The sequence below is a fragment of the Crocodylus siamensis genome, chromosome 13 (genome assembly GCF_052110815.1).
Source record: "Crocodylus siamensis isolate JL-2025a chromosome 13, ASM5211081v1, whole genome shotgun sequence".
NCBI lineage: Eukaryota > Metazoa > Chordata > Crocodylia > Crocodylidae > Crocodylus > Crocodylus siamensis.
The window spans coordinates 15,629,760-15,689,542 of record NC_143407.1 but is presented as its reverse complement, the minus strand read 5'-3'; the positions used below and the strand labels follow the sequence as shown (position 1 = coordinate 15,689,542).

General features: G+C 50.2%; 2 protein-coding genes and 1 long non-coding RNA gene across 7 annotated transcripts; 2 read left to right on the top strand and 1 right to left on the bottom strand.

The window, feature by feature from the left end:
- The first annotated feature begins 11,708 nt into the window (after positions 1 to 11,708).
- Positions 11,709 to 33,876, top strand: SHISA4 (shisa family member 4). Of its 5 annotated transcripts, none has more exons than XR_016438954.1 (7): positions 11,709 to 11,940; positions 25,098 to 25,266; positions 26,234 to 26,367; positions 27,654 to 27,833; positions 28,784 to 28,851; positions 29,973 to 30,074; positions 32,962 to 33,525. XR_016438954.1 is itself a non-coding variant. In XM_090026083.1 (6 exons), the coding sequence occupies exons 1-5, from the start codon at positions 11,868 to 11,870 to the stop codon at positions 28,828 to 28,830; spliced, it is 603 nt and encodes a 200-aa protein (XP_089882209.1). In that variant the 5' UTR covers positions 11,709 to 11,867; the 3' UTR covers positions 28,831 to 28,851; positions 33,555 to 33,876. The 5 variants fall into 5 exon arrangements, 2 of the variants coding, with proteins under 2 accessions (XP_089882209.1, XP_089882207.1); XR_016438952.1 differs by having other exon boundaries at positions 29,973 to 31,316; positions 31,400 to 33,525; XM_090026083.1 differs by lacking the exons at positions 29,973 to 30,074; positions 32,962 to 33,525 and adding an exon at positions 33,555 to 33,876.
- Positions 33,877 to 44,762: 10,886 nt separating this feature from the next.
- LOC149853988 (uncharacterized) lies at positions 44,763 to 50,231 on the bottom strand. Its single transcript, XM_090026171.1, has 2 exons — positions 49,044 to 50,231; positions 44,763 to 45,539 (listed from the first exon to the last, which is right to left on the bottom strand). The coding sequence occupies exons 1-2, from the start codon at positions 49,489 to 49,491 to the stop codon at positions 44,980 to 44,982; spliced, it is 1,008 nt and encodes a 335-aa protein (XP_089882297.1). The 5' UTR covers positions 49,492 to 50,231; the 3' UTR covers positions 44,763 to 44,979.
- On the top strand, positions 46,643 to 53,212 carry LOC149853987 (uncharacterized). Its single transcript, XR_016438982.1, has 2 exons — positions 46,643 to 48,851; positions 50,342 to 53,212. It is a non-coding gene; the product is annotated as an uncharacterized LOC149853987 (long non-coding RNA).
- Positions 53,213 to 59,783: the final 6,571 nt, after the last annotated feature.

The following is a 59,783-nucleotide window of genomic DNA, read 5'->3' as shown; positions in this document are numbered from 1 at the left end:
ATGCATAGGGGGTGCATGGGGGTGCCCATGCATCTCTGGGAGCACCGGTGCACCCCCTGACCAGCCACACTTGCCGCTTAGGCAATGGGTAGGGGGGGCAGGCCAGAGTACCAGTGCCCCCCGCTGCAAGCGCCAGCTGATGGCTGCAATTGGCTGGCGCTTGCTCCCAGAAGTGGCTGCAGCCACTCCTGGAAGTGGCTGCAGTCATTGTTCACCATGGGATCACCCATTGGCAAGACTGGTTGCAGGGGGGGCACATGCCCCCCCCCCCCCGACTAATGCAGCACCAGCTACCCATGGTATAGGAGCTATTGCTACCTGGTAAGTCTCCCTCTCTGGTCTGGTCTCAGCCCTCCCATGGTCTCAGCTTCCCCTCAGTGCACTTCAGTGAAAGTACCCAATCCACCAGCAAAGAGAGCAGGTCTGCATTGTAGGGTGTGCAGATATGGGGCCTGGCTGTTGTGACCATGTGGGGTCAGCTGCACTAAGGGACTGAGGTATTGCTCTGGCTCTTGGCACCAGGAGTGAACAGGGGCAGCTGCAGCCCTGTATTTATATGACTATATTACCAGAACTGTCTCCAGCAGGAAGGAAAAACAGCTAGACTAGGCTGGTTCCCAGGTCTGAGCACCAGTCAGGACTCTCTTTCGTGCTGGTGACTGTAGGTGACATAGCTGTGACACGGAAATGACAGTCCATGTTTCAACCCATCCCTGGTGGAGCAAGACCCCATAATAACCCAGGGGGACCCTGTGGCTGCAGACTTTGCAGAATTCTCTGGAGCAACTTTAGACATAGACCTGCGCAACGGGATGCTCCTCGAGCAGTAGGTTACTCCTGGGCCACATCCAAATGAATGCAGACGTGCAGTACGTGGTGCCGCAGACCTGTCTGCCATGCCACACGCTGCACATGCAGGCATTCCCTGTGCTGCTACCTTGCAGTGTTGTTGACCCTGGGAGATCCTGGGGGGTCAAAAAAACCCACGCTGAAAAAAGCAGTGTGGTGCATGTGGCGGGAGTGCACACCACCCAGAACAGGAGCCTGGCCAGCCAAAGCCACACTCCTGCTGCCAGCCAGGCTCCCAGCTGCAGGAGCGCCGCAGCTGCAACTCTCCGAGGCTCCCAGGAGCCCAGGTAAGGCTGCTGGGGCCAGCACAGTTGGCAGCAAAGCTAAGGGAAGAAGTAATTGGCTGAAAGCAGGGAAGTTAAATTCATCTGGCCTTGTAAGTGAGCAGCACAACATGGATTCTCACCTATATCAGCTAGGGAGACTCAAGAGGTGGGAGGAGGGTGGCACACAGATTGGCAGCAGGTCTTCTTGAATTTGCTTAGTTCTCCAAATTTCCCTCCAGCCTATGCCCAATATTTATAGATAGTTGATTTAAATATTCGAATAAACAATCTCTGATTGGTTTTATTTACATTTCTTTGTTTCGCTGAAACTTTTGGAACTGAACTGAACCATATCTCTTGTGGACTTGGAAGGTGTCAATTAGTGGGGATTTATATCCTTGGTAAAGAGGGAGGGTTTCTTATCTCTTTTCCTTCCCTATCGTGGAATGCTGTTCCTGTTTCTTCTTTACCTTACTTTATGGTCTTCTCTGACAGGCTGTTTTTGCTTTTACAAATTATCTAAGCATTTTAAGAAAAATATATCTATTATAGCAAAATAACATCTAATAGATTTGGTTACATCTATCACTACTACTACTACTTAAAGATAAAACTGATATAGTGTAGATGGATTATTTACTGTATGGTCTTCTCTTATCTCCTTTTAGGCCTTGTGTTTTGTTTAATTGTGTTTGATGGTTTCCTTTACTTGCTGGCCAAGTTAGTTGACACATGTGCAAAGTTTCACACTACAGTTACTCAGAAATAGGCTTTGGGCCTTGAAAATGGCCAAGGCTGGCAACAATTGGATGAGATGACCTCCTGAGGTCCCTTCCAACCCTAATTTTCTATGATTCTATGGACGCATCCAGACGAGTGCGCACGTGTGTTTCCCTGCGGAAAAACAGCAGCAGCACATAGTTGTGCAACTGCTACTTATCTTCAGGTAACACTCATGCATATGCACTCTGGCGTGCAGCACGTTGCCCCAGGTCAGGTAGGGAGCAGGTCCTGGGCACTGCCTGGGGCTCCAGCAACAGCAATTCAGCACACAAAGCCTAGCTGGTAGCCAGAGTGTGGCTCCGGCCAGCCGGGCTCTGGTTTCATGCATCACACGCTGCTGCCACGTGCACTGCCCCACTTTTTCAGGTGCAGGTTTTTTTGATGCCAGGATCTCCCACCGTGCTGCAAATTAGCAGCACAGCAAATGCCTGCATGGGCATTGTATGCAGTTTACAGCACTGCAGGCAGGTCTGCAGCACCACAAATCACATGTGCATGTTCGTCTGGATGCATCCTATGATTCTGTGATGTGGAATGACAGGAGTGATGGGGTTTCTGAACTCCACATAGCAAGAGAAGAGTTAAAAGGATTCATAGGGAGATTAGGACCAAGTGGCAGCTACAAGACGTTCTGCGTGGACAAAAACGGGTAGCCCTGCTTGTGTGATTCCAGGACTTGATTAGTACTTCTACCTTACCAGAAAGCAGCCTCGGTCTCTGGAAGGCTATGCAGACCTCACAAGGATTGGCTGCCTCCACATGTTGCTAATGAAAGACCCGAGTGTGGAGGTCACAGTTTTGAATCCTGCCTCGCTCAGCAGTGGATAATAGCCTCTCCCAGATAATGAAGATTGCTGGCCACTTATTAGCATGGTCACACTGGGGCAAAGTAGGTGGTAAAACACTTCCAAATGGTGACCACAAAATGAGCTCTGCCCAGGCGAGTCACTGGAGAGAGACGACACTCAGTGCAGATGTGTCTGATGTTCAGAATACAGTGGTGCTTGCAGCGTGGTGCTACTGGACTCTGACTTGGCTACTTCCTGACTAAGCAAAATAAGCAGAGATATGTGGCAAAGGCTCCCTGCTTAGGGTACAAAATTACTCAACTAGCTGTGCTGATCTGTGACTCTCCTATTGTCTTATATAAGAACAACGTAGTGAATGATATTCACATTTCCTGCATCATCCATGGCATTTGAGGCAGGACACATCAATTCATGCTTCAGAGCCCTTGTTTCAGGCTCTCTGCAGACTCAGGCAGACAGCACTGTTGGGCACAATTCTGTCATTCTGCAAAGGCTTCTTTCAAGTTCTGAGGCTAAAGACTGACATCATTTGTAAATAAATGCTTGAGACTCCTCTTGCAAAGAGACCTGTCCATGCTCCCAGAGAAGTGCACTGTGTGTGGTGTATCTGAAGATCAAACATCTAGGTATGGGGATTGCATGTATAGTAGCACATGTGAAGCTCCATACTGTCTCTGTAGCCCTCGCAGTTTTCCGTAGGCTTCTCTCTTCTGGCTCTAATATACAGGTCAGAAACAAAATGCAGGTTGCAGAATGGAGGCCATCTATTTCTTGCTTATGCGTGAGAATAAGGCAAGTACCAGCTCTTGCTTCCCTCCCCTACTCTCCCACAAAGGATCCCTCAATTACTTTTATTTTCCGCCAGCTCGTTGCTATGGCAGAGAAGTTAAAAGTGGGACCCCCTCAAATTTCCATAGCAACCCAGCTGTGCGAGGCTCAGGGGAAGTGCCAAGATGGGGAGCTCCGTTTAGTCCAGACCAACCAGTTGTAACCCCAGGGTTGAACGGTCTCACTTAAAAATGGCTTCTCAGCACTGCTTTTACTTGATGCATCCCACACTTTGGGGCTGGTCACAACAGGGGATTGAACTAGGGAAGAAATTTCTTACAACCAAATCAGGGACAGCGATCTCTTGGTGTTGTGCTCCTGCTGCTGGTTATGATTTAAGGGGGAATTTAGTTCTTGGGCCAGCTTTTGGGCTGCTTTTGAATATAAACTCAGCTTCTTTTTCTCCATTGTCCTGACTATCCTGTTGTCACTTAGCAAGCTGCAGCTCCAATGAATGAATGCTAAGAGCTAGTGCTACCTTCCTTCCCTCTGCTTGGTCATTACAGCATCTGTGAAAATACTAAAGCAAACAAAGGCAGCAAACTGCCAACAGCCTGTAAGGAAACAAGGAAACCCTGCCAAAGCTGTGTCCCACCTCTGGCCTTGTCTCAAGGTCACTGACGTTACCTGACACTCTAAAGGCAGGAGAAACATGTAGTCATTTGCATGAAGCATAGGTCATATACATGCTGAAGGTATAACCTGGGATGGCAGGAAGGTGCTGTTCCCCTAGCTACAAACTGCAGCTGGCTACAGGCATTGCATATGGCATAATATTGTTACAACTGTTTTATTCCTTGGTCTTCACGTCTCTGTGCCCCACTTTGTTCACTGATGCACCCCCTATTATGAACAGAAAATGGGCCTGGTTCTCCCCCTGCTGCCTTTGCAAAGTAAGTTGTGGAGGGCATCATATGCTGCCAGATCAAAGTGACAGTGCTGTGCCTCTGCCCACCACCACACACACACATTCTGCACTCACTTTGCATAGAATAAAGCACTCTGCAAGATACCTGGCTGTGGAGGGTCAGCCCACCGTGGGCTAAATATCCCATTGTATTGCCAAGATCTTCCAGGAACAGGAAATCAATAGTCACCAATGCAGGGAGCTGATACGTGAATTTTTGGTACTGTTACCTACATTCCTTGTACAGGCAGTCCTCAGACTTACAACACAATCGGTTCCTGAAAACCACATCTTAAGTCGAAATGTCATAACTCGGAACTGCTTTTCCCGCAGGAACAATGTTATAAATCGGGGATTGGTTCCTGAACTGAGGCCCGATACCCTATTTTCACCAAGAATAACCCAGGATTTTGTACTCAATCAATTACAGATAAGTAATATAGCTTCCTTAGTGTATTTATACTGGAAATTGCAATCCTATTGATTTGGAGGGACTTCTTTCAGGTGACTTTGCTGGACTTTTTGAAGAGCTCTTGGACTCTTTGAAGCGCTCTTGGCTGGAGTCGTCTCAGGAGTCTTGGCTGCAGGTTTTTCTGGAGTCTCACCTGCTTTCTTAAAGAAGGTGTCCAAGGAGGTTCGGACAGATGTTCTCCAGGGAGGCAGGCAATGCAGCAAACTTGTTCACTGGTGTGGCGTGGCGTCGGATCAAGCGTCGTAAAGTTGAACCTGACATCAGAAAGTCGAAACAGGATGTCAATTTATAAACATTGTAAGTGCCATTCGTTGTAGCTCGAAACGTCTTAAATCAAGGCCAGAATTCAGTCTGTGCACAGGAAGCACAGGGAGGTTTGTGCCTTAACAACTATTCTAATGGAGCGAGAGAAACACCTAATATACAAGGGGTCAAATATTCTGTTCTAAGGACTGGAGCTACAAAAGGACTAAGCGGCACACGACTGCCATTAAGCTCAAAATGAGGATCTGTAAAGCCTCCACTAAGCTGTAGGAAGTGCCTAAGAGCCTTAGATGTCTGTGCCACTAGTAGAGTTCCTTACGCATCAAAATGTGCTGGCATTCTCAGACTACAGGCCGGGCCTTCACAAAGCCTCATCAGAGGAGGAGGCTGAGGGGAAAGCGTGTGTCTGTGTAAGGCTACAAACAGACATCACGTTTATCTCAGGCAAAAGGAAACCATTTTATGCTAAGACAAAGTGCAGTCATTCAGATGTCCATGTCCATTGTCCCAGGACAAGCCCTAAAAAGGTGCGTGGGATAAGAAGTGCTAACGGTTTGTCCTACGACATCACAAAGTGCATTTGAAGAGTTGTCTTGGGATTCCAGCATTGAATAAATGGCAGAGAAGTGGCACTGCATTCAGCCTCTCAGTGAACCCTGATTGAAAGGACAGTGCACATACACACCAACCCTGGGACTTTTCTGTTCCAAAAACAGCACAACTCATCCTGGACAATTGCGATGTCCATTCCTGGCCTAAGGATCTGTAGAGTAAGTAAGGAGGGGAGGGACAACCAGGGCAGCAGTCCCAGGGGCTGCCTCTGTTGGGGAAATGCAGAAGTAGCCTCTGCAGCAGCGGTGGCTGATCACAATCTGCAGAGCAGCAGCTGGTGCTGCTCCCTGCTCCGCAGTCTGCTTTGCATCTGCCCTAGGTGCCCAGATGCCCCTGGTAAGAATTGTTCAATAGCTGGGGATGGCTGACTGGAATTAAGACCAGCCCAGCTCAACTTAGAGAGAGATTCTCTCAGATGCAATCAACATTTATTGTTCCAGGCAGAGCGGGATAGGTTCAACAAGAGGGGTTGAGAATGGTAGCCTGGTGGTTAGGACCCTCAGCTAGACAGTAGGCTGTATCAATTCTAGTCCTCTCAGCTTGAGGAGGGTTTAAATCCAGATCCCTCACAGCTTGGGTGAGTGCTCTAACCACAAGGCCACTGAGTGAAAGTGGGGGGTCACTTCTCCATCCAGCTATGTTCTGTGCAGAGGGATCGGTTCAGGCACTTGACTGCAGGCAGAACTCATGAGTCCTGACTGAAGACAGGCATCTCCGAGCAGGGGTGGAGCCAGACAGCTCCCTTCTCCGCGTGCCACTTTTGTGATTTCTCCCTGTGGTGCCTAGGGCAGGGGTTCCCAAACTGTGGTACACATACCCCTAGGGATATGCAAGACATGTCTGGGGCGTACGTGGGAGAAATTGTGTACCGGCAGATTTAATTTTCACTATAATAATTAGTATTTAAGGAGTTAAAATATAACACGTATACTGGTAGGGGTATGCGGGCACCCAGTAAATCTGGAAGGGGGTACACAATAAGAAAGTTTGGGAACTGCTGGCCTACGGGGAATGTCTACCCCAGCTCTGTTCTACTTTTTAGACTGCTGCTGATAATCAAGTCCTACCCTCTCATTCCCATCCCACATGCTCCAAACCCAGAACAGAGGCTTTGAGGATGTTTTGGAGATGACCCCTGCCACCATCCTAGAAATCTCTGTCTCTGGCCTGCTTGCCAGCACCGGCACTGGATGTCCCTGAAGCATGCTCACCACTGCACTCCCGAATTTGGAGTATGTGGAGCAGAAGGGGATGCGTGGGGCTTATTTTTTCTGATGGTCTGAAGAATGATGCAGAACAACTGTAGGTATTTCCTAGCTTTCCATCTGCATTTCATAGGGAGCCTAAGCATCTCACTCAGGGGTGTGGATTCCACCGGGCAGCAGGCCACCTGACCATTAGGTGTTACACTGATTAATTATTGCAACAGCTGAATCTCCTCCAGACTGTAGCCTGAGTGTGATCATTATAAAACCATCCTGCCCCTAGCAAGGACCGGTGTAGCTACTGCTTCTGTACCTTCCTCAGCAGGTGACTTTGGGTGGGAGCCTGTTAGTTGCATCTTAAGCAGGGGCTCTATGTAAGTGTCACACTGATACAATCCCCACTGTAGTATGGGGGTCTGTGTGCGTATCCTTCCAGCATCCCTGCCCCAGTGGGGAACTGTGTGGGTTTTGAGCCTGCTAGCCTTGCCACCTAGCAGAGATATGTTAGTCATCTACCATCTCAGCAGGGAACAAAGTTTGTGTAACACTGTTACCATCCACCCTGGACAAGACCTCTGCATAGGTGTGACCCTGGTATCATGCCCATCCCACAAGGGGTTTTTATATGGTTGTCAGTCCTTTGCCATCTGCACCCTAAGGAAGAACTTGGGGTGTCTGTGACCCTCCTACCTGCCCATGTAGTGTGGACTTTGTCTGTGGTCTTCTTCAAATCCCTATCAAGTAGAGGGCTGGGGCTGTGCCTCTGCTAAATCCCCAGTGCAGCAGTTGTTCCCGCTAAGCGTGTCTTTTCTATCATCCCCACCCAGCAGAGGACTGTGTTGGTGTGACTCTGCTACTTTACTTGCCCAGTAGGCAGGTCTTGGTATAGGCTTAACCCTCCTAAACTCTCACCCTGTGTGCACAGGACCCTGCCAGGATGCCCACCCCAGTGCCAGGCTCGGTCAAGGTGTGATACTGCTCCCATCTCCAGACAAGGTAGGCTTCTGTAGTTACGAATCTGTCACCATCCCTGGAGGGAGCCCTGCATTGGTTAAACCCCGCTGTCATAGCCAACTAGTGGAAGCTGCATGGGTACCACTGTGTTGCTAGCCCCACCCGGCTAGGGGCTGTGTGGGTGTCACCCTGTGCTCTACCCAGGCAGGGGGCTCTATGTGGGTGGGACCCTGCTCCATCCCCTGGTTAATCTATGCCCACCCAGCAAGGTGCTCCATCTAGGTAAGACCAGCTGCTATCACCACTCCCTCAAGGACCTATATGATTTGGAGCATAAACTCACTCCTACCAACCCACCAGAGTCACTCCTTACCCACCCTTATCCCACTCAGTACGCATTCTGCCTATGATCCAAGGTGAGCTTGTTACAACTCCCCTATCAGCTGAGGGTTGTGACTGTGCTAACAACTCTACTTCAGAGGGCTTTTTGAGTTTGTGTGACCCTGCTACTATCCCCAACCAGCAAAGGGTAGTGGGGTTGTCACCCATAGCCCAAAGCTGTTGTGGGTTGTGTGACCCTTTTACCTTCCCTGCCCCCATAGGACATTCGGTGTGAATGAGACCCTGCGTGCGCCCCCTGAAGGGAATTCTGCATACATGTAAGACCAACTGGGCGCATACACACAAGACGCTAACTGCACTAGCCAAATAATACTGCACAGTAGCACATCATAGGACACACTGTGCTAATATTCTACTATGCAGTACTATTAGGCTGCTGCACAGTAACACCACTAAAAAGCATTCACCAGTAGTACTGTGCAGTAAGTCCGGTTACTGAGCATTTATTTAGTGCTTGATTATACAAGTACTAAATAAGTGAGCAGTAACCACTGCATAGTAGCATCTCATGTAGATGCGCCCACTGAAGCCCAGGTGTCAGGGTGTCCCCTTCCTTCCATTGCCCTCTGGAAGCGGGTTTTGAGTATGATACTGATCTATCCGTACTCCAGAGCATGTCTGTGTGGCGACACAGTTAGGGACATACTGCCAAAGATATCCCAGCAGTTATCCCATCCTTAAAGAGCTCCCAGTTTTCAGGTCTTCTTGCTGAGCAGGTGGAGCTCCTTTTCCCATATCCGATATTTTGGGTTTGGTTTCTCTTTATCATTTATATTCTGGGCATTAGTATGGAAACATGACCTTCCTTCTGCAGTCACCTAAGAAACAGAAGCTGGGGTGTGAATCCAGCCCAGTGGAGAACAAGGGAAGCAGAAATAGGTGACCCAGAGCTGAGTATTACTCCCATGCAATGCAGCCCTGCTCAGCAGCTTGGATTGGATGGGAGAGCTGGGCAAAGCAGGGGCTACGAGGAGGAAATCTCATCTGCTCAGGGCAGGTGGAGCTCTTGTCAGGCATTGGTAATAGTGCCCCACTGCTGCGCATAGTGAGTTGTTGTGAGACGCTGCATCTCGGAAATGATGAGAACACGTTGTGCTTCTATCAGTCACCTTGCATACAGGCAGCGCAGAGCCATGCCAGAGGCAGATGCAGCTCTGAGGGACACCTGCTACACACACTACCTAGGCCACCAGACACCGGTTATAGCAAAACTGCAGGGACGCAAGATTCTTGTTGCATAAACAGATTATGCAAATGGATGGAGACATTTGATTTTTGGGACATTGACATGATCACAGCTTTTGGTTTAAAACAGACGAGGTGTAGATTAAGGCAGGTGAAAAACATCTGGTGAGCACAAATGGTAACAGGGCAAACGTTCCACATGGACTGTCCTGCCAGAGTGCCTTAGCCCTGGTCCCAGGGAGTTTGGCTGCTAGGGTAGCTCCACTCCTGAGATCCCTGCATTTCTTTGTCTCCATGTTGACTCTTGCATAGCCTGGGAGTGGGTTTGTGACCACTGAAGTCTCAAAAATCCTGCCCATATGGGATAGATAGGAACTAGCACAGTGTGAGAGGTCATTAGCCCTGTTAGTCTGAAGTCAGGCAGAAGGCAGGGTAGATTTGCACCTTGTAGATTAAATAAATCAGAAGTGAAAAGCAAAAGCTTCCCCGGAGACCTTTATGAGGCTCAAGCTCCCCAGAAGCAGGCAGTCTGGAGAGGGACAGCAGGAGCAGGCGTTTTGCCCTGTGAGCTGCCTCAGCAGAGTGCTTATAAACCTGCAGACAGACTCTATTTGTTTTTATTTTGTTTCCAGGCCAAATCAGTTCTGAATTAAGTTCCAAATTTCAGCTGAGCAAGTCTAAGTATCTCTACCACTGGCAAGCATCCTACCTCCCACTTTTCAGCCTGGGGCTTCAGATACTCCATGGCAGGCATCCTCCATGCAGGCCCAAGCCTCGAGGCCTGGGAGTTCAGATGCCCCCTAGTTCTGCTTGCCCTCAGCCAAGAAGCCGAAGGAGGAAGCTAGGGAGACTGCTCTTGGGCTTTCCTTCACCACCATAAATTGTGTAGCCGAGATCCTCCCATATGGAGGCACAGAGGCCAGCCTGCCCACAGTGCAAGGGACAGGCCTTTACTGTCTAACTACATCGAGTCACTCAAGGGTACCAGGGAAAAATTGTTGTATTCTAGGTCAAATTAGCCAAATCAGTTCTGAATCCTCTTGACTGAGCAAACAATGGATGTGGCACTACAACTAGCAAGTATCCTCCACCTGAGACTTGTCAGCCCGGGCCTTCAGATACTTCCAAATCCATTTGGCAGGCATCTTATGTGCAGGCCCAGGCCTGGAGGTGTTGGGGCATAAATACTGCATGCCCCCAGAAGCTGGGGGGGCACGGTGAGCTCCCACAGGCAGTGGCACTGTTGGCAGCAGGAGAGTGGTGGGGGCGAGCTCCCGCAGGCAGCCGCGGTGCTGCTGGCGGTGCGGGTAGCAAGCGATGACCAGGGGTTGGCGACCACCTGCAGACGCTGCTGGCAGTGGCCAGCAGTGATCATGGACTGCCCGCAGACACTGCTAGCAGTGTTGGTGGTGAGGGGGCAGTGGCGAGCGGCGACCACCCACAGGTGTTGCCAGCAGTGTCCGCGGCGCCTTTTTGCAGGGGGCGCACCACTACGCTCAAGGGGTGCACGTGTACCCCTTACGCCTCGCCAGTGCGTTGGGGTTTGGAGTTTCATTTCCCCTCAGCCAGCTGCCACAGGAGCAAGCCTGGGAGGAGTCCCCCGTAAAGGTGTGTAGCTGAGCTCTGTACCAGACGCCCCTAATTTGCCCTGTCCGCAGCGCATTACACAGGGGCGCACCCTCTACTACGCAACGCCACTCACATCCATCCCGGTCGGGGCGACAACCCGCACTCCAGCTGAGGCAAACGGCACCGGAGCCAGGGGAGGCTCCAGCCCCCTGCGGACGCCAGGTGCCCTGGGGGACACGCTGCCCTCCCAGGGCCGTGGGGCAAGCAGGCAGGCAGGGCCAGGTGCTGCCCAGGGCCTTGGGGTGCCCTGAAAAGGGGCCTTTTTTTAAATTAAAATACATTTCTCTATAGAGAGAGATGTATATACACCCTCTATCACAAGCTGTCCATCACCCATCTTAAAACCGCATTAAGAAACCCGCAGTTCCCCTCACACTGCTTCGGGGAGGGGCGAGGGGGTGGCTTCCTGCCTCCTTGCCCTCCTGGGAGCAGGGCCGGGGCCCGTGGGGCTCCCAGCAGGGCCGAGCGGGCGGCCGAGGCGTGCGCGCCGCCTGGGGGCGGGGCGGGGCGTGCGTGCGTGCGGCGGGCTGGGGTCGGGGCCAGCTCCCGCCGCTCCTGGGGGCGGGAGGCGGCACCAGCTGCCCGGCGGGGCGGGGAGCGGAGCCGTCACACGCGCTGCCCGGGAGGAGCGCCGCGCCCCGGGACGTCCCCGGCGGGGCAGGGAGCAGGGGGCGGCCCAGCGCCGGGAGCCGGAGCCGGAGGATGGGGGCCGGGGCTGCCCGCGCCGCCTGGCCCGTGGCGGGGATGGTGCTGTGCAGCATGGCCGCCTCCCTGGGTAAGCGCGGGGAGCACCCGGGCTGCGCTGCCCTTCCCCGCAGGATGCGGGACCGCGGGTCTCGGCACGTGAGGTGCGAGGCTGCGGCTGGGCCGGAGCCGGGGCCGCTGTGGCAGCCCGGGAGAGCAGAGCCGGTCCCCGGGGTGGGAGGATGCAGGGACGCTGCCCCCTCGGCCGCTTGTCCTGGCCCTTCATCAGCGCAGCTCGTGGGCTATAGGCGACTGCCCTGGCGCTTGCTCTCCCAGCTCCTGTGTTTCAGTCCCAGTGTGGCGTGTGACCCTTTTCCCTTTCTGCGGGAGGGAGCAGGGAAGAAGCAGAGAAGGTGCTGTGGGTCGCACCTGCTCCGGGGTGACCGGCGGGACTGCATCTGGGCCGACCCCTCCGCTCCCGTTTGAAATTGGGCTGAAAGGGCTTCTCAGTTTCCCCCTTGCAATGAATAGACCCACCAGCCCAAAACCTGCTCTGTGGCAGAGGCTTGTCTTGCAGGTGGGCCACGAGGAGTTCCAGTTTCAAATAAATCTTCCATTTAGCACTGGATTTTGCCACGGCTCTTCCATGAACAACCAGCCAGAGCCTTATAGTAGGAAAACAGGTGCCCAGTTGCGCCTAAGATGCTATTATAGTCTGTGTCTGGGACGTTCAGAGTACTCTGGCTCTTGAAGTAGGCTCGGTAGCTGTACCTTAGCGAGCCCTGCCCTGCCATTCCCTCCGTCAGAGAGGATGACCAGGTTTGCCTCATCATGGTGCAAGCTTTGTTCCCTCCCGCAGCGAGCTGTCTGCTGTCCTGATAAACATGGGCACGCTGCTTGTTCTGCCTATCTCTGCAGATCACTTGGCATTAAAAGGCATCTCTTGTTTGTTATCAGCTTCGCATTCTGTTTGAGAGCCTCTAGCTGAGGCTGTATTTGGCTGCGTGTTTCCTTTCTTCCCTCACTTCTCTAATTCAGCATCCTTCCCATCTCCTGCTTTCCCGTCGGTCTTTTAATTTGAGCCGGCACCAGGACTGAGGAGGAATTGGAGTTCACCCTAAACGCAAGTAACAACAAAAATGTAGAAGTACCGCCTCTGCTTTCCCAGACCAGTTTTCTGAGGTATAAGTAGTAATCAGGCAGCTAAAATAGTTTTGAAAACACTATTCACTGCTATGTATCATTTGTTTATTTAAAGCTGCAAACTGGCTCTTCCATTTCCTTTAGGGATGGTGTTTTACACACTAAATATGACTAATGTCGAGGACTTTCAACAAACTGAACTTGGCCATTTGGGGGTGGGGGGAGCTTTGTATGCATCTAAAACTGGTTTGTGGTATAAGAGCTGTTGTTTTTTCCCCACCCAGATAGCTCAAAATAGCTTTATTTCAAAACTTGCCAAATACAAAAGGGTAAGCCGGCACTTTCTAAGTGTGAGGATCTTTGCTTCTGAGAGGGCAAGAGTTTTGAATGTTTGAGAATTGTGGATGCAGCCCCTGTCCAGGCAGGCATTCAGATCTAGATCTTTGTCCCTAGAGCAGTGGTCCTCAACCTTTTTAGGCTCAAGGCACCCCTTGTTGGACTCAAGGCCCCCTCAGAAAATATCAGCTCTTAGCTTTCACTTGTTTTTTTGACTACAGAAAAATAATAGAGCAATTGTTCTGTTGCAAAGAACTCAGAAAGACCACAACAGGTCAATATGTTTTTGACACAGTGGATTCCTATTTGAAATCTCTAGGTGTATCTGGTCAATCATGTTTGCACACCTACCAGTGCTAAGGTTGTGTGGCATGAGAGAGGCTCTCAAGGCATGCCAGGGTGCCACAGGACCCGGGCTGAGAATCACTGCTGTAGAGAGGCAGGTGTCAGTGCTTTAAAATGATACCCCTCACTTCTCAAAATCAGGTGTGGATATTCCCATCTACACTGCTAGATTTTCCTTAATATCTGGCAACTTCTAGCTGAACAGATGAGAACTCGTATTTATGAACTGAAACCCTTGTGAGATACTCCAGTGTCATTCCTCTTATTTTATGGATCAAGAAATAAGTGGAGAGGACAAGCAACCTGCGTAAGTGAAGTGGCAGAGGTGAGAATCAGGTCTTCTGGCTCTTGCAGCTCTCCTCTGGCTATGAAAGCAAGCTGCCTTGACTCAGGTCCCAGAGGTGATGGAGGCTCTGGAGAACTTCACAATCTGAATTTTGGGGGTGGCGGAGTTTTATTTGGGGGCAGGGAGTTTTATTTTGGAGGGGAAGATCTTTCTCTAGGGTAGCTCAGTGAGATTAACAAGAGGGTATATTAAGTTTTGTCCTCTCACCCCTTTATGAGAGGGAGTTTAGGGAGTTTGTGATCATAGAGTCTGCCGCCTCCTCAGCGTGGAAGACTAAGCCTCAAGTATGTGCTGTATCTTGTCTGGAGGCAACTTTGTGGGGTGGGGCTCATAGGTGTTGTTGAATCTAAACCTGAGATTCTTGTGGTCAGTGGTTTTAAGAAAATTTTCATTTGTGGATCCCTAAAAAATGTCTAATGGAAGTGCAGATCCCTTTGGAAATTTTGACTGGTAAGTGTAAGTATTTGCATACTTCTGATTGATCATCTTTTGCAGACCCCTTAGGTATAGTCTGCAGACCACAGGTTGAAGACCAGTACACTGGGCCACAGGGACTACAAATATATTACATTTGTAGCAGCCTACAGAGGACTGCCAGTGAGGAAAAATAACCTGGATACAAACTTGTATCAGAAATCCAAAGATATGTGATTACAGCAAACTGAAAAGCAAAATAAGAAGCTTTGAGTAAGGCTTGTTCCATGGTCTGCTCTACAGAAAGCTCTGAAGCAGGTGACAGTCTGATAATGAGCAGTTGTGATTTGGTCCTTTTCCCAGCTCTGGGTTTTCCTGGGTACACCTACATATCCTTCATACCACAAAACAGCTTGCATTCATGTGATTGGAAGTAGTCAGAAGAAGGAACTTAACTTACTAAGTAGCAGTAATGTCACATTAGCATCTCAAGACATTTTCAAGAAGTTGGGCAGACATTTGGCTGGGATGGTATAGTTGAGAGTGATCCAGCCTTGAACAGGGGCCTGGATTATATGACCTTGTGAGGCACCTTCCAGCTCTGCTCTCCTATGACCCTACAATTTCATTGTTATGGAAAAATGCAGGTAGGATGTGGTAGGAACTGTGCGTTTCCAAGAATTCCCTCTCAAGCAATTCATCAGTTCTGCATGTGTATGCATTTGGACTGTTGCTTGTTTACTGTTCTGTACCTTGTCTTATGACTACAAGTTAAATGCAGAGCATCTATTTTGCTTACTAGGCTTTAAGGAAGGCCTACTAAATCCAGCTCTTCATTGGCATTTGGCCACCTGTTCTGTGTCTGTGTTATAGCAGGGATGTCAAACATATAGTCTGTGGGTCATTGGCAGTTGGGGACATGTGGCCTGCTGCATAATCTGGGGCTCTGTGGCCCCTCTGAGCATGGCCATTGATGGTGAGTTTGGCTTGCTGCTGCCACCCCTAGACTTGCTTCCCTGGACTCGCTGCCCCCTGGTCACGGTTGCTGCTGCTGCGGTAGCCACAGTGGCAGCCCTCATGCTCTGAGCTGGATCCAGACTACAGGGAGCCCCGTGGTGTGGATGCAGCTCAGGGCCCTGGGTGACTTTGACACCCCTGGGTTATAGCAGTGCTGCTTCATGCAGTGACAGTCTGGCTTGTGGGTCCCTGTGCCTGTGCTGAGAACGGTGTGCTGGAGGATACACCCTACAGATCGCACCTATGTGAGAGCTGTGATCAGTCCAGGGAGTGGGAGAGGTGATCCTGATGTGGAGGCCAGCGGGTGGCTAACTGAAAGGGAAGCAAAGTCCTGTGGTAGACGGGGAGAGAACACCTCAGGAAATGGTTGAGTCTGGTCCTGATTCTTATCTTCTTTGGCAGAAAAGATTGGAGGACAGGGATCCAAAGCAAAGTAACCATTGTGGAATAGTTGCTCTAATTCTGGAACAGCGTGTAGACCTGGAATTACATTGGTAGGGCTGTAGTGGTGCAGTTATTCTGCTATAACTATATTGCTGACTTTTTCCAGGTAGACAAGATCTTAGAGAGATGCTTCTCTCCGTGCAGACTACCAGCAAAAGTGCCAGACGGAAGGCCCTTCGTTGTAGCAGAGAGGGGTCGCTGACGGGGACTCTCTGGCCAGGTCTTTGTGATTCCCTCAGGTCCCAAGTTAATCACACTTTAGGGCATGCTACAAAAGTAATTTGTCTCTTGTGCTTTGTGAGGCTGCAGAGACTGGGATTCTGCAGACTGGCAATTGGGGTTGATTTGTTGCAGTACACTGATGTTGTTGTGTTTGAGCTGATCTGGAAGGAAGTATAATCAGAGAGGAATAGGCCTGCAGGCTGGAAGAGACCCCAGGAGGTCACCTCATCCATTAGCAGTAATTAGCAGTCCATTTAGTAAACTGGACAAGCACTTTCTTATTAGACCATATAATTGTCATTAAGCACAGAAGGTCATACCAGCTGGCTTCAGCCCAGTCTGAGGGAGCTTTCTCTGGAGGGGCAGGGGTACTTCAGTCTCCATGAACCAGGCAGCTTCTGGCTTTCCCTGAGTCTTCCTAAACTAGAGCAAAGCCCTTTTTAAAGAGGGAGTGGCTAACAAGTTTTTAAATTGAAGCATAGACACAGCAAGCTGTAGCTTTCAGACGAATGACATCTGTCTCATACCAGGATTTTAAACTTTAGTTACCAGTATCAAATCTTAACAACCAACCAACCAAACAAACACTTTCCTGTAGTGGGGAAAAGCCCTTGTCGGCATGTGTTGGTGCACAAGTGGACTCAACACCAGCTCCAATGTCACTTGTGCACCAAGACACGCTGACAAGGGCTTTTCCCCACTACAGGAAAGTGTGGTGGTTTTGGGGGGTTCTTTTTTAAAGATTTGATACTTTAATGCCAGGCATCTCTCAGGTACAACTAATCTCTATTGTTGGTCTCTTGCTGGGTTGGGTTGTATTCATACCAGTGTCCTCCAGTGTAAGGCTGTGTAGTTCATTAGCAAAGCTCTGTGGGTTGCAGTCCCCGCCAGTACTTGTGACTCCTTCATGAAGGTGGCTTGGTTTTTTTGGAAAAGGGGCAATGATTCCCTATTCCTTCCCCTCCCCTCCCCTCCCCCTTGCTCCCTCCCTCAAGATGGATGAAGCCTGAGTTAATAATAAGGATTGTGGAGTACAGGGAAACATTGACACCAGGCAGTTGAAGAGCTGGGCTGAGAAAGCACAGTCTTCTGGCTTGCAGCTCCGTGCTCTTTCCTGTAAGTGACAGGGGTCCTTTTGGGACTGCCCCTTTCCTGGTGTGTCCAAGGCATTTTACAAGCTCTAGGCAGGCAGGAAAGCGCTACCAAATACCTTCAACTCCTGCAGCCTACCTTGGCTAATTCTGCATGGGGAAACTCCTCACCTCTGCAGCCAGGAGTTTTCCTGTGATGCTGCTTAGAGATTCTGCATTTACCCCTAACTTTAGTGTCTGATAGACTCAGAAGTTCCCTCATCCTCTGGCTGTTATGAACAGGGCAAAGGCGGAGGTTGATACCCGCCCTTCCCCGTTCTCACGGGAGAGAAACCCCCTTCTGATAGAAGCAATAGACTGTAGCAGAAAGGCTGTAACAGGAACCCTTGCACTTGGTGAAGTCATTTGATCCTGTCTCCGGGAAGGGAAATTAAATACCAGTCACCAGCACCCAGCCTTAAAGTGACCTGCAAGTGGGAAAAATGTTTAAATCTTTACAAGTAATGAAGAAAGCTGGGGAGTTTTCTGCAAGTGGGGCAAAAGGTGTTGAGATATATACTAGAAATTCTGACTGTGTACTTGGGAAGTCTCTGGCACGTTGGGACAGCTGGTAATAAATATCAGATCACAGTGCCAGAGCCATGAATTTTTTGTGACATTGAGGGCAGGTGATTTTTTTTTTTTTAGTTCAGTTGTTTGAACCTCTGCTCAAGCTTAATAACTGGAAAACACCCGAAGGACAAAAAATGCAAACAGGTGTGTCGGTGAGACAGGTTTTCCCTTTCAGAAGGAGCTTGCAGCCAATATTTCTGAGACTCCTTCAAGTTCTCCAACAAAATTAGGGAGGTACAGACTTGATATGATCGATATTTCCAAGCTAAAAAAATAATAGTGAAAATCCAAGCAGAAAAAAAATGTAGACCCTTCCAGGCTAATGTAGACCCTTTACATCATCCTGAAACAACGCAGGAGAACAATGTGGTCACAGATTATTTTTGCTTTTTCACTGCAGGGTACTGATGGGCAAACAAACTCTCTGCAACTTTTGTGTAGCCTTCCTGTTTTGTGGATGCAGCATTTATAGATCCCTCTGTTCTTCAGCCCATCCATTGCAATAAGGGATCAAACAAAGGCAATCCATCCTTCACCTGAGGTCGCTGCCTTTGGACTGTGTCAGGCTTTGTGACTGTTTGTCATTTGTTTGCCAGGATGCAGCTATTCTTACTGAGGCTGATGAGGTGCTTTCTTTCCAGCTGCACTAGTTTATACTCCATCAAGCAGTTGCTTCTGGCTCTGGAATGCCTCAAGCTGGTTATCTTCTCTGGGATATGCTGTCTGGGTGGGGGGATTAAAAATTCATTCCACTGTTGGGATTGTGTTCCAGTGTGGAGTCTCTTCCCAACTGCCAGTTTGTTGAAGAGTGGGTGGTTAACCTTAAAAACCTGATGAGGGCTCCAAAGCTGAGAAGTCCCTGCACTTTAGTCCACTGAACAACAAGGTGTGATGTGGAGGGTTTATATTACACAGGGGGCAACAGGCATCTGTCTGCACAGCAGCTCTGTCCTGGAGAAAATACCACTGTGTTCATAGACTGTGCTCTGCAGTCTCCTCTTGCCTTGATTCGGAGAATGAGCAGTCATTTTGCCAGTTGTATTTAATGAGCTTCAGGGTATATTGTACTGGATGCCTTCTGAACATCAAAGGGCTGGTCTCTGTTGCAAAACTCAGGGTGGATCAGCCTTGGCCAGAAACTCAGCTGCACTCAGATTAAGGAGAGGCAGCACCTTTGTGCCCCAAACACTGGGTTTTCTCTTTTTCCTTCCACCCGTGCTGGTGCTGCCAACCTTGTCTTCCTGCTGTGGTTTCTGGATGCAAGGATTCTGTCGCTGCTGTAAACTGCAGCACACTTTCAGTTCACTGCAAGCAGCAGCAGATTCCCTGTCTCTTGGTGTCTTTAATCCATGATGCATCTTTTAAAAAGATCCTGCAAGTCAGTCACAAAAAAGATGCCCACGAGAGGCATCACAGGATGGAGCCTTGGCTGATAATTGCCAGAAGAAATGATCATGGACTCCTCTGCCTCTGAACCACTGGGCTGGCCTTCTGGGAGAACTTCTCTGTCCCAGGGACAAAAGGCACAGTCCCTGGGACTCCCATAGTTTGCTCTCTTACCACTCCAGAGATGCCTTTGTCACTCCACAGCTCTTCAGCAAGCAATGAAACAGTGCTGCTCCTGGGAGTGATTTTCATGGACTGCATCAGACTTTGCAAGCACGCTTGAGGCTGCTGCTGTCAGACGTCAGTGGGCCTTCCAGCAGCTGCTCACTGCTCGGAGAACATTACAGCCTCTTTCTGAGTAGAGACCAAAGGAAGCTGCGTGCTGAACCGTCATGGGAACGAATGCGGGGCTGGCACTGACAGATTAGCCTGCATTCATCGTTGTATCTCATTGCTGCCCAAGTCTGCCCTGGAATGGGTACCGTTTCATTGTTGCCACCTCCACATATTCAAAAAATCTCAAGGAGTTTGGCTCTGTGAGACCCTGAACCTAGCAATTTGTGTTGGGTTCTGATTATTTGCCCTCAGTTTTTAAGCCTTTAGGATGCCCTCCTGTCTGGTTTCCGAGTCTTTCTACATGAGTGAGAGCAGTTAAAACACTCTTTTTATAAAATAAAGCTGAGATCTTTATGTGCCCCCGCGATTCCAGGATCTGTGGCTTTAAAAAAAAAAAAAGTACTGAATATTGTGAGACTCGGAATAAAATAGCAAATTAGGGATACTGCAATTCATTCTGTATCCTCACCTGAGATCTACTGTAGGCAGCTGTCTGGGATCCTTTGACTCTGCTGTGAACAACATGGAAAGTTTTGTGTGTGGACAGAGGCTGGTTTAAAAGGAATTGTTGATCGCCGTCTCTACAACTTGAGTCTAGATCAGAGGTGGCAACCCCTGGCACAAGTGCCAGAGCGTGGAATGCAAAGGCATTTTGCCTGGCATGCCTTTTTCTTTAAAAAAAAATATAAATATATAAATATTTATTTATTTATTTCCATGTTCCAAGCCAAATCAAGTCCAAATCCTTGAGTCAGTCTAGTACCATAAGTGGCCCTACAACCGGCAAACATCTTGTACTCCCACCAGGGGCTTCAGATATTTCCAGTGTCTTTTGGTAGGCATCCTACGTGCAGGCCCAAGCCCGGAGGCTTGGGGTTCAGATACCCCCAAGTTTTGCCTGCCCTCAGCCATGCGGCCGCAGGAACAAGCTGGGGAGGAGCCTCCTATTTCCATAAAGTGGGTTTTGATCCCCAGCACCTCGGCAGGTACTAACCATGCCAGAAGAACAGTTATCCCTGGGAGTGCTTAATGACAACTGCCTTCATAAACCTAGATAGGTGGTGTTTTCCCTGCATGGTTTGGGGAACGGGTTGGGGCTGCACTGCCACAACAAGGATCGGGCCCATCCACCACCTAGATCTGGATTCCCACCTAGCTTTTTCAAATCCTCTGGGGAGGTGATTGCATAAGAGTGGATGGAGCAGCTGTGGCTGAGCTGAGTCTAGGTGAAGGCTGACCCAGGTGGAATGAAATAGAAAAGGTGAGGGAGCCTCTGTCTTGCTTCCCGTTCGGCTGTCGCTGAGCGCAGTAGGATGTGTCCATGCAGTTGTCAGAGGTGGGGCCCCTATCAGTCAGTGGGTAGAGTGGCAGCTCTGTTATGCCCCCGCTTCTTCCTGGCTTTGCTGATTTTCTTTTGTTTCTGAAATGAAAGTTGAACTGAGCTGTATCCTTAGACTCCTAAGTGTGTTGGTGGGGTAGAGGCTGAACTGCAAATTGTATTTAGATGGAGCCTTGTAGCTGTGACACTGGGCCCAGTGCTACATTCAGCCACTGCCTGTAAAAGGGTAGTGCTGAGAATGACAGAGTAGCTTAATTCTTAGTTTCCTGAGCTGGGTGCGTGGACAGTCTTGGCCTTGGCTTTGCAGATCCTGTCCTTCAAACGGGATAATATCATTCTTGCTCTGTAGAAGGCCCTAAGAGACCTACTGCGATGGAACAGGAGAGTGGCTGCTGGGCCTCTCCCTTTTTTCTGTTCATCTGACACGAGTGGAAGAGGGGTGGGGTGGGGAAAGTGTGCTACACTACTGGCTATGGGTCCATAAAGACTTCCATGGTCTGAGGGCTGGAAACACTGGGAGATTGCTTTTTCCCCAAGGCTTTTCTTGGCCTTGCGGATTCCCCAGGAGTCCTGGTCTTCTGTTCTAAATGGCTGTTTCCTTTATTCCCCCTCCAGAAAATGCTGGGCTGGGATGAGCTGTGCCTAAGGCAAAGGTACTTACCAACTGGGGCATCCTGGAGCCAGGTACTGCCTATGCAGTTCAGAGCTGGGTTTTCCTGGGTAATGGTCCAGCACAATGCAAGCATCCAGCAGACACTTGGTTTTATTCATAACTGGGTGACAGGCTGCAGGCCTGTGATGCTAGCAGTGCAGAGAGAGTGGAGGCGGTCGCCCTCTGGGAGGGCAGGGTAGCCATATGCACATGGCTACACAGCTGCTGTTGGCAGTGAAGAATGGTGTGCTGCATGAATCTGCAAAACCCTAAGAATTGGCAAGAGCCCTGGTCGGCCCTGCCGTCCTGCTGAGGCACCTTCGCTGCAGTCTCACAAGCGCAAGGTAATGCAGACGGTCTCTCCGGGGGGACTTCTCTGCTGCATCCACATGGGCGACTGCCTTTGGAATCCACAAGCACAGTGGATTTTCCTGAAAAGTGATGAAACTGATAACATGTAACAGGATTTCATGGAGCTCAGAAGAGGGGCTGAACTCTTTGAGATAATTGGCTCCAGCCTAGATTGACTTGAGAGAAACTGGATGGGGATGCTAGAGAAACTGGAGCTGCTTTAAAGGGTGTGCATGTCTGAATGGCAAACTCTTTGAACTGCTTCAATTATTATGTCTTTCCACACCTTGAAACAGGCAGAGCTGTCAACCCTTTAATAGGCCTGGCCTTCTGTCACAGTTAGTGATCCTGGTGATTTTTGTGGGCTTTTCCTGCACAGAGGAAGATTATCAGCTGGAGTAAAGGAAGAGCTACTCACAACAGACTAATTAATGCAGGAGGCTGGCCTTGTAAGGAGAGTGGGATTGCTGATATTTCTGTCATTGGCACCATCTGAGCCTCAGTCAAGCACTGATTAAAGGGAAGCACGTTCACCATCACTCTCCTGGCAGGAATAAAGCATTCAGTACCAGGTGTCTCTGATTCACCCTCCTATGCATAGTGCAGAGTACATTTGGCTCATCTCTGAGAGGCACTGAGGGTCCTCTGCTGTTGGTCCGTGGGTGGTGGTCAGCATTTAATGTGGGGAGTACAGTGTAAGCAGCCAAGTGTGCTACCTCCTGGGTACCTAGCAATAAATAGTTATGCTGAACCTTTAAAACTCCTGCTGGCAGACTTAAGTCTTGAAGGACTCATTCTGATCATCTAGCTTGACCTCCTACATAGCACAAGCCAGAGAACATTGCCCAGGGAGTCCTCTTAGAAGAAGAGTTGATCTTTTAGAAAGAGCCAGCCAGTCTTGATTCAAAACCCCAAGTGGTGAGGAATCACTCATGTCTTTGTTAACTGGTTCCACCAGATAATCACTTTCCCTGTTAAACATTTGCTTCTTGTTCCTACTCTGGAGTTCTTACTCCAGCTGCACCTTTCAGCCCCTGGATCTTATTCCACCTTTGTTAGCAAGATTAAAATGCCTCTACTATCAGAAATCTCTTCCTGATGGTGTTTGTAGGCGGTAATCAAATAAACTCTTAACTTTCTCTTGGATCAGCTAAGCAAACCGAGTTTAAGTCTCTCAGCAAGGTTTCCAAATCTCTGCATTTTAGAAGTAGCCGTATCAGCTCTGAGTGCATCTGGGGGAGGAATCACCCCTGTGTGGGGGGAGCTCCAGCTGTCTTCACCATCCACTTAAAAAGAGAGCGAGCGAGCTGCTGAATCCAGCTCCTAGGTGACTGCTGGCAGCCATGTCTGTGAGAGCTGCTGCTCTGCTGCCCTTGGGTCACTGGGTGTTTCAAGCAACAATGGTGCTGGAAACCTGCTAGGACTTTGCTTTGTGTGGCTGATTTCTGTGTCTGACACCCTGGTGCTGGTGATAAGAAATGCTGTGCTCCCCACTGCAACTCTGGGGCTACTGCTGGCAGGCCGGAAGGTGGAACGAGGCTTGTGCCGCTCCTGTTTTGAGTCCCTCCGAGCCAGGCTGTTGAGCTAAGATCCTCGATATTAAGGCCAGAGGGGCTCTTCTGACCTAGTCACGACTCTTGCCAGCTTTTATGAGATGACCCTCTTGGCTCCCTTAGCTTGCTGCTCCATTCTCAGACCCTTGCCCCAAGGGTGGTGTGATGAGGTGCGGCAGGGAAATCTTTCCCACGTGTCCTTCCCCTCAAGCAAGCTGTGGGTCTCCAGTTTCCCTGAGGTGCAGGGCTGGATCCTCTCCCTGGTACCTCCCTAGCTGCTATCCAGCTGTCACAGCCTGTTCTGCTCTTCTTAGCACCCACGTGCAGGAGGGCAATGGAAGGATCCTGTTTGCTCCCTAGTATTGAACGCTGTGTTGAGGCAGTGATTTGGTAGAAAGCGCTCTTCCCTGAGTCACCCTCGCCCCCCAAAGTCAGACCCCATCTAGGGAAGCTGCAAACATCCTGGCCCCGTTTGCCTTGAAGCACTACTTATAGCCTCCCAGATGGCCACGTGAAGTCCTTGTCAGCTGTGCCAGCAAGAGGCCGTAAATAGAGCAGGCACCGCAACAGCAGAGGCGTTCTTGAAAGAGGAGCCGGTTCTTGCTGTGGGTGGCATGCTGCTGCCGCAGTGCCAGGTGGGTAAAGGTGACTCTGAGCACCTGGAAGGGGCCCTGCTGTCAGCCCCATGCTCCCAAAACACAGGGTTCACAGTTACCGGTGCTGAGGGCTCTTTGCCCTGCGACTTCTGAGCTTTTGACCCTGGCTTAGGGTTTTTTGCATCCCCCGGGTCTAGTAAATCTCTTCCTCTTCAAACGTACCCTGTGATTCTCTTGCATTGAAACATAAGGGAGGTTGCAAGGCTGTTCCTACAAGGCCAGTAGACATGGAATAAAATATCAGAGGGTTTTAGGAGGTGCACTGGGGGTTTTGCCCCTGTGTGCAATGACAAGGGGCAATACAGGAGTAACTCATTCCAAGGCTGTTACTGTACCCCCCCTCCCCCAAATTTCCCATTGCTCCTTGTCCTCTTGGCCACAGTTGCATCTAACTGTCACCCTGCTCTCACACATGTATCATAGCCAATTCCCCAGCACTTCCATGTCATGGCCAGAGCTGTGGGAGTCCTTGGAAACCCCCAGGCCATTAGGCAGAAATAAATCCTTCCCACCGATCTTGCAAAATCCAGTGTTCTAGGGAGATCTGGAATCTGTTCCTTTAAAGCCAGGAGCTGCCCACATCCGCAGGAGGGGTGAGGCATCAGGGTGGCCACCAGCCTGGCAACAGCTGCCTCGAGCTCTCCTCGATTGGTACCTAAGGCTGTGGAGGGAAGATCGTGGCTGAGCTTTATAATCCCTTCTTGGATCCCTTATGGTGGCCCCATTTCTTGTGCAAAGACAGTCACAGTGCTCAGGTAGCAGGATGGTGTTACACATCTTCTAGTGTGTTTCTGTGATAACTTTGCCTCCTGCAGTGCTGTTCAGCCTGACTGGAAGATTTGGGAGGTCAGGGTGTGATGAGGAAAGGGCCAGGCGCACTAACTGATAAGGCAGCCTGGAGCTTCCCAGTCCTGCCTGCTTCTGATGTATATATACCCTTGTACTGGGGGTGGATGGTGGAGTGTGCAGAGGCCACAGGGTGATGGCTGCCTTTGTTCTCCACAGTCTCAGCAGACGAAAACTGCCTGTGGTACCTGGACAAGAATGGCTCATGGCACCGTGGCTTTGACTGCGAGCTCTCCTTTTGCTGCGGTAATTGTTACCACCGCTACTGCTGCATTGACCCCATGAGGCTCATCACGGAGCGGCAACAAAAGCACTGTCTTGCCTTCAGGTGAGCGGATCACAGAGCTGGGTGGTCCCCCTGCTCTATTCTACCCTTCTTCCACCATCAGCGCTGTGATTCTTCTGCACTGAAGCATGAGGGAGATGGCACTCAGCTTCTTGGCCCTTGTGAGATTGGCTGTACTCTGGTGCAGGAAGAAGACAGTGCTGCTGGGTGTAGGGCATCAGTCCTAGCCTATGATCAGCTGCCCTTATTTCCAGGTTTTGGAGACATACAAAGGCCTTAGGTGTGGGAGGTTGTGGCCCATGGCATCTCAGCCCCTGGACTAGCTCCATTAACTACTTGGGTGCTGACCATGAGCATATCTGAGCTCCTTTCACACCAAAAAGATGGTAAGAAAAGAGCAGCTTTCTCTTTCTTTGCAACATGGAGAAGCAGGGCCCTGGCAGGTGCTTGGCTGGGGCTGAGTTTCTGTGTTAGGAGAATACTGTTGCATGTTGTCTTGGATGCAGTTTCGTATCTTGGCCTGACTCTCATTGCATAATCTCCTTCATTTGGAAGGTACCTTGTTTGTTAACAGCTACCTGGCTCTAGGAGTCATAGTTGTTGAGAAAAGTGATGGTGGCCCTAATACAGTGTGGTGTGGGTTATGGGCAGAGGATAGATTTGTGAGAACTTGGTCATTGGATAGGGAGCCAGCACGGTACCACATGGAGCTGTGAGTGGGGAAATGGTGAGATGATAATGGCAAAGTGAGCTTGTGTCTGATAAAAGAAGGCAAGCAGGGTTAAGGTTGGAGGCAAAGGGTACAGTGAGGAGGATGGAGGTGGTATGGATGGGGGTAATGAGAGAGGGGAGGGGATTTGGATGTGGATCCTGGAATGTAGGGCTGAGTTACTTCCTTCGAGCTGCAAGTCTCCATGTGCAGCAAGCAGCTGGTATGAGTCTGCAAAATCTGCTTAGTCCAAGGCAACTCTTGTCTCTGTCCCCAACCCTTGCTGCTTGTGCCTCACAGCCCCAAGACCATCGCTGGTATTGCCTCTGCTGTGGTCCTCTTCATTGCCATCGTTACCACCATCGTCTGCTGTTTCATGTGCTCCTGCTGCTACCTGTACCAGAGACGGCAGCACATGCGGACACCCTTTCAAGGTAGGAGCTGGGGATGGGGCCAGCAGGACCTGGAGGAGGGGCAGAGGGTACTAGACTGAGAAAGCACCTGCGAAACGTTGGCTTATTTATTCCACACCCCTCCATGCGTGCACCAGCTCCCCACCTCTTCCCCTGGACTAGAGCCAAAGAAAATGAGCAGTGTCCTGTGTGTTCCCTGAGCGGGCAGGATCCTGTGGGGAAAAATAGTGTCCGACCATGTAATTAAAAACTGCCTCACATGCGTGCACTCCCCACGGGGAAGAATTCACGTGGCACAGACTTTGCCTGATGTTTGGGCACTTGATGTCACAGCCTCAGACATGTCTTTTTCATAGCTCTTGTGCATGTAATGTCTCTGGTTTTAAAGAGAGTAAACTGACCGCCTCATGGGAACTCTGGTCACTTCACATCAGGTCAACATTCCTCCTGGCCCTCAGCAGGACTGGGAGCTTTACATCTACTGTGCAGGCCCCTGTCAGTCAAGCTTATGACGTTAGTGGCACCAATAGTGGGTTATCCCCTAAACGGAGCCATGCTGGAAGGGGACGGGACACTTTCCTGCCGTGGCCCTGTGGAGGGGTTCACTCGGGAGGTGGTTCTGCAGCCCAGCAAAGCCCGAGTGTCTATGAGAGAGTCAGAGCGGTGAGTAGGCACTGTGCACTGCTCAGGAAAGAGTTTCTCCCCCTTTGGAAGTGCTGTGGCAGGCCAAAGCTAGTGGTCTTCCCACGGGGCAAAGGCCTGACCAGGGACACTGGTTAGAGCCTAGTCTATACAACTTTATTGCAGCTTCCTTTGCCAAGCCTGTGGTGGGATGTGAGTGTGGTGGTGTGCCTGAGGCAGGGCCCGGGCCAAGTGGGAGCTGGCTGCATTAGTTGCCAGGCCTGGATAGAAGCCTGCAGGGGGCTGTTTTCCTCCCTTCGTTGTTTCCAGGTTGATGTCCTGGGGGACTGCCACTTCAAACGCTCTGCAGGGGCTGGATAGTTTTGAGAGGGAAGGGGTCTCTGGGGGTGGCTTCCTGGGATCTCTTCATGGTGTGGTTTTATTGTTCGGGGGGGGGGGAGGTTTAGTGGGTGTCTCATGGTAGGTATTGTGTGAAGGGCCTGGGTAGTTTAGAAGTCTTGAGGGAGCCGTGGGGGCTTTCTGGTGGATCTCTTGGGAAATCTCAGGAGGAGATTGTGCTGGGGTCCCCATGGGGTGGTGTTCGGTGCACGGAGCTCCTGCTCTGTGGCTGGAGGCGCACTGTGAATTCTTTGGGCTGAGGAGATCACCTTGTCTTTGTCCCGCAGGCCAGGAGATCCCACTGTCCAGCTACCCAGCTCAGCCCCCAATGATGTACCATATGGATCCCAAAGCAGGACCCATACCTCCACAACCAAACTATGCACCAGTGGCTGTTTATCCACCCACAGCCCCCTCTGCACATTATCCGATGTATCCAGCAGGCCCCCCACAGTACAACCCATCAGGTGAGAGTGGGAATGACTCTGAGATTTCTTCTTTATGAGGCTTTGTCTCCCAAACCCAGGGTTTGGTGTCTGTGACCTGATCCCTCTGTCCAGAAGGGCTCATGAGCTCCCATTGTTTTTCATAGGGTGAGACCAGGAGGGGGTGATGGCGGGGAGGGGAGGAGTTTCTTCCTTGTGGTAGGGGCTCTCCATGCTTTCTGGACATCTTTGAAGACCTGGCTCTACTCATCGATTGAATCCTCTACTCATGGATTTGCTTTGGCCCCCCCTTGCAGTGTCTTTGCCTGCTGCTGTCTGGGGTGAGCTTCTGAGTTCAGGGCTCTCACCAGTGCCAGGAAAGCAGGCCTCCAGACTGTGGCCACTTCATCTGGCAGGAAGGCAGCAGCCCTAAAGAGGCTTTCTGTGGGGAATACCAGTCAGTTCAATCTCACCTGAGGACCAGGTTTTGCTTGAAGACATCGTACTCTGTACAGGCTAAATTCTCGAGGCTATCAGATCTGTGAGGCCTTCAGAGTTATCTTGTGGCGGTGATACTTGGGGAATGCCAGCTGTAGCACATAAGGCCAGGCTCAACCCTGATTTCCTACTTCAGGATGCAGAAGTCAGATGTCCTCTGCTCTGTGTGGGACTGGGGGTGACCTGGGGGCCTGCGTAGCCTGGTGCCAGCCTGCTGGTTGAGCAGAGATCACCTGAGGCCCTGGCAATTGGCACAGAAGGGACAGGCCCCTCACCTGGGGAGCTGGGACTAGAGCCCACACCTTTGGCCCACAGACGTTGGCCTGAGCCACAGGCAGCTCCCTTTGTGGGCAGGGCTGGCGTAGCTGAGAGAGCGGTGTCTCCCACCATCTCCAAGTGCCTTAGCAGGGCCTTTCCTCCTCTAGAGTGGTAAAGAGTGCCCTCCCCTTCGCTCCAACCTGCTGAATAACACTGTCCCTTTCTTCCTCCCACAGCACCTCCTCCCTACGTCCCTTCACAGCCAATGTACCCTGGAGCCTGAGGAGACCAGAGAGAGACTAGAGTAAGCGCATTTTCTCCAGGCCTGCAGCTTTGACGGCTTCTCTGCTGCATTGTACATGTGTATTGTGCTGCGTTGCCAGCTGGCCCAGGCCTGTGCATGGCCCCCAATGCCAGCCATTTCTCATTGTCCCATTTTCCACCTCACCAAGTCATCTGCAAAGAGCAGGACCACAGGCCCTAAACACCCCTCTTCCTCCCTGCTTCCCTGAGGGGCTCCTGGCTCTCCCTCCTGCCTTCCAAGCCAGGAAATGACCACAAGGTTTCTAGCACAGGATCAGGTTTTCCAACCTCTGCCCCTGGCTTGGGCCTTGCCTAGGAGGGAGGGGAGGTCTCTGAGGAAAGGCTTCATCATCTACTGCTAACAAGGGCCTGGGTTGCTCCCTCCCAGGGTAACATTCACCCTTTAGATGGGGTCTGCCAGCCCTGGTTGCTGAAATAGAGGAATTGAGGAGTTCAGCTTGGGGCAGTGAAGAGACCGTGACCCACAAGAGGCTGTGGTCCTCCCAGCTCTCTCGGGGGGGCCCAGAGTGTTCAGCATCTGGATGGTGGGGGCTCTTGGCTCTGGTTAGCGCTGGCATGGCTCTGAGGCGACTTGCTGCCTCATGCTGGGTATGGGCATGGGGGAGGGCTGGTGCTGGTGGTGCTGAGATGGTTGCAGGTATTCTGCTGCATCAAGCCTTCCTGTTCCATCAGAAGAATCTTTGAATGTAGGATGGGCAACCTTCTGGGTTTGCAGGTTTTGTCATGAAGCCCCGAGGGGCTGCAAAACAGCCTCCCCCACAGTGTTCCCTGCTCCGGGGAGTGCCCTAGCCCTTCAGGTCACAGGGACCTCCAGGACAACTGTCAGATCACCTACATTTAACCTGGATCCTCCCCTGTCCCCCCTGAGCTCCATCTCCATCCAGGTTTCTCCACTGAGTAGGGCTACACTGAAAAGCCAATAAGGTTTATGCGTGGCATGGGATTTCCTCCTGTTCTCTCACCTCCCTGAATGCCGTCCTCTGCCCAGACTATTGGCTCTTAGGGGCACTTCCCTCTAACCCCCACCCTTGGCAGAGAGTCTAAGGTAGCTAATCCTCCCAGACAGTCTCTCTCATCCCCCATGCTTCTGGTTCCCACCAGTCTCCCCTTCCCAGAAGAGGATCCAGCACCTTCGCACCCTGATGGGCCTGTGCTCCTTGCATTTGCCCACCTGAGCTGGCCATCACCCTGCTGGAGTCTCAGGTGAGCTAATGGCCTCAGCAGGTGTCCCTTTGCTTCCATTCCTTAGCTGCTTTAACAGGCCATGTCACCCTGTGGGCCACAGCTCTCTGGCCTGACAAGGGAGGTGGTGTTTGGACATGCATACAAACACAAAGGCAGCACTTGTGCGAGGAATGTGCTGCTCTGATGCAGCTACACACTGGCTCCTTTTGGAACAAGCTCCCTGTGCTGCAGCCCGCTAGGGAGGCTCCCCATGAGCTCAGTCCTCATGGGTAGTGGGGTCAGTGGCCTGATTGTGAGGGGCAGCCTTACGTTGCTGGCAAGACCTCAGTCTCAGAGCAGGGGTCAGCTCCTCTGCAAGGGGTCGCAGGGTCAGAATCTGATTTGCTCCAGAGCCACATCTTGTAGGTATCCTGGGCATCCTTCTCCCAACATGTGGGACATGAGCCTGGTGCAAAGGCTCTCCTTTCTCCAGCTGCAATAGAAGGGACACCCACAGGGCAGGGTGGGGGCTCACGTGGCAGTAACCACATGTGAGGGTTTTGTTGTGTCCTGTTGCTGGACTGACCAGGGCTTAATAGGCCTCCTTCTGTTACAAGAAGTCCCCTTTGCCCTAGAAGAGCACATGGGTAGGGACGGGAGCTGCTGGTACAATCATGAGAGATGCATGGGAGCTGGGGACAGTGCACTGGCCGCGTGGCAGCCCCTGCTGGTTCCATGGTGCCTCCCTCACCAGGCCGAGCAGGCTCCTCTCACTGCTCTTGGAGTTAGGGAGTTGGAGTTGGGAGCATCAAAGTTCTGCTCCCAAATGGCATGTGGCTCTGGCTCTGTTGACCCTGTGACAATCAGCCATTGTTTGCTGGGGAACCCCCTGCTTCCTGCCTCTGGAGAGTTGTCATTGCAGTACCCTCAGGGATCTGTAGTGAGAGTTGGGGCAGGCTTGGCCCAAATGGCTTAGAGGGGTAGTGGCCAAGAGGCTCATACTTGAGCTGCCCAGGGGGAATTGGACTTGCAGCTTCAGCCTATCCTTTTGGGGAGGGTGGGGGGGAGGGATGATGAGTGCATGTGAGGGGTTCTTAAGGAAAGTCTCATCAGCCTCATGCTTCCTGACCATGCACCCTGGAGAGTGGGAGAGGACACACATGTCCTACTCAGCAGGGCAGGCTGGAGAAAAGCTCTACCTCTACTTCTGGTCAGGCTGGTCCCTTCCCAGCCCTGTCAGCTCTTCCCCAGGCTTCAGAGAGCCTATGGAATAAGCAGTAGGTTTCAGCTGCCAGGCTGGTGGTCCCTTCCCAGCCCTGTCAGCTCTTCCCCAGGCTTCAGAGAGCCTGTGGAATAAGCAGTAGGTTTCAGCTGCCACCTTGGCTGGAACACCAGTGTGTTGGCTCTGAGCACTCCTGTCCTGCTGTCTGGGGTTGGGCTCAGGGTCGTGGTGCCTCCTATTTGGGTTCATTGTATTTGCCTTGTCCCTAGGACTGGTGGCAGGACAGTGAAGTAAGGAGTGCAGTATTTGCCTTAATGCCCTGCCCCTATCTCCTGTTTCCATGAATGAGACCTGCTGCCCTCTGTGCCCCTGCTGCATCAGATCCTGACCTTGGCAAGGCTGTTGTCCCAGCAGTGGCAACACTTGGTCTTGATGCTTCAGAGCAGATACTCTAGCGTACGACATAGTGCTGTTCTTTGGTGATGTCCTGCCCTTAAGCATGGGGCTGTCCCTTTTCCCCAAAATGCAGCTAAAGACAGGCATTGAGCTGCCCTGTTACCCTGCATGCAGTGAATTGGGCCTCCCTTTCACAGTGTGGAGTCTGCTCTTCCCTGCTGCCCTCAGTCATGCAACAGCTGAGGCCATGCTGTGTCCTAGCTGGAGCCACACATGCTTCTGTCCATGTTCCCTGAAACACGTGGAAAAGCTGTAAATAGAAATGAGCTACCTTGTTAAATGTGGTAGAGTACTTTGGTGCTGACTGCTGGCCACAATGTCACACCCAAGTTCGGGTGTTGCACCTACTCCCAGTGGCAGTCCACTGCTCTTCAGCTTGAGGCCACCATGCATGCCTCCAGTGCTGGCCTCTACTGGGGTAAACTTAAGTTAGAGCAAGGATCATTATCATCATCATCATCATCCACTCTAGCCTGCTGCCTAAATCAAGCCACAAGATTACACCCACTGGCTTCTGCATCAGGACTATACCTTGTGGAGGTGCTAGCAGTGGATCCTGAACTTCATTGGTTCCTGTGCCATCTTCTTTAAAAAAACTGATTTGAAGTGAACTGATGGCATACCAAGCTCATATCCTACCAGTGAAGCTTGTGGAGCCTCCAGGCTAGAGCAGATCTAGAAAGATATGCCTGGTCTTGATTTAAAGACTGCATATGATGCACTGTGCCCCAGGCATGTTGTTCCAAACATAATAATTCTCCCTGCTTAAAATGCACACTTTAACTCTATCTAGTTGTAGATATTTCTAGCTTCTGCTTCCAGCCCTTGGACGTTGCTTTGCGTTTTTTCTGCTTTGCTAATGAACTCGCCACCATCAGAACATTCTCTCCCCTGCAGGAACTTGTAGACTAGGTCAGCTCCTAAGCTGTTCTTCAATAAGCTCATGGAAACAACTCATTGGTGCTGACCTCTCATCACTCTTGTCCTTCTCTTCTGACTCTTCTAAGTTTTCAGCATCCTTTTGCAAGGGAAAACAAAGTGTTTTAGTCATGATATCATGCCACCTACCTGCCTGTACCACTCAGGATTCCTGTTTTTACATCCCAGGATTATGGGAGCCCTCTTAGGCACAGCAACACAGTAGAACCGAGGCTCATGTTCAGTTGTTTCCAGCATGACTTTGTAGGCACTGCTTTCTGGGATACAGTTCCCCATCCTGTAAGTGTGACTGACTTTCTTTGTTCCTAGATGCGTGATGGTGCGTTGACTGTATGAAACCTATGTAAGGTTGTGCTTAACAACCCTCTACAAACTGGATCATTCGGTATCAGTGACCTGCTTTCATCATTACTTACCAGTCTGCCAGTGGTTGTGTTGTCTGCAAAGTTATCCAGTAATGATAGTATTGTTTCTTCTGTATCATCAGTAGAGATCTAGAATAGCTTTGGGCCAGGATCAGACCCCTGCAGGACCCCATAGGAAACAGTCTCACTGGTTCAAGTTCTTCATTAACAATAATATTGTGAGATCTGGCAGAAGCTGGGTAGTTTTGCACCTTATAGACTGACTAAAGCAGAGATGCATTAAGGTTTCATTTATCTACCAGTAGTCTATTTTCCATCCAGTTAAGATGGACTGTAACAAGTTTGAATTGTACTGTTTTTAATCAGAATGTTGGTCTAATTAAAAGGTGGTACTGAGTTGGACTCCTTACAGAGATCAATAAATACCTACATTTGTAATCCCAGCAAAGAACTACCATATTTGTTTGACAAGACCAGTTTTCCATGAAAATCAGTTGAATAATGTTAACTTAATACCTCTTGTCTCTTTATTGATAGGATCGTGTATCAGCTGTTCCATGCTTTTGTCCAGGATCAGTGTTAAGCTAACCAGCCTATGGGCATCAGGATTGTTCTGGGTTTTTTTAAGTATCAGCATATCAGTTTTCTGGAGTTGTTAAAAAATTAACATTAGCAATTTGGAGAACTCCACAGCCAGCTCCTTTCAAACTCTTGGGTGCAATGTATCTGGACCTGCTGATTTAAATTTATGTAACACAAGTAGATGGTATGTAACTTTCCTCTTAATTCCTGTATTTCATCCTTTTGTGCGATAGTGATATGTTGTGCAGCGTGGCTTTAAATACAGAGAAGAAATATTTATTGATGTTCCTACCTCTTTTACATGGACATTTGTTAATTCTACTGTCTCCAAAGAGTGACAGGCCTCTGCCATTGTAAGGATCCTCTTTGTTCCTAATATATTTAAAAAGTCCTCCTAGCGGTCCTCAATAGCACTGGCTGTGGCTTTACCAATGGTCTGTGGCATTGTGCAGACATGTAAACATGGATGCAGTACCCCCTGCTGTCCAGGCAAACTTAATGCATACTTGTGCTATTGTGTGAAGAAGCCATGCCAGTTGTACTAGCTCACTTGTCTGCTACTGGATGGTCCAGAGTTATCCATTTCTGCCACGCAGTATACTGGATCAGCTATTGAATGGCCTAGGCTGATAGCCTGTCTACCTCTGGTAACATGGCCAAAAGAAGAGGCTTCCAGGAGAGACCACCTTGCACCACCCTGGGAAATGTCTTCCCCATGCCTTTTGGGGATCAGTTTTGTACCTTGAAGCTTGAGGGTTCTGGGTGGTAGATCCAAGGGCCTGGAGTTGCCTCCCTGAAGCCCTTAGTGAAGCATCTGTGCCCCAAAAGCTTTGACCATATTGCAGTAACAGGTCTGGGGACTTGAGCATGCCTTACTGACCCAAGTCTGCAGGCACTGTCCAAATCAGCAGTGTCGGTGAGGTTGCTCCAGGCCTTTCTCCAGCACCTGCTCTCAGGCCTGCTGGAGACCAGGGCCTTGGGAGCAAGTGCAGAGGGGTGAACAGCCTCAGGAGGTTTGGAACATGCGTGTACTGGGCTGCTAAGGTGTGGTCAGCCCCCCTGGTGGCTTGATTACCACATAGTGGTGAAGACAGGTACTAAGGAGATCCAAGATTTAGGATGCCTTCTTCTCAGCACATTCTAATTTATGAGCCCCATCCTTCTCATGGTGCCAACCCAGCTGGGGCCAAACCCCTGCACATGGGGCCAGTGTGGCTGAGGCCTGATTCAGGCATGTGAGGCCAGCCCAGCTGAAGTACCATCCAGCCCATTTTTCATGGCACACCCTTTGGGACTCACTGCCGTAGGACATACCATAGTCCCCACAAGGAGATAGAGAAGTGTGTACTTCCCTTGCTTTAGTTGCTTTCAACCATTAAATGAAGACAGAACACCAGTTTAATCCGTTTTCCCCAGTTTAGGCCTACTCTATGACAGACAAATTGGTTGTAGATATACCATTCAGTTCAGCTCAGCTCACTACCCACCCCAAACCCCCTGACTTGAACCTTTTCAGGGACGCTTGTCATGAACTGTAGCTCGACAAGCCATACAATAAGTGACCCTGCACCTCTGGAGAAAGGCTATCTACACAGTTTGTTTTCTGGTCCCAAACAAGAAAGGGAGGACAGTGCCTCATCTGGGGTCAAAAAAGCTCAAGGCTTTCATTTACACACACAAGTTCAAGATGGTTACAATAATCACCACCATAGCATCTCCCCAGAAGAGGGGATTAGGTTGCATCTCTCTCTATTCTTGACCCGATGAGTTTCTGTACTTACATGATGTTGCATGCCAGATATATACACAGGTGTACATGGTCCTGATTCCAAGTTGTTCATTCTCTAAGGAAGCATCTAAGCTAACAGATTGCTCTTCCTTTGGAATACCAAAACAGATGGTCTCAGCATATTCATGTCCCTCCACGACAGATGAGAGGTCAAAGAGTCCATTCACCAGATGATATTTGTTGACTGATGTTATCTGCGATAGACCTATTTGTGCCAGACATCATCAGGAAGTCTCAGGCCTTCTACTCCAGGAGAGCAGTGTGTCCAGGTTTCTTACTAGCAATTATCTCCACAAGGAGAGTGGGTGCAAGCCAAGCCGTCATGGTGAGTTCTCTGGATACTACTTTCTATCCAGAGAAAATACCCTTTGAGAATCTACCTCAACTTCCTGCAGAACCTCGTCACAGAGTTGTGCCTTAATCAACAGGACAGCTTGCTAGCGTTCTTCCAAAAACCTCACCCCTCCAGAGCTAAAGTGGAGTTGTACGTACTTGGTATGAAAAGAGCTCTGTCTGCCTACACAGAACAAAGCCTTTCAGAAAGTTTCCCTGGCTCTGTCTCCCTAGCGAAGAGATCTAAAAGCATGTCAGTATTGATACAGAGACTGTCCGGTTCGGTATCAGACTCTCAGGCTGTCTTGAGACCACCACAGTGAAGTTGCCTTCTGTTATACCAGCTCCTAAGCATCTTCAATAGCCTCCCTCCACAGTGTCTCTGTGACTGATATCTGCAGGGCAGCAATCTGGAACGTCACTCATATCTTCACCAAACAGCGTAGTGGCAGAAGTCTTCATAGAATCATAAAAAATTAGGTTGGAAGGGACCTCGAGAGGTCACCTAGTCTAACCCCTTGCTCAAAGCAGGACCTTCCCCAACTAGATTATCTGAGCCAAGGCTTTTCTAGCGGGGTCTTAAAAACCTCCAAGGATGGAGATTGCACCACCTCTCTGGGTAACCTGTTCTAGTGCTTCACTACCCTCCTAGTGAGAAAATTCTTCCTAATATCTAACCTCAACTTCCCTTGCTGCAACTTGAGACCATCGCTCCTTGTTCTGCCATCTGTTGCAACTGAGAACAATCTAGCTCCATCCTCTTTTGAACCCCCCTTCAGGTAGTTGAAGGCTGCTATTAAATCCACTCTCAGTCTTCTCTTCTGCAGACTAAATAAGACCAGTTCCTTGAGCCTGTCATCAGAAGTCATGTGCCCCAGGCCCCTCATCATTTTTGTTGCTTTCTGCTGCACTCTCTCCAACTTGTCTGCATCCTTTCTGTAGTGGAGGGCATAAAACTGAACACACTACTCCAGAAGTGGCCTCACCAGTGCAGAATAGAGGGGAATAATCACTTCCCTTGACCTGCTGACAACACACCTCCCAGTGCAGTCCAGTATGCTATTAGCCTTCTTAGCAACAAGGGCACGCTGTTAGCTCATATTCAGCTTATTGCACACCGTAACCCCAGGTCCTTTTCTGCAGAGCTGCTGCCCAGCCTGTCCTGGTGCATGGGATTGTTCTGTCCTAAGTATAGGACTTTGCACTTGCCCTTGTTGAACCCCATGAGATTCCTTTTGGCCTAACTGTCCAATGTGCAATTTGTCAAGGTCGCTCTGAATCCCAGCCCTACCCTCTACTACTCCCCCCCAGCTTGGTGTCATCTGCAAAGTTGCTGAGGGTGCACTCTATGCCATCTTCTATTGAACAAAACTCCACTTGATACTGGCTGCCAACTATACATCAAGCCATTGATTACTACCCTCTGAGTCTGTGCTCCAGCCAGTTCTCTGTCCACCTTACAGTCCATTCATCCAGCCTATACTTCCTTAGCTTTCCTGCACAAATGCTGTGGGAGACTGTATCAAAAGCCTTGCTAAAAATCAAGGTATACCACATCCATTGGTCTCCCTGCATCCACAGAACCAGTCATCACATCATAGAAGGCAATCAGGTTGGTCAGACATGCTTTGCCCTTGGTGAATCCATGCTGACTGTTCCTAATCAGCTCTTCAAAGCTTAAGAATTGATTCCTTGAGGATCTGCTCCACGATCTGCTTCAGGGCAGATGCAGCATTTAGTAATTTCAGGATTCTTGCATAGACCTACCTGCCTTGGGAGTCCCCCACAGTGAGAATGCACATATGAACAAACTGCTCAAAGGAGAGAGTTACTTACCAGTAACTGGAGTTCTTCAAGGTTTTGTCCATGTGCATATAGGAACATAAGACTGAAGGGCACCCCGGAGCCATCAAGCCCAGTCCCCAGAGCTTGCAGGTAACTTATCTAAAGGAATCCCCAGAATCTTCACTTCAGTTCCTTGTCTACAGGGAACAAAATCCCCAAGACACCAAACACACCTAATAAAATGCCATAGGGGAAAGCAGGGGTGACAGAGGTGCTACCAATCCCCTGCTTCTGCAGTAATAGGGAAGCAGCTGGTTAATCTGCATCCCAGCCTCCTCTCTGAGTTGCATACAATTTAAGACAAAGCTGAGGATCAAGAAATACATCCCATCCTTTATCCCTGCCCCTTCATAACACCTATTGCTGTGCATGGGGAGAAAAGGGAATCTCAGACCTGGAGTGCTTGTAGTACTTATTCATTCACAGGGAGTATCTGTATGTGGACAGCACATCTCAAAGAACTCCAGTTACTTGCAAGTAATTGCTATTTTCCAGCCATCCTGGTTGTGGGGAAAAAAGTTCAAAAGATGATCAGTGTTGTAGTCCTGATGGTTCTGGGAACATGAGAGAAGCAGGTTTGTTTGGTAAGGTCTTTTACTGGGCTAGCCAATAAGCTGTTATACACTGCTTCAGGCACAATGTACCCTTCCTTTTTACCAGGCCTTGCTTTACAAGAGAAAGCAGTTAACCTAAAGCAGCAGTTAGCACAGTGCAGGCAAACCTCCCCCCACCAAGGCCCCCTGGCTCTGTCAGCCATAGGCTGCTGACCCTAACCTAAAGGCGCAAAAGTCAAAAAAAAAGAGAGCAAGATGAAAGCAAAAAAAGCTCCAAACAACAAATTAAATATTGATTTGTTTGGGGAAGAAATCTCAGCACCAGTCAGTATGAGAACTATTTGCTGAAAACCTCAGGAGGGCCAAGGCAGTGACAGGGCTGCATGGACCACATTCCACACTAGCACTGGGGGCTTATTCTGCCTTACATAGGGCAGATTTCAGGGCCTCTTAGCCTTGCCCACCAAATGGTAAATTCACCAAGCACCATCATTTGGCCACAGCATTAACAATAGCAGCTCCTGGCTGGACAGTGCTAGTGCTTGTTCCTGTAAGCACAACATGCTCTGCTAGGAATGCTTGCAGGGGGCAAATTTTATGGTTCCTGAATAGGTGGCAGGCCCTTCTGTAGCCAGAGTCAAGGACAAGAGCTGGAGCATCTGTAAGGTAACGGCAGGCACCTTCTCAGCCACAGGATCCATCCTCAACCTCACTATAGGCACTTCAGTGTGTGTTGCTGGCTGCAGTGGACATTCCAGCCCCAGTCTCCCCCAAAGTGGAGGCAGGGAGACTGGAAGGCAAGACGGCTGCTGTGTTTAAAAGAAATCCCCATTTGCCCAGGGAGGGTTAACTGAATTCATATTCTCCTTGGCTTTGTGCTCTTCCACTTCTTGCCTTGGGCTGCCAGTTCTGTCCACCAGAGGGTAGCACAGCTACACACTGCCACTGCAAGTCTGTGGCATTTAGGAACGGGTTGCTGTGGGCAGACAGGTCAGCTTTTCTGCACAGCAACACCTGGCTAACAAGGTGCATGAGGCTTGTCACCCAGAATAAGCAGCAAGATTCTCCTCTGGGACAGCTCCCTGGGTACAGGGGCAACAGGATGAAGGCTCAGCCACAGGACAGAGCCTTAGCGTCGGGCAGTCTTGCTCAAGTACTGTGGTAGACCAGCAAGGCCCTTGCATTATTGCTATTGAAGACCTTCCTAGAGGGAGCTCTAGGGACAACTGCTTGAGCCTGAGTTTCCAGCTGCTCCTTAACATTAGCTACTAAACTACATTTAAAGGAGCTAAAAATACCCTTCTTTGCTGTCATGACATACCTATTTAGCAAGTGCTGGGGTGAGTGCAGAGAGCGTCAAGCAAAATGGCCTGTGCAGCCCACCCACAGCAGTCTCAGCATTAGACGTTTGGCGAGCCGCATTAACATGATGCCTGCACTGCACCGCCAAAGAGTGAAGGCAGTGCTCACCCTGCTTCTCAGCCCCCTGTTGTTTTGCTCCCATGGGGACACCAACAGACAAGGGCTTTAGCTGCAAACTTCCCACCATGCACGGCTGGAGCCAAGAGGTCCTGGCCCAGTCAGAGACAGTGGAGATGGCACAGACACACATGAACACAGCTTATGCAGTTGCTCCAGGAACTCAACTGTTAGCAGCATTCGTGAGGGAGCTCTGACAGCACATCCTCAGTCCCCACCAAACCCCCTTTGGGCAATGCTATCTGGCATATATGGCACTGCCAGGAGGGCAGCAAACAGCACAACCTTTGCCCCTGCAAAGGTGAGTAGACAGGGGATCATGGCTTCCCAGACGATACAAACTCCAGCTTTAGGGAAGAGTACTGCTAGTGATTGCCCAAGTGTAGCAGCTGCCCAAGAAACATCTTTTCACACACAAAGGAGCTGAAATTATATTGACAATCTAAGGTTCACATGTAGCATGGTACCTGGCAAAGGAAGCCTCAAACTTCCCCGTCTCCTACTGCTCTACCCCCAGCCCACTCTCCAAAGCCAGCCGCCACCTGAGAACATGGAACAACTGATTAGAGCAGGGGTACTCAATCTCCGGCCCACGGTCCAGCTCTGATCCCCTACACCAGGTCATCCAGCCTGCAGGGCCCCCCACAGGTCCAAATGTTTGGCACTGCTCCCCCGCTACCAAATTTCTGGACCTTTGGTAAGCCCTGCAGGCTTGACAACATGGCTCTGCATGCTGGACGGGGCATGCAGGCAGTGTGGGACCTGATCCCAATGGGTAGGGCCAACAGCATGCCATTCATCTTGCCCATGGGACCAGAAGATTAAGCACCACTGTACTAGAGGGTTTCCCCCAGAGCCATTCAGGCTTCCAAGCCTCAAGAGCAACCAAAGCTGACTCCCAATAAGAACTGGCTGAACGTTTTCTATCAATACTTTTTCCAGTAGAAGATGGGCTGCTGCCCCTGAACTGCAGGCACTTGCTTTCCTCAAAATGTTTTTTTTGGGTTTTTTCTGATCAGCAATGAAAACGTCAATCCCTCCTCTTCCTTCTCCATTTTTGGATGTTTTCATTAAAATCTTGAAACTTATTGCTGAGGTTAGGAATATTTCAGCCATCTTTAAAACCTAAATGAGCCAAACATAGGGTATTCAAGCTCTTAAAATGCCCTTCATATGCAGAATTTAAGGCAGAAGTAAATGAAGTAGGTTGAGATCACTTCAGCCTGAGCCCACTCCAGTGCTGTGATGCCAAGGTGTAAAGCAGGCAAGGATAAAAATGCTAACCTCAAGTACAAGGAGTTGGTTCTGGACCAAATGACTTGGCCAGAATCTTGTGGGGTGGCCAGCAGGGACCCCCAGTCTCTTAATCCAGACACTTAATCACTAATGAGTGGCAAAACCAAGCACTTTATGCACACTCCCCCAAGAGTAGCATAGCTGACTGGATGCAACTTGGCTGCCATACTGGAAACTTGGGCTCTATTATCTGTCCTGGAGCTATTTATCCCATCTCTGCAAGTTGGAAGGGACCATGGTTGTTGCAATTAGGAGTTGTGGAGTGGCCAGAAATATTAAAACAATCAGCCACTGGAAAGGAGACTTGAACTCATGGCTTCACAGCTCTTAGCCTTCTGTGCTGTCCTGGAAAGGAAAGGTGCCTTACTCTGAAACACACTCCTGACATTTCATGCAGGAATACAGCAGCCAGTGAACTAGAAAGGAAGTCCAAAAGTTTCTCTCATTAGGGGGATTGTGGATCTAATCTTAGTACCAGATACTAGATCTCGAAAAGAGCATCTCATGGATGTCGGTTTCACATGGATTTCTCCTTCAAATTAAAATGGTGGTTCCATACTGTGAACTCCAGGACCAGCTAGCTCCCAATCTGCTCCACAGACTCTCTCAGGCACAAAGCAGCATTTCAGAACTCAGACCAGTTACATTACAGCAGTGGCCTTTAGGCGGAACGAGATTGTTTTGAAACGGAAACAGATGCTGCAGTCATAGTTACCACCAGGTCTTCTTCACTACCCTGTCATGGGTCACCCCCCACTCTGAACAGGCTCCAGAGTCCTGACCCTGAAGCACCCACTAGAAAACAGAACTTCCCTGGACAGAAAAAGAGCTATAATAACAGTTTGCCGAGGTAGGGGCTCAGGGGAGATCTGCTTTGAACACAAAAATATAAAGCTCAGATGAGCTTTAAAAAAAACCCAACACAAATAGGTCAGGCAAGAGATGCAAGAACATATCGATTCTCAGCCTTTTTGATCCCATGGCCCATTTCCCCCGAAAACTCTGTCTTTTGCTTCACAGCCAGCCTCCGCCAAACCCCATGCACAGCCTCACACCCTCACGGTCTATTTAAGGGGTATGCCACAAACACATGCTAGCTCCAATGCAGAAGCAACACACAAATGTAGCTACGGCACTGTGCCTGGGCTGATCTGCTCAGCCTCCAAGGAGGACTGATCAATTTGCCAGTAGTACTACATTGAGACAACTCTGCTGCTTCCAGTTTGGGAGATAAGGCAAGCAGTTTGGGGTCCCAGCATGACACTGCCTGGCACTTCAGAAATGTCCAGAGAAAGGGGCCACCAGCAGCACCTCCATAGCACACCAGTTGAGAACCAACAGATTAAACACTGTTCTACTGAAGAGCTGAACGAATTAGCCAATGAACCATGGGTAGTTTAAGAAAACACAGCAGGATACTTAAAACTGAGGAAGGAACTCAGTACTGGCCACCACTCTGCAGCAGGTTTAAAGCATCTGCCCTAGTCAAGCAAAGGAAGCCACTAAAGACAATAAAGGGACCAGCCAGGCTAAGGTGATCTCAGATAACCAAGAGCTCTGATGTTCAGAGGTACAGCGCATCCACAGCTTCTGCTACGGTAGGTGGAAGCTCGTTGTTCTCAGCTCCTTCAAAAACTAGGACACTAAAGGCACACAACTTTAGTCTCCCAAATGTTTAAACAGCAGGACAAGCAGTAAAGAGGAGATTCATCAGGTTGTAATGCACCACATACCAAGTACTTCAATTTTAGTCAAGCATTTGATGAGATTGGGCCTGAAAGGCAAAGCTGGTAAAGTGACTGAGGGAGCGGGTATGTGTGTGCGAACGGGTCTGTCAAGGACACTGAGTGAATTGGTTTGGTCTTTATTGATCATAGTGCACCAGGCAGGCAGGCATCACTACTACTGCTGCCTGCACTGCCTGGCCTGCCTCCTCCCGAGAAACAGCTGGAGGCAGGGGTGGGCACCACTCCTGTCTGGAGTGGGGAGGGCGAGAGTGCTGCTGTAAGCGTTGGCTGCTCACACATGTGCGTATGTGTGCAGCACCCATCCTTAAGGCCAGCTCTGAAGATGAAAGAGGAGGGAAAAAGCATAATCCTGTTAACAAATGACACAAAATAGAAGGAGTTGCCAACACCTGCAAGGACAGGAAAATGAGAGAAGAAACCCCCATACATGTCATGCTACTTGAGAACGTATAGCTGGGGGAAATAGCCTCAGCAGTACAAAACAGGAAGAGGAAAGATGGGAACCAGCTATATTCTGGGAGCCAGGTGGAGTGGGGTGGTATGCAGTGTATTATTTGACTAGGCCTATGCTGTCCTGCACTTTCCTCTGCAGAGGCACCAGATCAGGAAGAAGCAGCAGTGATATGATACCCCTGACTAGCCCATGAGAAGGTGTCTGGTGGCTGCAGCTATAACAGGACATTTCCAGTCTGGGCAGCAAGTTCTCAGCTGGTAACGGCAAACAAGGGCCTCAGAAAAGAGCAAACAGGCTGGCAGGAATGATTATGGGATTCAGACAGTCATTTGGCTAAGCTACGGCAATGAGTCATGCAGGTGCTTCCCTACTAGAGAGGCCATGGGGGAGCCTCAGCTTTCAGGCTGTCCCTCAAGGGGGCGTCTGTTTGTTTGGGCCTCTCAGCCAACCCTCCCATACACTCTGGGCTGGATTCTGCCCATTAGTAGAGTCAGGGACAAAACTGGCCCTGGGCAGTGGGAAGTGCTGTCTCTTGCTCCACGTGGATAAAAACACTAGAAGGGGCCCCTCATGCCCTGGGCCAAATGAGTTCAAAGCCCTTCCCAGTTCCCACTAGAGTAACAGAGAATGGTCTGGCCCTCATGCCAGGCCCACTCCCTTCTTTTGCTGTTTCTCCAGCTCTGCTGCAAAGAATTATGCCAGAGGCCATGGTCACTCAGTAGCTGGTAGTGAGGTCACAGGCCAGACTGCTACCACAACAAGGCTTTTGAGATCTAGTGTCTGCATGGGACAGCACCACAGCTGTATGTAGCAAACTCCACTATTTGCCAGTTCTGTGCATTTAAGGCTTGCCAAACAAGCACTGGAAAAGGACCTACTGGCCCAGGAAGAGAAGCAAGATGCATCTTAGTGTGAACAAGTGTGTGGGTGTCACCCAAGGAAACAGACCTTCCAGCAGCTGTCCCTGGTGCTTTCTCCTCCAGCAGCAACCCTGCATCTACAGGGCACCCACTGATCTCTTCCATATCTTAAGCATGACAGAGAGCCCATAATGTGCCAAAGGACTGAGCCCCTAACTCCAGGTCAATCAGCAGGTGCTGCAAGTACACAGCACATTTCAGGCTGGAGGTCCAAGAATTAAAACATCCTAAACAAGTGAGCATTTGGGAATATTTTTTACCTTACTGTTGTCATTCCTGAGAAAGCATCTGGCATTCATTTCATCTGACAAAGCAGGCTGTAACCTATGAAAGCCTGTCTCTGAATCAGTCTTTAAGGTGCCACCCTGCCCTGCTTTCTCCCTGACAAGGCAGTGATTTGAAGGGCTCCCCACCCTCCAGTGTTGGCTTTCCCAGCTTAGGCCATCCAAGATAAGTGGCCATAAACCAACTCCACACAGAGCCCTGGCTGTCACACTGAACCCTTTGGGGTGTTCTTTTAATTGCCAAGATAAACCACGCCTTCTTCAGGCTGGAGAAAGGAATGAGTTACCCCAGAAGCAACATGGTAGGAGAGAGCAGACAGAGTGTAGGGCTTTAACAAAAAAAAAGCAAACAAAAAAAAGATGCCAGGGTTGTAACTCAAGATGATCAGACTGGGACCAGACACTGCCTGGGAACAAACACTGCAGAGCATGTGGCCAGTTTAGAGTTTTATTGAAGTGGAGAAAGGGCAGGGCAGGGTTTAAAAAAAAAAAAAAAAAAAAAAAAAAAGGAACAACTTGGGGGAGAAACCAGTCCCCAAACCAAAATCTCTCTCCCATCAACTGAGCAGGCCTCTTATGTCTCTGCTCCAGGCCACCCCTTTCAGGGTTTCCCTCCCCCAACAAGTCACAGTCCTCCCCCACACAGCCAGCTGCGTTACAACCAGGCCCTGTGGCCCCTCACTGCTTGGGGGTCACCTGCTCTCGGAGGTAGAGATCTCGGATCTCAGAGAGGCTGCTGCTGACACCACTGAGGGCCTCAGCAATGATGCGCAGGATGGAGGCGGTTTCCCTGCGGCTCTCCGCATACTCCCTGCGGAAGGCTCGCATTTCCTGCACCAGCTGCTCATTCGACTGGATGATCCGCTTCTCTGCTTGGCTGAGATGGCTGCTCTCAGGCCCCCCCTCCTGCAGCGACATAGTTCCGGGGGTCACGGGCTCACCCACGTTACAATTATTCAGGTGCTCTGCCTCTTGGTCAAAGATAATACTCGTGAAATCCGTGCCCAGTGGCTCCTGCTGCCCCCCCACCTCACTGATGGCAAGTTCAGGTTGTGAGGGGTTCTGCGGGCTCCGACTCCAACCTTCGCATGGGTCACTCGGCACATGGCCAGAGCTCCTGGGGAGCCTCCTCTCTGCTCCTGGGGTCACACGCTGATGGATGGCCTCAGACGGAGGGACATGGAACGGTTCTGTCTTTACCTCCACGGGCTCTTCCTTCACCGACTCTTCCTTCACACCTGCCCATGGCAGAAAGAACACGTCAGACTGAACCAGAAAGAGAAAAGCAGGCATCAGGCCAGACCTAAGCAATAAGGCTTTCCCCAACGCTTCCCTCCCAGGAAGGGGCTTTGTGAGGGAACCTGCACCTTGAATAAGCCAACTTCAGGCCCCACCCAAAAACTAACCATCACCTAAAAACATTCTTTCTAGCTCATCTGACTGCAGAGTACCCTGAGCAGCACCAGCTTCTGCCTGTGCCAGGGATCTCGTGTGGAAGAGGGGAGCTATGGCAATAGGGTCACTTGTGGAGTTGCTTATTTAGGGGCTGCTCAGGTTAATAAATGGCATGGCTGTGAACCCCTGGAGGACTGGGAGTTGAAACCAAGAGCAGAAGAGACAGCTCAGATAAGGAAAAAGGGGAGAAGCAAACTGGAGGGTGGAAACAGGAGCAGCCCAAAGAAACAGGTCTGTATTCCATTTGGCATAAGTGCCCCCTTCCAATCCCAGTGGAGCCCCGAGATATCACTGTTGTGTAACCACTCTCCTCACTGAGAGGCTGAACACAACATCGAGCTGCAAAGCCATTCTACTAATCAGAGGCCATGCTTCACTCTCAGCAGCACACAAGCTTTCCACCAGGCTCACAGGGTTGAGGATAAATGAGAGCATGCCATCCTGTGCGCACATTCTGGACCATTGTTATCTGCCTTCTCCACACCTTTGCCCACTAAGTTTGCCACCCAGCCTGGCACTACTGAGCTGGCACACAGAACTGGATAGAGTTCTACACTGCATACAGAGGGTGCGTGCAATAGATTTTAATGGCAGTTTTAGCAAACAAGGTGGCTATTCCAACTTAGGAAAGGGATTCTCTTCAATACACATATATTCTATTGGGAAACAGCTAGGATAGCTACCACTGTATCTGACAGATCCAGAAAAGCACAGAAATTCAGTTGAGTTACCTACCAGTACATACCTCACCATTCCTCTATCCACAAGCACATGCCTCTCACTACAACTGACTTAAATCTCTGGTATAAGAGAGAAAAAAGAAAAGCTTTCATTGAGGGCCCAAACAGCTTCCACTGAAAAATTTTACAGAGGAAGAAAGTCAGGACAGTGCTACACAGAAAATTCACATGGCAGCCCTGGGGATACCCTGTGAGCTTTCCTACCAGGTGGCCACCACCAGAGATGCTACCAAGAGTCTCAATAGATTTTTGTCTGAAAGCATTCTTTTCAAGCGCCAGTAAATTAAAGCCCAAGTTGTGCAACAGGCTTCACTAATGTGAAGACCTGTGTGAGCACGAGTCAACAGGCCTTGCAGAGTATGCCCTGGAAGATCCAACAGCAGAATGAAGGCTGAATATCTTCAGGAGACAAGCAGACAGCCAGACAGGGACAAAGTGGAGAGGTTACATGAGCCATCACAGGTCAGAGATGCAGGAGCTACTCCACAGCCACCCATGGCCAAATTCAGTTCTGGTGCAAGTATATAACTCGTAACTTTTGTTCTGTTGCATCTGCACCTTCTAGCACTGAATTTGACTTGTAAAAAGTCTGCTGTTCATGCTCCCCTGGATCCAAACCCTGGAGAAGTAGTTCCTGCAGGAAGCCAAGCTGGCTAAGATTTTCTAACATGGGGTCAGTTGACATTCCTAGAAGCAGTTGCCAATTCTCAGCCTCTCTATTCTTTCAGCTTTGCCAGCCCTGAAAAGGCCAGCGCTGGAGCTTTCCTTGATGAGGCAGACTCCAGCTATACAAAGTGGAGCTGCTAAGGGTGACTTTAATCCCAAAAATAATACACAAGAACAAGTCTTGTTAGAACAAGCAATAGACTAATGAAGACAAGACAAGTGAAGCCTCACAGACCTGCATTCAATGGCCAACTGCTGCTAAGTCTGGAATTAGATCACACCTTCCTGCATTTGCAGCATCAGGCTAGCAGTGATGAGATGTCAAGGGGATTAGTTAAAGCACTGACTATTTCTGAAGAGTCAGGAGAAAGAGAGGAATTAGCAGCAGAGTGTAGGAAAGGCAATCTGCCCTGGGGGAGGAGTGTAACTGTGGCAAACAGTTCTGAAAGTCTAGCTGTCAGCCCTGGATCTGCAGAGGCAGAGGATGATCAGCACCCTCCACATCCCACTGCCCTTTCTCCTGTTACTGACACTGCAATTTCTTCCCTGCACAAATCCACATCCCTACTCTGGGGACACCCCCACCCAGCTTCCTGGGACATCTGTCCACACCACTGTTTTCATCTTCTCCCTCCCCCATCAAGCAGGTGTACCCCCTGTGATACAGGCATGTCCCATCTCTCAGGCAAGAACCATTTAATTCCAGCTCCTTAGAAATTAGTGCTTGACAGAAGGCCTTTGACTCTGAACTTGCAGAGCAGGCTGCCTACAATTCCTACACTCCATTTCCATCCCAGCCCTCTTCAGTCCAGCATCTGCCCCTATATTTCCCTGAAATGATCTGCACCAAGATCTCCATCAACCACTTCCTGTGGGTGTACCAGGGCTCACGTTCTATCCACACCCCATCTGCCTTAGTGGCTGCTTTTGACATGCCACCTTTCACTTCCTATCAGTTAGGCCTCTGCTGGGTTTCCATAAACCTGTTCTCTCCCAGTGCTCCTGTTTCCCCTAGCACCCCTCAATCCCAGTGCAACCCATGAAGACCCCCACCCCTGCCCAAAGAACACCTGCTCTAATACATGCAGGAAATCGCCAGCTACACACCTGACCTCTCAGCCAGTTATTACAGTTGCTGAATGGCAAAGGAGTATGTGTACACAACCAGCTGGTGCCAAGACATCTTGCTACTGGCCTCCACCACCCTGCCACACTCCACCTCGCACTGCTTGGACAGTCGGATTGTCATTTGTAATGGAAACAACAAAAGGCAATACGCGCCCCGACTGGACAGGTGCCTAGATCAGCAGGAGAGGAAGCAATGGGAGTTCCCTTAACAGCTGGGCTGCAGAGCTGGAAGATGGGATGCGTGGGGTATGCCAACAGTCTCACTTCACAGGTAGCTGCATCCGCCACTGAGGACACAGGAGCAACCCAAAGATTCCGGAAACCGGGGGTGGGGGACCCTGATACAGTCTCACCTCACACTTGAATGCCAGGGCCGCGGAAAGGGGGGAGGGGAGGGGAGGGCAGAGCCTGCAAGAGCGTTTGAGAGGAGGGAGAAACTTGAGAAGCCGCCGCGGCGCCAGGAGACTCCCGGGAAGGAGAGCGGCGGCGAGCAAGAGGGACGCAAGGTCGCAAAGTGACACGGCAATTAAGAGCGTCTAGCATTGGGCAACAGCTGCGGAGGTGTCGCGTTCCCGCCGACATGACAGCGCGCGGCCCTGGGGAGGGGGAGGAGGAGGCGGAGGAAACTTGTGCCCACTCCACACAGGCGGCTCCTGAAGGGACCTCGTCCTGCCCTCGGCTCTCCAGCGGGCGGTGACAGCCCGCAGCCCCCGAGGGAGGGGAGGCTGCCCCGGGGCCGGGCTCGGCACTCACCGTGCGGGGCCACCACCTCCACGGTGACGAGCGGCGCGTCGAGCGGGCACACGCCGTGCAGGCACCAGTCGGGGCCCAGCTCGGGCTCGCTGGGCGGGTCGGGCCCGCGCGGGAAGGGGCGCTCGGGCGGGGCCTGGCGCTCCTGGCGGTGCCGGGTGATCTTGTCGTTGGCCCGGCGGCGCAGGCCGCGCCAGCGGTTCTTCACCTCGCCGATGTCGCGCTGGTTGCGGCCGGCCGCGTTGATCTTGTTGGTGATGCGCCACCAGATCTTCTGCTTCTCGTAGGCGTTGACGTTGGTGGAGCTGGCGCCGAAGAGCAACTGCTCGTACTTGAGCACCTCGCTCATCAGGATGTCGATCTCCTGCAGCGTGAAGTTGGGCTTGCGCTTCAGCATGCCCCGCCGGCCCGCCCCGGGCCCCGGCCCCGGCCCCGGCCCGGGCCCGGCCATGCTGCTCGCCGATGCGGCCGCGGCGCGCGCCTCATGGCTCCGCGGGGCCGCCCATGGCGGCGCGGGCCCGGAGCCGCGGGACAGGCGGCGGGAGGCCGGGCCTTTGTCTGCTGGCGGCGGCGGCGGCGGCGGCGGGCGGGGCGGGCGGGGCGGGGCGGAAGCGGCGCCGCCCTCTGGCGGGGGAGGCTGCGGGCAGCGCGGCCCCGCGCACACAAAGCCCCGGGGCCGGGGCTGGGGCCGGTTCCGGGCCCGCGGGCCGGCATCTTCCGCACCCGGCCCGGCCCGGCCCCGCTCCGCGCAGGGCGACGCGCGGCGGCGCACGGAGCCGATGAGTCCGTGTGCCTCCAGGCAGGGAAGCAGCCCCGGCAACGGCACCCGGGCAGCACCGAGCAGTGACCTCGGCGGGATCAGCTCAGCGCCCGGCCTGGGGGCAGCACTCGTGGCGGGGCGGACAGCGCGCGGGGCTGAGGGCGGGCGAAGCTCGGGGGCACCGACCCGCGGGCCTGGGCCTGGGCCTGCGCGGAGGTGCACTCGGGAGCCGCGTTGGTCTGGGACTAAAGAGACATACGAAAAGCCGGAAGTCTTGGTTCCAAAACGATACTTTTTATTGTTTCCAAAAGACGTGGAAACATCCGAAGCCCCAGGTGCGGGGGCAGGTTGTCTGCAGGTGGTCGGGACACCTGGTTCTTGTCGGGGAAAGGGTTGACCAGCTACTGCGTAGCACCTGATGTAAAAGCATAAGTTGGCTGGCTTATTATTTGCTTAATAAGTCATAAGCTGTAAGAATAAAGAAGATGTTATGTGTAATACTAATTTTGGGTAAGGAAGAAGAAGTCTATTTCCGGCACAGGTTGACCCATCTGGAAAGAAGAAGACGCCCTCAAGACGGTCACGACCCCCCGGAGTCTGGGCCCGAGTTGACTCAGCTGGAAAGAGGAAGGCGCCCTCATGATGACCACGGCCCCGGGAGATAATTATAACCAACAGAAAAACACCTTATGTAACAATGACTAACCTTATTGCACGCGCAACTAATCATACCGTATGTAAGGCAAACATGTAAATATGGAAGGTCAAACCCCTCTCAGGGTAGCTCTCTGCCCATAAGGCGAGAGTCTACCCTCCTGCAGGAGTAATAAAAATTACTGCTGACACTCTCATGTCTCTTGATTAATATTATCACGGCTAGTGCCCACAACGCAAGACAAGTTGTCCTTCGGTGTATGGGCAACTGAGGTAATTTTGCTTACATACCCATACACCGAAGAGCACTGGCCATGTCCCATCTTTGGGCTCGTTCCTAGCTGCGATCAATTCAGCACAGAAGGCGGGAGTGTCAGCATGTGGATTTATTACTCTGCAGAGGGGCCACTCAGTGTCACAAGGACAGAGAGTTCCCCCAAACTGAGTTTACAGCTTGGTATTTATACATTAAGCATTACATTGCTGCGCGCGCATTTGGGTTTTTGCGCTTGCCGTTACAAAGTTACAAAACACACAAAACAAGCTTGGGCTGGTTGAGACCGGTTCTGCGGTTTACACATTTTGTTTACAGTCAGCAAGAGGCGATCTTCAATCTTAGGAGGAAAAGGTCATCTGTTTTTCAAGGGTCTTCTTTTTTTTTTTTTTTTTTTTTTGATTGTATTGCCATTTTTCTCTTACGTTCTGGACTGACTCATGGGTTTGGACTTGATTTGGCCTGGTACACAGAAATTTTTTTTTTTTTTTTTAAAAAGCATGCCAAGCAAAATGCCTTTGGGCACCACACTTTAGCACTTATGCCTACCTCTGATCTAGACTTGGGCCTAAGATGCTTGCCAAAGGATTTGGCAAGCATCTGAAGTCCCAGGTGTGGTGGAGGATGTTTGCCTGTAGTAGGGCCACTTATGGTTCTGAACTCTGGGATTTGGAATTAGTTTTGGCTGATTTGGCCTTGGATACAAATTACATTAAAAAAAAAAATGCACAGGGCTTGGTTTGGCTGCTGGCAGTACCTGAGCCCACTCCAGTGCCTTTATGCAAGCTGTGGTCGCACCTGCCAATGAAGTATAAATGTGCCCAAATTGGAATGAGAGATGGCACTGGGACAAGGGGAGGGCTGGTAATGAGGAACTCTGAATTGTAGCCCCTTGGTCAGATGTCCCAGCCTAACAACACGTGGCACTCTGCAAGCGTGGCTCTCTTCGCACAAGAGAAGCACATAAATATTGCTATCTTTGTCCTGCAGATATGGAAAGTGGGCCCCAGAAAGACTTTTCAAGAATGGCCTGTGTTTTTGGTGCCTCCTTTCCATGTCTGATCTTTGTGATGCGTTTCCCCCCACAACTTCAGTTCAAGTCACTGAGACCTAAAAGTTAGCTTCTCTGGAAATCAGACCCCCAAACTGGGCATCTTTTGTTGGGGGCCACTTTTGAAGTTCAAGCCTTTGTGAGTTCTCTGAAGTCACCAGATACAATAGTTTATATTCCAGATTTGTTAGAAAAGTGTAGACACAATCCCACGCCCTACACAATATCCCACTGCCAGAAGCCACAAGCCATAGACAAGATTGGCTCTGATCACCCCCTCAGATTTAACTGCCAATTCCAAACATAAAAGGCACATCTAGAAGCTGTTTTTGCACAGCTGAGCTCCTGGATGCAGCTGCAGCATTGATCCCATCTCCATGGGCCCGCTATCTGTCCATGTTTCTTCCCCAAAGCAAACACGCTGTGATACTCATCTGCTCAGGTTCTGAAAACTGGTTCATGTCTGTTACCTTGTCAACTGGTTGAATAAGCAACCTGATCCTCATTTCACAGGTGGACAGTCTGAAACAATGAGAAGTGACATAACCCATCTAGAAGACTGGGTAGATGAGGTACAGGACTGGGAGGTGCCTTTGATGCGGTCACATCAGGTGACTTCAGAGAACTCACAAAGCCTTGAACTTCAAAAGTGGCCCCCAGTATCAGATCAGACATGGAAGGGAGGCACCCAAAACATTGGCCACCTATCCTCGCTGCCATATGATCCTCCTCAGCTCACTGTTGCCTCTAGTTCAAACCATCTATTCACCATTGACATGATGTACGAAGCATTCTTGTCAGAGTGACAAGGCCCTGAGCAGTGCTCAGTGAAGTCAGCAGGCACTGATCTACTACAGATTGCAAAAGAAATGCAATCCCAGGCTGTCCTAAATTATAAACTAGTCCTGCACGTTTTCCCATAGTGGGGTGTGTTCCAATAGGAGATCATCTGGGTGAATAAAATGCAATGGCCGATTTCTCTGATGTTATAAAATAATTTGATTATAGGGTGTTGCAGGCATAGGAACATACACAAATACAAGTTTGCATTTTCAACTATATTGTGTAGGAAATAATGTGGGTGGTTTGGTTTTGTGATATATTTTAGTTCAGGATATTCTAGAAATTAATTCCTGAGAGCACAAGGGGTGGTGGTTGTAGCAATGTTGGTCTAAAGATTTTTTGTTATCTCCTAAGAATGTAAGAGATCTAATGCTGACCTGTTGTATAGTTGTATGTATTTTCAAAGGAAGACCAGCTAAGGTTGTGTGAGTGGTGTCGGCGATTCAGAGTATGGTATTGGTTTTAAAACACATGTATAGTTGGTCCACGGTTAGAGTCCCCACTCCTGGAGTCAGATGATCACATAAGAATCTTGGCCTTTTAAAATAAGTTTCTAATTTCATCATTGTGAAAATAAATTAAAACTACAAGCAGAGTGTGACTGATGATACAATGCCTGTTGGAAGTCAGTCTGTGACAGGCTAAAAAAGCAGCTCTCAGAGCATTGCCTTCCAGGTCAGTAAGGAGTTAACATGATAATCGAGGGCCATAAGATGCTCTGTGTGGCAGGATGGGAAGAGAGCAGAGTTCAGTGCACCACTCACAAAGAAGACACTCCCTGTCCCCTCGGGGGAGAGGGGACATGCACAGCCAGTCACATCTCCTGCTCCGGAGGGGAGTGGGAAAACATGGGGAAAGACTTTAGTCATGCCCTTGAGAAACCTGAGGTCTCATGCCTGGGAAAATACATCCCCTGTCAACTGATGGCTGGAAGGCCAAAACAGCTGCCAGGGGCACACTAATGGAGCTGATTGAAACATTGGCCTGTTTGAGCTGCAGCAGCCAGTCCAGGATATCTGGGATGGTTGGGACTAATGTTCTTTATGCAACACCAAAAGGAAAACCCAGTCTATTTTGCCAGTTACATATGTTTGATTAAATCCTTTCAGGTGCAAATGAAGAGGAGAAAGTGCAGGAAGAATTGGGACTAGCAGATCTGTGGTACTGGTTGCTCTCCTTAGTCCCAGGTCAGAAGCAATACTGAGGGGTCTATATAAGACCAACCTCAGCTTGTTCTTTCGGTCCTAGCAGACCCAAGATTTGAAGGATCTGGATATAGAATAGTTGTCAGGGACAAGCAGTTCCCCAAACAGAAGAAAGTGTCTTGGACAGCAGATAGCTACCCAAGATAAGAAGCCCTGTAAGTGTAGCGAGTCCTGGACTGTTCAGAGCAAGGCCCCTGTCAATGGAAAACTAACAACAAATAAATAAACCAGAAATTTAAGAGATACTTGCTAGAGCAGAGGAGAGAAAAAATAGGACTCAAGGTAATATCCCAAAAAGGTAGCACAGCAAGATACAGGGATGGGGAACTTTTTAATCCTCATGGTGAGCCTGCTGTTCTGTTCCCAGGGCAGAAAGATGGGCTTGCAAAATTAAAAATATATGAAAGAAAAATGATAAAAGTCCTGACATTCTTTGAAGCACCAGAGAGTCTGTGAAGAAGACAAACTGTGAGGGCCTCCATATCCAGCCACACAAGCAAGAGGAACAGTTAGTGTGTACCACCCTTTGTGCCGTCAGCGCAGTCATGAGGAGTGGCAGGGCTGGAGTACAGTGGTACGGGTCCTGCTATGGCAAAAGGTCTCTAATCGAAGCTCAGAGCATGAGTACAGCCACAGTGGGAATGTGTGTGTGGTCAGTAACTGAAAGGAAAAGTTTGTGAATGTTGTCATGGAAAAGGGACGCAACAAGGAGCAAAGCAAACCATGCTAATTGCTGAGAAAAGGGGATTGAACCACTCCATTTTATACACTGCTCTATGCTGTCCTTTCACAGCACCTGGTGAGGTGAACTTGAGTTCATGAAAGCTTGTGCTCTGTCCCCCATATATATCTTAGTTAGTTTATAGGGTACACATCTATACTGCCTTCTGACTGACTGCAGCCTAACACAGCTAACTACATCTCTCTGCCCAGGAAAGGGGATCTAGTCAGAGTGGGAGCCATGTTCATAGGCCAGAAGGACAGAGAACAGTCATGTCATCCCCTGAAAGAAAGTTAGGAAGGGTTTTGAAAGATAGTGTGGGAGCCCTGCTCTGCTAAGTTTCATTTGGATATCCTGAAAGGGCTAGGGGCAGACATTACACATAAATCACAGTTTAAGTGATCAGAAACTGGTTTCAAATTGAAATGAAAGATTCAGTGTACATAAACCAGTCTGAAAATGGCTGAAACTGGTTTCAGATAAACCTGGTTGAATGTAGCATCAGACTTAACTGATTTGGGTGAAAGCAGTTTATGCAGTGTCTGTCCCAGACCCTTTCCTGATTTAAGTTAAACTGGAGTCCCACAGCATCCCAGAGGCTTTGATCTGCTCCAGAGAGCAGGCCTGGCCCCTCCCCTCTGCTCCCTGGCAGGAGCTGTGGCAGAGACAGCAGACACAGCAGCATCTGCCTGGCTTCCTCCTGCTCCCTCCCCTTCCCCCTCACCACTCCCTGCTCAAGCAGGGATTCCCCCTCCCCTCTGCCTTACACAGACACCTCTTAGCATTAACTAGCATACCACATGCTGGCTACAATCCATGCTGTGGGAGACAGGGTAGTGTCTGCTTAGGGCTTTTTGGAGCTAATCAACATGTAGCTGGTAACATCCCTCCAGTCCTTCCTTGGATAAAGCTGTTTAAGAAGAGCTTGAACTAGTGAGAGAGGCTTTTGTTTTGTTTAATGGGCTAATAAATGCTAACAACTCCCTGTGTGACTCCCTGCTGTGTAACTAAATGCTCTGTTATCAACAGCAAAGGGTTGGGAGGGGAGGGGTACCTCCTTAATCAGAATGTCCTGCTGGAGCCTGGCCACAATCCCTATCAGCTCAGCACTATACAACGGAAGGGAGGGCTGCTCTAGCACTCCCAGCTTCTAGCCTGAGCCACTGCAGGCAAGTGCCTGCATTTCCCCAGTCCAGAGGGGATGTCTGTATGGTAACAAACTGGTTCAGCCTAGCCAGGTTACATTAATCTACAAAGATTGAATCAATTCAGGCTCAGGCTTTTTTATATCTGTCCCTAGCCAAGAAGGTGGCAGAGATGGGCAGAGATATCATTTGGAAGGAAGGTGTGAGAAGCAAGATTTGTCAAGTGACATGATTGTTGTAGCTACAATGATCCAGAAGACACCTACAACACTACTACAACATTTGGCAGGGGACAGGTGTGGAGCAGGGAGATAGCTCCAAGTGCCATCAAGCATAAAAGAGCTAGTTAAAGCCATGCTTTGGACTGAGATTATCCAAAGAAAGGATGTAAAGGGAGGAGAGATGGGGCATAAGGATGGTGTGATCCCCAGAGAAGGAAGGTGCGACTGAGCTGGCCACACTGAACAAGATGACGATGGAGCAATCTGAGACTTGGGAGAGAATGGCATCATGGAAGTCCAGGAGTGACAATAACAGGAACTGGGCAGGAAATCTAATATACAAACAGTTAAATGGCTATCAGTGTGTTGACAGCAATGTGTGGAAATAGGAGGTGAGTCAGTGAATTTTTTCAGAGTTGCATTTGAGTAGAGGTGCGATGAGAAGTTGGGAGGGTGGAACAGAAAGATAGGAGTTTATCCTAAATTGCCCAGATAGGAGCCGCTACATTTTTGGGGGGTGGGGTGAGGGGGAGGGGATTGGAATTGACTTTGAGCTACAGCTAGCTTAGAGAAGAGAAGCATGTGGGTTAGAAACAGCCAGCTGGTCAGAACACACCCTGTACAGGGGAGAGCCGGGATGAGTGGGGAAACCTGTTCTACAAGCTGACTGCCCCCCCCTCCTCCAAGCCCAAGGCAGAAAACAAAATACAGCTCACAGGAGGCTTCAGGCTTCCTTTCTGCAGGGCAGCTCATGCACCTGTTAACGTAAACTGTCCAGAAGGCTGGAGAGTTTATGCAAATGACATAATACTCTGGTGTGTATATTTGCATTTGCACATCACTTTCTTTACCTAAGTACCAGCAAATGTCCAGGTCAAATGTGTCACTGCAACACTTCCTTCAAGAGCAGGTCCTTTTCTCTCTCCTCACCATCAAGGGAAGGAGAGTTGTAACTCCCTCTGCCCAAGCCTCCTCGCTCACTGGGGCTCTTGCCTTGGCTGGGGTTGAGCAACCCGCCAGATACAAGGCTTCACACCCAGCTCTTTACCTATCCTAGAGATGAGTGAGCCTGAAAGGTTGTACCCCTCTCCCCGGACATGTAACAATAGTTAGCGTAACAGCTGCTTTAGCAAACCTCTGCCTATAGCTCTGATTGTGGAGTGTGGGGGCAGCCAGTCTAGGTGGAGCTTCTTTGTGGTTGAGATATTGCCAGAAACCAGGATCCTTCCAGGTGATCCAGGAAACCAAGCAAATGTGAGCTCCTCCACCCCAACATGTCACAAGATGAAGATAACGAAGAGTAGATTTTCACACTGGTTGAGAATCGCTGCTCTAGGAAGACTCTACTGGGGGTAGATTATCCCACTCTGCCCTATCCCTGTCCCTGCCATTATCCCACCAAAGGGGTTCCTGCCCCTACAAGCATTTGGCATTAGCTTCTATCTGAGACAGGATGTTAGGCTTGGCAGACCAAGGGACTGATATAATCCAATCATTCCCTAAGCACCTATGTTTCCAGAGGTCACATCCCTTTGTACTTAGATTTCTGTTGCCAGCCTTGCGTGCAGTTGTCCAAGCCCTGACTGACACTGTGGATCAGCATGGTGTGTAGCACATGTAGCCCTGGGAGATTAAAGCTAGCGGCATTCCCCCACCTATCTTACTGTTGGTACCTAATCTAGTAAGTATGTTCTGAGCATCCCATCACCTCAAAAAACAGCCACAGAGGACAGAGCTGCCCTCACCCTCTTTGAGCACTTTCCCAGAATATGGGAGGCCCATATTCACATCCCTCATCTCCCTGGAAAGTGTCCTAGCCACTGGGATGTTTTGGGATGGGGCTCCTAAGCCTCATTCATTCCACTTCAATTAAAATATTTACATGTTCATTGGGTCACAAAGAGAATCTGACTCCAGGGCTCAGTGGTCATACACACACTGGGGTGCCCACCTTCCAGTCACTGGGCCAGTGAATGCTTAGGCAGTTAGACAAAATGGTACAGCTTCAACAAGAGAGACTGAAAGAAACACTTTGCCATTATGTGTCCTAAGCACCAAGCTCTTGGCTATCCTGCAGCATGTCTGTCTATTTATACTGACAAACAGAGTGATAAGACCACCCATGATCCTGAACAGAGAAAAATATCTGAATAGGGCTTAGGCATCTGACCTGTTTCACCCAGCAAGAGATAGGTGTGTTACTGTGCTTTTCTGCAGCTGGGTGCATCAGGTCAGGTCAGACACCCCTTTGCTCTGCATTTCACCCCTGGTTAGTTTAGGAAGTGACCTCATCTAGTTCCCAATGATCCCTTCCTTAGGCTCTTAACTCTCCCCATGCAGCACACAGCGACCCCAGTTGCCAACCTTAAAGTCAAGTCAAGGGTTCCCCTAGGTCTAGGGTGTCTCTTCCCCCTACCCTCCCTTCTCATCTTATCAAACCACAGGGCTCCTCTTGCAAGCTAAATCTGGATGTGGCAGTGGAGCAAGCAGCCCTGGAGAGAGGAGCAGCTTCAGGGTTAACCAGGGTTTGGATTGCACTTTGACTCTTGGAAGGCTCTGCAAAAAAAATTGGACTGCCCATCATGATGACCTAATAAAATTGGAGACCACCCAGGTTATGACTTTCAAATCTTACAGGGGGCCTCTCATCTTTTATGCGGGGGCTCAGCCCACCCCCCAGCTTCCCCGTAATTTGAACCCTGGGGTTAACACACCTGTAACTCATCCCCCACCTCCCACATGCATCCCCAATGGGGCTCTGTGCTCAGCATTTCAGCAGCAGGCCCTGCCCCCATTTGCCCCATCCCCAAATTCCTTAACCCTCTATGTACCCTTGGGCCAGACAACTGTGGCTCTGTGGTCTAAATCTGGCCTGCAGGTTTGACACCACTGCCGTAGCAGGCTGTCTTGGATTAGGCATTGCAATGCTTCAGCACCTTGAGAGCCCCAGTAGCTCCATTCCCTACCTGCTAGCACTCCCCTGCCTTCCAGGGGTGTTGTGAGCACACTGTAGTGAGGCACTCAGACACCATGCCAGTGGGGACCACAGAAGTGTTTTAGACGGGTGTGCTGCAGGTAAAGGTATGATCTGTGCATCATGGAAGTACAGGAGTCATCTCTCTGTTCAGAGCTCTTGACTAGCCTCCTGTGTCAGGTGTGCTGAGCAGGAACACAGTTACGGCACACCTAATATGTGCAAGGTTTCAGCCCTTCACCTCCAAGCATCCCCTCTACATGGGAGATAGCCTCCAATCTGAAGAGACATCAACAGGAGTGGCAGGAGTTGAGCACATTTGGAAGCAAATCTAAATTCTCTCAAACTGTGTGTAAATGAACTGGATTAGGATTGTGTGGGGAGAGAATCTCTACCCCACAAAGGCACTGCAGCCTTCACCAGTGACAGTGCTGAGAGCAGTGTTGGCTGCTTTTCCACAGTTCACCATCACTTAGGTACTGCTGCAAGGCAAATGCTACCAAATTCCCTGAAGTGCCATACACATTCAGGCTACTTTGCATTTTATACAAGCACTTACGTAATGTTGCTGAGAATTGCTACAAAGGCTACCTTTTTTCTCCCAGTGATAGCTGAAGGATAGTGAAGGGTGAAATGATTTCTGCATGTGCCATGCTTTGAGATCCTTTGTGTTAGAAGAAACTGTCTCAATGTAAGAATGCATCCCGCTGACAACGGAAACAAAGGATTGTAATCTCAGATTTGCTGCTAGACTGGAACTGTGGCCACCAAGGGTTTCCTAGGTGCCCAGTTACGTAGGCAGTGTTTTTTATAACAGGACTGTGAATACCTCTTCTGCCCGCTGCGGGATGCTATAGAAACATCTCGGACAGAACCTGGATCCTACTTTCCAAAC

Excerpts from the sequence above, each read along its gene's own strand:
- SHISA4 (XM_090026083.1), top strand. The coding sequence starts at position 11,868 with ATGGGGGCCGGGGCTGCCCGCGCCGCCTGGCCCGTGGCGGGGATGGTG. Across the intron at positions 11,941-25,097 it reads CAGCATGGCCGCCTCCCTGG|TCTCAGCAGACGAAAACTGC; the intron begins GTAAGCGCGGGG and ends TGTTCTCCACAG. Across the intron at positions 27,834-28,783 it reads CCCACAGTACAACCCATCAG|CACCTCCTCCCTACGTCCCT; the intron begins GTGAGAGTGGGA and ends TTCCTCCCACAG.
- LOC149853988 (XM_090026171.1), bottom strand. The coding sequence starts at position 49,491 with ATGGCCGGGCCCGGGCCGGGGCCGGGGCCGGGGCCCGGGGCGGGCCGG. Across the intron at positions 45,540-49,043 it reads GGAGGTGGTGGCCCCGCACG|GTGTGAAGGAAGAGTCGGTG; the intron begins GTGAGTGCCGAG and ends TGCCATGGGCAG.